The 63,618-nt window shown below is 63.2% G+C and overlaps 11 protein-coding genes across 19 annotated transcripts in view; 8 read left to right on the plus strand and 3 right to left on the minus strand.

The window, feature by feature from the left end:
* Positions 1-5,122: 5,122 nt before the first annotated feature.
* Positions 5,123-7,707, plus strand: LOC122191192. The gene is made up of 3 exons (XM_042891407.1): positions 5,123-5,264; positions 6,285-6,563; positions 7,337-7,707. Exons 1-3 carry the CDS (start codon positions 5,205-5,207, stop codon positions 7,682-7,684), a joined length of 687 nt encoding a protein of 228 aa, XP_042747341.1. The 5' UTR covers positions 5,123-5,204; the 3' UTR covers positions 7,685-7,707.
* A 128-nt stretch (positions 7,708-7,835) lies between these two features.
* Positions 7,836-11,635, plus strand: PPP1R1B (protein phosphatase 1 regulatory inhibitor subunit 1B). Of its 3 annotated transcripts, none has more exons than XM_042891408.1 (8): positions 7,836-8,119; positions 8,861-8,921; positions 9,337-9,365; positions 9,943-10,018; positions 10,261-10,389; positions 10,608-10,676; positions 11,084-11,224; positions 11,297-11,635. In XM_042891408.1, the coding sequence occupies exons 1-8, from the start codon at positions 8,039-8,041 to the stop codon at positions 11,374-11,376; spliced, it is 666 nt and encodes a 221-aa protein (XP_042747342.1). In that variant the 5' UTR covers positions 7,836-8,038; the 3' UTR covers positions 11,377-11,635. The 3 variants fall into 3 exon arrangements, with proteins under 3 accessions (XP_042747342.1, XP_042747343.1, XP_042747344.1); XM_042891409.1 differs by having other exon boundaries at positions 10,611-10,676; XM_042891410.1 differs by having other exon boundaries at positions 9,343-9,365.
* Positions 11,636-11,837: 202 nt separating this feature from the next.
* STARD3 (StAR related lipid transfer domain containing 3) lies at positions 11,838-28,776 on the plus strand. 2 transcript variants are annotated; one of them, XM_042891404.1, is made up of 15 exons: positions 11,838-11,988; positions 15,145-15,424; positions 18,041-18,118; positions 18,380-18,457; positions 18,548-18,601; positions 18,705-18,822; positions 19,920-20,018; positions 20,663-20,718; positions 21,426-21,518; positions 22,730-22,792; positions 23,777-23,872; positions 24,363-24,442; positions 24,773-24,877; positions 26,130-26,223; positions 27,980-28,776. In XM_042891404.1, the coding sequence occupies exons 2-15, from the start codon at positions 15,209-15,211 to the stop codon at positions 28,082-28,084; spliced, it is 1,335 nt and encodes a 444-aa protein (XP_042747338.1). In that variant the 5' UTR covers positions 11,838-11,988; positions 15,145-15,208; the 3' UTR covers positions 28,085-28,776. The 2 variants fall into 2 exon arrangements, with proteins under 2 accessions (XP_042747338.1, XP_042747339.1); XM_042891405.1 differs by having other exon boundaries at positions 11,838-11,966.
* A 650-nt stretch (positions 28,777-29,426) lies between these two features.
* On the plus strand, positions 29,427-30,498 carry LOC122191203 (titin-cap). Its single transcript, XM_042891424.1, is given in 3 exon segments — positions 29,427-29,623; positions 30,164-30,338; positions 30,340-30,498. Coding segments are annotated over 3 exon segments (405 nt in total). The 5' UTR covers positions 29,427-29,474; the 3' UTR covers positions 30,421-30,498.
* Positions 30,499-31,015: 517 nt separating this feature from the next.
* PNMT (phenylethanolamine N-methyltransferase) lies at positions 31,016-33,358 on the plus strand. The gene is made up of 3 exons (XM_042891422.1): positions 31,016-31,879; positions 31,979-32,186; positions 32,816-33,358. Exons 1-3 carry the CDS (start codon positions 31,690-31,692, stop codon positions 33,249-33,251), a joined length of 834 nt encoding a protein of 277 aa, XP_042747356.1. The 5' UTR covers positions 31,016-31,689; the 3' UTR covers positions 33,252-33,358.
* A 587-nt stretch (positions 33,359-33,945) lies between these two features.
* Positions 33,946-36,629, minus strand: PGAP3 (post-GPI attachment to proteins phospholipase 3). The gene is made up of 8 exons (XM_042891417.1): positions 36,431-36,629; positions 35,773-35,870; positions 35,534-35,686; positions 35,373-35,435; positions 35,228-35,289; positions 35,014-35,150; positions 34,599-34,803; positions 33,946-34,309 (listed from the first exon to the last, which is right to left on the minus strand). Exons 1-8 carry the CDS (start codon positions 36,627-36,629, stop codon positions 34,246-34,248), a joined length of 981 nt encoding a protein of 326 aa, XP_042747351.1. The 3' UTR covers positions 33,946-34,245.
* A 1,078-nt stretch (positions 36,630-37,707) lies between these two features.
* ERBB2 (erb-b2 receptor tyrosine kinase 2) lies at positions 37,708-46,883 on the plus strand. Its single transcript, XM_042891411.1, is given in 29 exon segments — positions 37,708-37,776; positions 39,925-40,076; positions 40,167-40,335; positions 40,784-40,794; positions 40,796-40,922; positions 41,037-41,105; positions 41,423-41,535; positions 41,621-41,665; positions 41,667-41,763; positions 41,846-41,962; positions 42,188-42,314; positions 42,399-42,472; positions 42,557-42,647; positions 42,730-42,929; positions 43,016-43,148; positions 43,239-43,329; positions 43,418-43,578; positions 43,649-43,696; positions 43,782-43,920; positions 43,992-44,114; positions 44,186-44,284; positions 44,359-44,544; positions 44,611-44,766; positions 44,844-44,919; positions 44,994-45,140; positions 45,214-45,311; positions 45,382-45,552; positions 45,688-45,943; positions 46,016-46,883. Coding segments are annotated over 28 exon segments (3,603 nt in total). The 5' UTR covers positions 37,708-37,776; positions 39,925-39,941; the 3' UTR covers positions 46,360-46,883.
* A 181-nt stretch (positions 46,884-47,064) lies between these two features.
* MIEN1 (migration and invasion enhancer 1) lies at positions 47,065-49,668 on the minus strand. Its single transcript, XM_042891418.1, has 5 exons — positions 49,621-49,668; positions 48,715-48,980; positions 48,453-48,550; positions 47,973-48,049; positions 47,065-47,871 (listed from the first exon to the last, which is right to left on the minus strand). The coding sequence occupies exons 1-5, from the start codon at positions 49,666-49,668 to the stop codon at positions 47,788-47,790; spliced, it is 573 nt and encodes a 190-aa protein (XP_042747352.1). The 3' UTR covers positions 47,065-47,787.
* A 155-nt stretch (positions 49,669-49,823) lies between these two features.
* On the plus strand, positions 49,824-55,178 carry GRB7 (growth factor receptor bound protein 7). 4 transcript variants are annotated; one of them, XM_042891412.1, is made up of 15 exons: positions 49,824-49,869; positions 51,773-51,917; positions 51,998-52,142; positions 52,223-52,379; positions 52,444-52,565; positions 52,643-52,720; positions 52,875-53,012; positions 53,087-53,197; positions 53,320-53,418; positions 53,588-53,668; positions 53,752-53,868; positions 53,951-54,011; positions 54,114-54,201; positions 54,422-54,515; positions 54,594-55,178. In XM_042891412.1, the coding sequence occupies exons 1-15, from the start codon at positions 49,824-49,826 to the stop codon at positions 54,738-54,740; spliced, it is 1,629 nt and encodes a 542-aa protein (XP_042747346.1). In that variant the 3' UTR covers positions 54,741-55,178. The 4 variants fall into 4 exon arrangements, with proteins under 4 accessions (XP_042747346.1, XP_042747348.1, XP_042747350.1 ...); XM_042891414.1 differs by having other exon boundaries at positions 49,843-49,869; positions 53,755-53,868; XM_042891416.1 differs by having other exon boundaries at positions 49,843-49,869; positions 53,150-53,197.
* A 306-nt stretch (positions 55,179-55,484) lies between these two features.
* Positions 55,485-57,767, plus strand: RDH8 (retinol dehydrogenase 8). The gene is made up of 6 exons (XM_042891421.1): positions 55,485-55,581; positions 55,655-55,816; positions 56,235-56,414; positions 56,482-56,575; positions 56,647-56,830; positions 57,528-57,767. Exons 1-6 carry the CDS (start codon positions 55,485-55,487, stop codon positions 57,765-57,767), a joined length of 957 nt encoding a protein of 318 aa, XP_042747355.1.
* A 2,539-nt stretch (positions 57,768-60,306) lies between these two features.
* The window catches only part of IKZF3 (IKAROS family zinc finger 3), a 22,915-nt gene continuing 19,603 nt past the window's right edge, over positions 60,307-63,618 (minus strand). For all 3 annotated transcript variants that reach the window (XM_042891427.1, XM_042891425.1, XM_042891426.1), the window contains one exon: positions 60,307-62,891. In XM_042891427.1, the coding sequence (XP_042747361.1) occupies positions 62,218-62,891 (674 nt within the window). In that variant the 3' untranslated portion in view covers positions 60,307-62,217. The remainder of the gene's footprint in view (positions 62,892-63,618) is intronic.

A 63,618-nucleotide genomic window follows, 5' to 3' on the forward strand; every position in this document is an offset into this window, starting at 1 on the left:
AGCCACGCGGGGACAGGGACAGGAGGAGCCCCACGTCGCAGCCGTCGCATCCATGCCACCTCATTAGCAGCAGGCGCGTGGTGAGGGCTGGGAGCGGGCCGGAGCCTCATCAGCATGCACAGCCGCTTGGAGAGAGAAGAAAGTGGAGACATGAAACGGGGAGAGCAGATGAAAGGGGCGCGGGGAGATGAAAATCCAAACTGGCTGCTTAATTGCTCCGGGGCTGCGGTGGAGGTGGAGAGCTTCAGCCAGCCCGTGAGGGACCTCCGTGCCGTCCCCACGCTGTCCCCTCCACTGGAGGAGGGGCAGAGCACAGCGGCCCCATCCAGATTTGGGAGCAGGGCTGTGTTCACAGGCTCCGGCCTGACACGCTGTGGGGATGGGGTTGCAGGTGAGGCCGTGTGATCTCTCCAGGCACCAGAGCCGGGCGCCGTGCTGCCCAACGGAGCCCCTTCTTCTTACAGTTCCAGCCTTCCCCTCCATCCTGCAGCAGGAGGGCAGCAGATGGGGACAGTGCCCGGAGCTGTGGCATCGGCTGGAGGTGGGTGACGTGACACGGCCGGAGGTGACGGGAGAGGACCTGTGGGTGTTTGGGGGAAGACGGTCTGCCGCGAGGGCACCGCGCTGGGACACGGGGGGTCCTGGCCCCTCGCCGTGGGGCTGAGCGCAGCAGGGCTGATTCAGCGTCTCCCCGCGAGGCGCGGCGGGGGGGCTGTGCTGCCAGATGGAGCCGGCTCCGTGCTGCAATATTTCTGGGAGGTGAAGGCTGCGAGAGATGGATGCGAGCCGCGCGGCCACCGCCGGGGATGTGGCAGCACGGGAAAGAGCGGCAGGAGTCAAGCGTGCCTCTGTCACCGTCCCCATCCCTGTCCCCGTCCCCGCGGCCTCTGGGGATGATCAGCCTCAGGCCCCCGGATCAGCTCTGCCTCGTGGGACCCCTCCACGTGTGTGTTGGAGTCGGTGGTGAGCGGGTCCCCATCTGTGGGGCAGCGGCATCTCTGGGGATGGGGCCGTGGGGGCCAGGCCTGTGCCTGTCTGCGGTGGAACAGCGGCGACCTGGGTTGGACAGAGAACCCCGGGGGGAGGAAGCGTGTGGCAGAGGGAAACTGAGGCACAGGGGGAAGAAAGGGGTGGCCCTGAAGGGAGATGGGTCTGGACTCTGCCAGGAGCTGGGGGCCGCGTGTGAATTCCATTTCTTTTGCAGGAGGAGGACGGAGAGGGGTTGTGACCGACCGCAGGGCTCTGGACAGGATGCTGTCCCCTCTGCTGTCCCCTCCTGCCCGCTGTGATTCACACCAGCCATGGACTCGGTTTTATGGCATGAGGTGTTCATTGGGTGCACGACGACCTGGGAATTGTTTGGTGGGAAAGTGCTGGAGCTGCAACCGTGCAGAGCTGGGGGCCTTCAGCGGGGGGGGGGGGGAAGATGAGCGTCCTGGGTCACATGTGCCCTTCATCAGCCACCACCAGGCAGGACGTGAGGCACTTCTGCGTCACCTGCGAGGTAGGTGAAAAGGCTGCCCTGTGCAGGCCACAGTGTGTCGTGATGTCACGACAGCCGGGCTACGACGTCACGATGGCCGAGCTGTGACATCAAAATGACTGGGCTACGGCTTCACTTCAACTGCGTTGTGACGTCACAATGGTGGGGCTGTGACGTCACAATGGCGGGGCTGTGACATCACAATGGCAGGGCTGTGACGTCACAATGGCGGGGCTGTGACCTCACAATGATGGGGCTGTGACCTCACAATGATGGGGCCGTGACGTCACAATGGTGGGGCTGTGATGTCACAATGGCAGGGGTGGGAGCGCAGCAGTGCCACCGGCGCGGGCACAGCCACGTGTGGGTGATAAAGCGCTGCTGGCAGATGGCGTTTGCTGGGGGGGGCGGCTGCGGGGGGGGGGGGGGGGGCACGTGGTGCACGGATGCTGCCTGTAACTGTGCACCCCCACAGGAGCCCCCCCCCCAGCCAGCACAGAGGTGCTCACCTCCCTCCAATGTCCCAATGATGGTGGGGAGGTGGCTGTGCTGGCTCTGACAATGGGTTGCAGTGGGGCAGGGGGCGCAGGCACACTGAGGAGGAGGAGCGGGGTGGCATCAGGAACAAAGGAGATGGTGCCCAGTAGTAGATTTGGGGCTGGGGGTGCCTGGCCTCTGCCCTGCTGGAGTCTTGAGCCAACAGCCCGTGGAAGGGATCCAGCCCTATGCTATCATTGTGGGGTTTGGCTCTCCTCACTCATCCCAGGGCCATCTGGGGTCTCCTCACTTCATTCAGCTTTTACTCCTCATCCTTGGATGCTTCAGGGGCGACTTGGGGGCCGTTTCTGGGTGCTCCAGGTACCGCCATCCCTCCTCCTGCCGCTTCGGGGACCACCATCCCAGGGCACCTCGGGGACCCCCGTATGGAGGAGCATTGGATCCCCCATCCCAAAACCCCGTGCCATTCGGCAGGGAGCAGATTTGGGGAAGTTGAAGGGGGGGGGGGGGAGGTTGGGGAGGGGGTGTAAATCTCCATGGCGACACGGTGACGACAGTCGCCATGGCGAGGCTGCGTGGCCCTGCCCGTTGCCATGGCGACGCGCCTGGCACGACGAGTCGCCATGGAGATGGCCGATGGATGGAGCGGTCCCCACGGCGGGGCCCAGGGCCGGGATGGGGCCGTGGGTCGGGGGACCGAAGCCCCGCCGTGGGGCCACGTGGGGCCGCGTGCCCTCCCGGTGCGCGTGGGGCCGGGGCCGTGTGCCGCCGCGTGCCGCCGCCGCCCGGGTTCATTTGCACGAGGCTTTTCCACTCCAGTTCACACTACCATCTGACAAGCCCAACTTCTCATTTTCAGAGTAATCACTCCACTGCACTAATTGCACATGCAAATATGCAAATTCGTATTAATTAATTACTATACTAATTAGTTCTGTGGTATTTGCGAGTAATAAATCATTCGGAGGGAGCGGGAAGCTGGAGACCTGGCCCATTTACACTTCGCATAAAATTTTAATAGGCGCTCCGGCTGATCCGGGACAGCCGCGCCGCGCCGTGCTTAAAGGGCCAGAGCCGGGCTGGCATCGACTGCCCGCAGCCCCCGGTCCTGCTGAGGGGATGGGCAAGGAGGGGGAGGAGAGGGAGCGGCAAGCAAGGGGGGCACAGCGGGCGAGGAGGTGTGAAGGGATCGGGGAAACTGAGGCAGGCGGTGGGGAGGATGGGCGCTGGGCGCGGGGCTGCTCCATTCTACCGCCCCGCTGTGGGGGGGGGGGGGGGGGGGGGGGACGGGGGTCCGGCCGCTGCCCCCTCCCGACCCGCAGCTTCTGCCCGTGCTCCCCCTGCTGCCGAGCAGCCGCTCCCTGCCGCCACCTTTGGGGATTTTGCAAGCCTTTAATTGTCGTAAGCACAGATTAATTAAGCAGCGATAAACACAAACCCATGCATTATTGATGAATAAGGGTGAGTTCAGGTTGGTGCAAACGTTGTAATTAAATATAAACCTCAAGCTGCCCATTGTTAACTTACAAATTACATTACTATTGCGACATGTGTCGGGGCTCACACGGATGCGAGGGGGATCACACCCGGCACGGAGACCCCCATCACCCCACACCATCGCCCCCCACCCACCCAGCCCTGCTCCAGCCCCGACCCACTCGGCACCAGGAGGGCTCCATCCGCCCCAGCGCCGTCCTGCAGCTCCCACTGAGCTGCCAGAAGGGCCCAGAGTGCAGCGTGACGTCCTGCTGCAGGGACACGGCATGCACAGGACCCTGCACACGCATGTGCACATCCCCATGCACACACACATCCCATGCACACACACATCCCGTGCACACACACATCTCATGCACACACACATCCCGTGTGCACATCTGGTGCGTACAATTCTGCACATCCCATGCACACACACACCCCCCATGCACACATTCAACACATGCACACACGTGTGCACATCCCTGCACACACACACGTGTGCACCCCACATACACACACACACAGCAGCTCCCACTCCACCACAATGCCACCCCCCACCCACAGGGGCTCACCTTCCCACAGCCCCACATCCTCACACGGGAGCAATGGCTGCAGCCTGCACTGACCGCCCCCCTTCACGGCTGCCCATCACAGGGTCTCCACGACCCCCACCTGCTGCCCCCTCCCCCTTCCCCATGCATTCCTCTGTCTGGATTTGCACTGAAACCCCCTCACCCAGGACCCCTCCTTGACACAGAGGTGCCACCCTCATGGCAGGGTCCACATCTCCCCATCCCTTCCATCGTGGTCACCCCCATCCCCACATGCATCCAGGCCACCCTCATCCCACAGGGACCCTGGGGGCACTCTGTGCTGGGGACAAATCACAACAATGGTGGGGGGGCTGGGGGGGGGGGGGGGGGGGGGGGGGGGAGAGCTCGCGAGATGTGCGCGCCCGGCTGCTCCCAGAGTGCCCCTCTGTGGGGCGGCGGGGTAGCGGGGCTGGCAGCTGTTAGCTATTTATTAACCAGTCATGGTTAAATTGGTTTATAAATTAACAGATGTTTTAACTTTATTCTTTCTTCTGGGAATGGAAGCAGCAAACTGGTCCGTGTTTGGCGGCTGGGCTCGGCGTGGGTCGCCCACCCTTTCCGGGAGGGTCCTTATAGGGTGGGGGGGAATGGGGAGGATGGCCCCCAGCCCAGCAGGGCCCCTCATTCCAGCAGTACACAGCGGTGGTGATGGCAGTGGGGTGGGCATGGGGCAGTGGGTACGCGGGGTCGCCTCCCCCGGCAGCACCTGGGGCTTTTGGAGGACGTGCTGCAGGCGGGGAAACTGAGGCAGGGCCGGGGGTGCCCCACGGTTTTCTCTCATTGCTGCCCCCTGGGAGCCGGGTTTTGGGGTCCCCACCCATTTAACCTCGCAGCCTCCAGGGCAGGATGAGCCCGGCTCCGCGTGCCCGGTGCGGTGCGTCCTCCACGGTGCTGACCCGATGCCCGCAGCCCCCGGGAGGACCAGGAGAGCCGCTCCGGTGCCTTTTCGCTTCCCCACCCCCGGGCCCCGCCGTGCCACCGCGCCGGGGCTGACACCTGCCGGCCGAGCGCAGCAGCGCCGGTGGCACCGGGACACGGGAACGGGGCTCCTGCCCACCTCCTGGCGACACGGCGTTGGGAGCCCCCGACGTGCAGGGACCGGGGTCGTGCCCTTCTTCTCCATTCCCCCCACCCGGCGTCCTGATGGGGACATGGGGACGCGACCCCGCCCCGCGCCTTCCCTGGAGCCCCCTGGGTTTGAAGGGAAATGGGTGAGAGCCCCCAGCCCTTGAGGGCAAAGCCCCCCGTGGTGTATGGGGCGGGAGGGGGTGGGCGGGTTGCAGCTCCACCGTCCTTCCAGCGCTGCTCTGTGCCTCAGTTTCCCCACAGCACACGGAGGGATGCTGGGGTGTGAGGAGGGCGCGACTCCCAGTGCAGCACCATTTAGGGGGAAGGAATGGGCAGCAGACCCCGACCCCTCTTTCTCCCTGTGGCTTCTCCCGGAGGGCGGCTCCCAGCACAAAAGGGGTTAAGGCCCCCTCGACCCCCCCCCCCCCCCCTCCCCCTCCCCACTGCTCCCCCGCGCGCTCCCACGCGTGTTCCCACTCCCGCACCTCCTCTGCACCCCAGGGAGCGCTCGGCCCCCGCCCGCCGCCCCCGCTGCACTTTGCGGGGATGGTGAGGGGGTTGGGAGGAAAAGTAGGAGGGGGGCGGACCCCAAAAGTGCCCCCCCCCCAAAACCCCACTTTCTGCAGGACCCCCAACAGCCCGGGCAGGGAGGATTGCCATGGATGGAACAAAAGGGTTCCCCGGGATGGGGGGCACGGGGGGCACGGAGGCACCCACTGACCCCCCCCCAAACCCCGCCCCATCCTTGGCCCCGCCCACACCGCTGCCCAGCCCCCTCCCACCCGGCACTCACCTTTCGGACCGAGTCCTGCCATCCTCCTGTGCACCTCCCACGTGCGCGGCCCCGCCATGCTCCATCCTCGCTCTGACCTGTCCCCACGATTCCCCGTCCCCAGGATGCTACGTCCCCACCGTGTTCCAGCCCTACGCATCCCCACCCCACAACACCGCACCCCTCCCGCACCCTGTCCCTGCAGCGCCCCATTCCCCCATAGGATCCCACCACCACCCCGCGTCCCCACATCTCTCCATCCCCACAGTGCCCGTCCCTGTGGCCGCGCTGTCCCCATAGTGGCACCGAAGCTCCCATTCCTCCCAGTGCTGGCAGGTGGGGGGTGAGCGCTGCCTCCCGCACCCTGCTGCTATTTTTACTTTCTCTGCAGGAGGATTTGCTGCTGCACGGAGCTGCAGCCCCCACGGCACGGCACGGCATGGCACGGCACGGCACGGCACGGCACGGCACTGCTCCGGAGCAGCCAAGGGTGCTGCAGGGCTCAGCCAATATTGACACCACAAAGAACAGGTCCACACCATTGCCATTTTGCAGTGTGGCTGTACGTAGAAGCATGCAATGGGGCAGTGGCTGCAGCGCCACGTTCCAACCCCATCGCTGTGACCCGGTACCCGTCCCAGCTGTGCCCACAGCGACAGAATGGCAGCAGGTGGGGGCCGCTCCCAGAGCTGTTATTGGGGCTGTGGGTGCTCGCAGTGCTGCAGAGCGGGGAGGGGACCCGGCCACCCCCTCACACTGCGCCTTCGTGCGCGGGAGGAGAGGGAACGGCAGCGGGAAGGAGCCCGGGAACCTGTTGTTGCCATAACAACCACGGGTCCCACACTGGGGAGCAGGATGGGGACAGGGAGGATGCTCAGGGTTTGGCACAGGGTGGCCAAGGGATCCCGGCTTAACCCCCCCCCTCAGTACAGCACCCCCCGGGGCTGTGCCCGTGTCGGCAGCCCGTAGCTGCTCTTGCACCGGGCCGCACGTGGTGCGCATGAGGCCGCGCTGTGCCGCGCAGTGCCGGGCGGCTGTTCCATGGCCCCGTGCCACAGGGGTAAATATGTTGCTGGAGCCACAGCTCCTGGCCCGCAGCCACTCGTGGCCGTTGGAACACCGGGAGATAAGAAGGCAGAGCCCGGCACCCCCCCCCTCCCCCCTTTCCTTGCTTCGGTTTCCTCCACGCACTCGGCACCGCCCGGCCCTTCTGTCCCGTGTGTGACATCCAGCCGGCACCGGCCGTTTCCACACGGGGCTGGGAGCGCAGCGCGGCTCGTGTAGCATCGTGCAAGGAGCACGGGAAGGGCGGGGACACGGCTGGGGGCTGGAGCCGAGCCAGGGGTGGATGCGTCCCCGAGCCCGTGCCCCGACCAAAGTCACCTGGATTTTATGAGCGGTGGAACCGCAGATAAGTGGCTTTGGAGTCTTCTGTTCTTCCAGGAGAGGAGTTTGGGTTTGGGGGAATTTTCCATGGAGAAAACCACAGAGATCCAGAGCTGTGATCCTGTGACAGCACCGTGTTCTGGTTCTGCGACATCCCTGGTCCACGGCTCGTGGTGGTGGGGACCCTCAGCACACAGGCAATGGGACATTTCAGGATGCTGTGTCCTCATGCGCCCACGGGATCCACCCCCACAGATGCTCCCTATGGGGCTGACCACGTCCTCCAGGCAGACCCTGTCCCATAGTAGGAGTCCCCGTGCCATGGGGCAGCCCCCAAAGCTGCACCCCTCAGTGTTCCACCCAGCCAGGCTGCCCACTCTGCCCTCCAGTTTGCAGAGAAACTGAAGCTCCAGGCGCTTGGATGCCCACAGCCACACACAGCCCTGTCCCGTTCCACGCAGCCACTGCGGTCGCCCCCCCCCCCCCCGGTGGGGAACGGGTTAAGGGGCCCGGCAGGCTCGAGCCCCCCTCCCTGGCTCCCCGAGGGCTCATTATCCATGGCCTCAGCCCCCCTGCCCGGGGGATGAATAATGCAGCGCGCTGGTAGGAGCCGTGTCCTCCCTCCCTCTCCTTCCTCCTCCTCCTCCTCCTCCTCGCGGCTCTGCCTTCTCCACCTCCCGCCGCTCAGTCCTCACCGTGCTCAGCCCGGGCGCTGCCGAACTCCGTGTGGCACCGGGCAGCAGCGCAGACCCTGCAGCCATGGACCCCAAGGACCGCAAAAAGATCCAATTCTCGGTGCCGGCACCCCCCAGCCAGCTGGACCCCCGCGCCGTGGAGATGGTGAGCGCAGGGTGACAGCGGGGTCACAAAGGGGTCCCCAGCATGGCACCGTGTTCCTGCTGACCCCGGGTAGTGAGGGACCGTGGGGTGGGGGTGGTGAGAGTGCCAGTGGTGTCCCATGGGTGCCCCGAGGTGGAGGAGAGCTGTGCAGGGGACAGGACGGGGACAGCGTGGGACGGGAGGGAAGGGATGGGACAGGGAGAGAGGGACGTGGAGGACTGGGGGGATAGAATGAGGGATGGAGGAGACCAGAGGGAGGGGATGGGGGTACAGAGAGGAAGGGACAGGGTAGGGGATGGGACAGGGAGACACAGGGACAGGACAAAGTGCTCCGAGGTTCTGTGCCAGCAGCGGATTTGTGCAGGAGTTGTGTGTGGGGATAGGGCAGGACAGGAATGGGACAGAAGGGAATGGCTGGGACAGAGCAGGCAGGAATGGACAAGAACAGGATGGGACAAGACAAGGGACTGTGCAGGCTGTGCCCAGATGAGGGAACACCCCCAGGACTTGGCTCCTGTGCACCCTGGACCCACGGCTGTGTGGGGCTGGGGGCTGTGAGGGGCTGGGAGAGGTAGAGGACAGCACAGGGACCCTGAGATGGGGACACGGCCCCTCCGTGGGGCACTGCACCTGTCCCCAGCCCTGTCCTACTGAGCAGCCCATGGGATGGGGACACGATGGGGCTCAGGCCTGGGGCACTGGGTTGGGGACAGGGGACTGAGTGACATTGCTGTGCCTCAGATCCGCCGGCGGAGGCCCACGCCTGCCATGCTGTTCCAGCTCTCCGAGCACTCATCCCCAGGTGAGCCAGGACACGGACTGGTACCAGGTTGGGGATGGGAGGGGACATCGGGTGGCCCTGGGGGTAGAGGCAGCTGCTCAAGGGATGGGAGGTGTGGGCTGGGATGGGACAAAGCAGCTGGAATGTGACAGGGTGCCACAGGTGGGGTGGCAGGAATGGGACGTGGGGGTGGAGGTGGGACAGGTGTCTGTGCATGGGATGTTGTGGCAGGAATGGGACACGATGGCAGGGATGGGACCTCAGTGGCAAGGATGGGATGTGGTGCCACATCTGCTATGGGATGTCAGGGATGAGACACGGTGACGGGGGGGTGGGGGGCAGCTGGGGGTCACACACGGGATGGGGGGGCAGGGACAGGGCAGGGGCTGCAGCTCCAGCACCCGTCCTACCCACCCATTCTCTCCTGGCGCTGCGGATGTAGAGGACGAGTCCCTGCCCTACCAGGTGAGTGGGTTCCGTGCACCTCTGTCCCTACAACAGCTCCCAGCCCATCCCTGAGCCCCCCGGGCGCGCCCCGGCCCCCCCCCCCCCCCATAGCACAGTCACCACAGCGTTATCGTGGTGCTGCAGCCCTGCCCCGTCCCAGTGCTTATCGCTTCCCTGCCTTCTGCTGGCCCTGGGGACGGATGCACGGCGCCGCGGGGACGGGGACATGAGAACGGGGACTGGGGTCAGGCTGTGGAGCTCAGGTCCTCACCACCGACCCCCCGGTCTCCAGTGCAGTGCTCCCATCACAGGGACGCTACGTTGGGGGTCTCCGTTACAGAGGTCTCCCTATGGGGGCTCAACATCAGGTCCCCGTTGCAGGGTGTCCTTAAAGGGTCCCAATCTCAGGGGTCTCATCCCACAGTCCCCATTGTGGGACACTCACCAAAGTGCCACAGTCCCGGGGGGCTCCTCCCTAGATCCCCACAGTAAGATCCCCATCGTGACACCTCGTCCTTGTGGGGTCACTGGTGTCCCCGATGCGGGAGTGGCTGTGTTCCTGTCCCCAATGCTGCCTGGTTGCTCTGTCCTGCAGCGAGCCTCCGGCGAGGGCTGCCTGCTGAAACCAAAGAGGACCAACCCGTGTGCCTACACACCACCCTCGCTCAAAGGTACCGTCCCCAAAGGCCAGGTCCTCCCCAGGGGACTTTTTGGGCAGCTCCCGGAGCTGGCTGAGCCCCCAAGCTGCTGTTATCTGGATGGGGAAATGGAGGGAAGGAGGGCATGTGGGGTGGGTGCAGAGCAGTGGGCTGGGGGACCTGGGCACGCCACACCCCCGTGCCTCTCCCAGTGCTTCCCAGTGCTTCCCAGTGCTCCCAGTGCCAGAGCGGGGGCTGATGCCGGTGCCCCACAGCGGTGCAGCGCATCGTGCAGTCCCACCTGGAGAGCGGCCTGGCTGGAGGGGACAGCTCTGATGGAGAGCCCGATGATGGGGACCCTGAGCTGATCCGCACCTGCGACCCAGACAGCGCCCTTGAGCCTGGTAAGAGGGATGGTGACATGGGGACAAAGGCTGCAGCAGCCTGGGGGACGTCAGGACGTGGGACTGAGTGCTGGCAGCTGCCCTGGCGGAACATGGCTGCAGTGTCCCCTGCCATGTCCCGGAGCCATGCTGATGCCAGCCGGTTCCTCTGGCCCTGTTGTCTCTCGGGGGGGGGGAGGCATGCCTCCTCTGCCCCGGCTCATCTCTGCCCTTCTAAGAAGCCCTGGGGAGCCAGGCCAGAGCCGAGCGGAGCGTCTTCCCTGCCACCAAGGCACACAAGAGGAAAGGTAATGGGGACAGCACAGGGAGGGGAACAGAGGGGTTGGGAACACTGTGGAGACTGGAGTGGGAATGGGCCAGGGATGGTTCCACTCTGTTTGTTACACTGCATGGATGGGGACTCTGAGGATGGGGATATTGCTGGGATGGGGCCAGGGAAATTGCAAGGTTGGGGACACTGTGGTGATGGGATCCCTCTGAGGACGAGGTGATGGATGGGGCCACCTCAGGAACCCTGTGGGGAGAATGACACTGGAGATGGAGACTTTGTGGGAATGGAAACAGGGATGGGGCCACCGTGGGGATGGGGACACTGTGGGGGTTCAGGACTGCTGCCATTCCCATGACCCTGATGCAGGCAGCACAGTGGCCGCCCCATCCCATGGTTGGCCACTGTCTCTCCCTCATCCCCCAGGGGGGCAGAAGGTGTCCTTTGCGGGAGGCATCGCTGAGCGCAGTGAGGACCTGAAGGCGCTGACGGTGTCCGACATCCCCGAAGACCCCGAGGACCCCGAGGGGGGCGAAGGCGACGAGGAGGAGCCGGAGGACGGCAGCGGTACGGGGTGCGGGGGATCCCTGCTCCCTTAGATGGCAGCAGGACCCCCGCCTGACCCCGTCGTCACCGCAGAGCACAGCGAGGAGCGGCGGCACGTGGGCCTGACAGGCACGGAGCGCCGCCGTTCCCCAGTCCCGCTGGGCAACAGCTAGCCGGACCGCGGCCCGGCCGGGACCCCCACGGCCTGCCCCGCATCACCGCAGCTTCGCTCGCAGCCCCCGGCCCCGCTCGGAGCCTGCGCTTCGCGCGTGCCCCCGCATGGCTCCCGGCCCGGTTGGCGGGACCGCGGCCCCACACCGCTTCCACACCGTGGGGGCCGGCGGTGAGGCTGGGGTCCCAAGGCCGGGGCCCGCCCCGCGCCCCCTGCATGCAGCAACGCCCGAGCTGCGCCCCAATAAACGGCTGTACAGAGCGGTGTGCCCGTGCTCGGGGGGCAGCGGGGAGCTGAGGGGCGGCTGAGGGCGGGAACCGTGAGGCAGCGCCGCGATGGGCTCTGCGTGCTCCCCGCGCACACAGCGGGATGGAGCCGCTCAGCCCCGCGGAGCCGCTCCCTGTGCCGCTTCTCCTGCCGGCTCGGCTCTGCTCCGCTCCCCACGCCCCCGCAGTCCGCCATGACCGGCGCCGGCGCAGCTCGGAGTTTTACTTCCGGGGTCAGAGGTGGCGGCGGGGCCGGAAGTGGCTTGCTCTGGGGGAGTACTTCCGGCGAGGCCTGGAAGCGGTGGCGGCTGTCGGCTGTCGGCAGGTACCGGGCGGTCCGGGACGAGGTTGGTACCAGGAGCTCGGCGGAGCGGAGCCGTCCTGGGGGCGGGTTCGGGGCCGGAGCAGAGCGCCGGGGCCTTCGCTGCGGGGCGGCTGCGGGGCTCCCGTTCCTGGGTCTCCGGGACCGCCTGGACGTTCCTTGCCTTGCCTCCGCGGTGCTGCGCAGCGCCGCCTCCCGAGGCGGCAGCGGGGCCGTCCCGGTGGGTGCTGCTGCCCCACGGCGTTTTGCTGCCGGGCCCCCGAGGCCTTCACCGACATCCCGGAGCCGCCCCAGGCCCCGGTACCGGCTGCGGGCTGGCCGTGGCGGTGCGGTGGGAGCTCAGCTCCTTTCCCACGGGATCCCCGTAGCGCCGGGCCGGGATTGGGGGAGCTCCGCTCACAAAGCGGTGATTTGAAAGCTCGGGGCTGCGGGGCCGCGATCTGCCTGTGCTGCCCCTCAGGAAGCAGCTGTGGTACCGGTAACTGCCCGGCGCCGTGCCCTGTGGTGCCTGGGCTGGGCAGCAGCTGCTGCCCCTTGTCACGTGCTGCCACCCGGCAGCTTCTGAGGTCACTCACTGGACCCATGGAGAAGTTTTATTTCTGCTCTTTGTGCAAAACCTGTGGGCTTTCTCGTTTCTGCATTGTGATCCTGAGCCTCTGATGGGCCTTACTGAAACCAGAGGCTAATTGCACAGCGATCACGCTGGCCCCCAGGCTCTGCATGAGGAAAGCTGCCAGCTTGGGGGTGGGATCTTGAGCTGCTCTTGAGGACCGGAGCTCTCCCTGATATTCCTTATGCAGGCTGCACTGAGCTTGTGTGTGCAGAGGAGGGGAGGCCCTGGGGCCGGTGCAGCTGGCAGGGGGATGCAGACCTTGCGAGGTCTTACTGTGCTTTGAGAGCCCTGTTCACAAACAGAGCAGCTGAGCTGGGGCTGCAGGGGATGGCGTGGGGCTGACCGGGTGAGGGACAGCACAGCACAGGGAGTGTGGGCAGCTCACAGAAGGGCACTTGTTGTCAGTGCATCTCTTCCCTTTGGGCACTCAGACACGTGTCAGCAGCTGGTGAAACACCTGGTGGCTTTAAAGCAGCCCTCCCGCACTTTCCAGGTATCTCATCTTCAGTGCAGAGTTTGGTGCAAAGGCTGTCACTATCAAAAGAGGTGACATGAGAATTAGCTGTTGAAGTCGTCATGTGAGCTGAGAAAAGCACATTAATAGGAAGTTGGGGGCGCGGGAGGAAAGGAGAAGCGGTGTCACAAGATGGAAAGGCTTCTTACTGTAAGACATGTCATTAGCATGCAAACGTGTGCTAATGAGAAGCTTGTGATTTGAATCTAAAAGGCAGGAATGGAAGAGGGAGAGGCTGCGGGCTGTGAGGGGGCTGCTGCAGCCTTTCCAGGGATAGGTCCCATGTTGCTTTTGGCTTTTTCTCCAGGAAAGGAACATGACTGTGTCTCCAGAGCTTTTGGAACCCCAGCAGGTCCCCAGTGCAGTGTTGCTGCTGTGCATCGTGGCACTGAATGCTCAGTAATTCATCTGGCACCTGGGAAGAGGCACATTTAGCACGCTCAGAGCAGCCTCTGCTCGCTGTCCTTCCTGCCCTGTGGTGGAACAACCCCATCTGAGCAGGAAATATTCTGGTGTTTTCAGTGTTTCTGTACTGCAGCGCCTCTGTTTTACTCTCAAGGTAAAACCCTTCTCACCGCTTCCTGCCCAGATCTCTGTGCTGGCTTCAGGACAGGCGTCAGCTCTCTCCTGGAAAGCTGGGGCTGAATAAGCGATGGCTTTAGGCCAAGGAGAGCCAGGGATGTCCCTGCCACCGTGGGGAGCGGGGCTGAGCATCTCCCAGGGTGAGCCTAAAGCGCTCTGAAGTTGCCGGGGCTGCTTAAGTGCAAAGTGCTGTTTGTGTGGAGAGCGGTGACGCTCTGCCACAGAGAAGGCGGCAGGCAGGCGATCTATTATTTAGCACTCACAGATGTCTGGAACTTTTCTCAGTTTGAGATGGGCCCCTGACTCGTGGCAGCGAAGGGCCGCGCTGGCCGTGGTTGATCTGAAGTGACAAATCCTCAGCTCCTTCTGCAGGGCTGCAGGGAGCAGCTGGTGGGGACCTGACAGCCCCGGTTCCCTCCCTCCCTCCCTCCCTCCTTCCTTCTCTCCCTCCCCAAGGGCTGCAGCTCAGAAGCTGCTTGCACTCCCAGGGTTGTGGTTGCAGCAGTGTGGGGCAGCTCCTGCCGTTGTCCCAGCGTGTGGTGGCTGCCTCTTCCTGTGGTTCTGGGCACGGTCCTGGGGCTTTTTCCCTCAGGCAGCTCTGACTGCAGCCTCCTGGTTTTGAGTGAGACTTGCTGTAATAAAACGGGTCTGACTCTGGGTTCCAGAGGAAGCAGAGGTGCTGGGGCAGCAGCTAATCCAGTAAAATGCAGTTGTTTGGAGACCAAAAATCTCTGAACGTGAGTATTTTGGAGAGCATGAGTTTGTCCTGGTGCAGTAGCTGTGGATCACAGTGGGGTGAAAATCTGGGCACGGCGGCCCCCTGCTTTGGCACCTTTCTCCCTGTTTGTCTCAGGCGTGCGCTCAGCTTCGTTAGCACAGCAGCCTCCTTGTGCTCTGCTGACGGAAGGGAAACGTTTTCACACAATGGCTGGCACGGCTGCCTGAAAACAGGCGTCAGCCTCGGCACCCCGACCCGCTCACGTGGTGGCTGCACACCCAGCACTGCCAGGACCAGCGCTGATGGTGGCTGATCCCTGCCATAAAGCTGAGCCATGGGGCTGTTGGTGGCCGGTTTCTGCCTCCCTGCCGTGGGCAGAAGAGATGGGGGTCCCTGTGCTGGTGCAGGGGGTGGGATGCAAGCCCTGGGTGAGCTCTGATGTGCTTTGTGCTGACCTAAAAGGCTGCGCGTCACGGTTCAGCCTGGTTTCTGTGACATAATGTGGGATAGCAGTGGGAAACTGTGAGACCATGACATGGTGTTAGCCTTTTCCAGTAGGAACGGTGTAAAACAGACAGCATCCAGCTGAGCTGCTAACAGGGTTGCGTGCCTGGAGGAAAGGCATCATGTGCACGTTTCCTTTCTGTGCTTGCCTGCCTGCAGCTGACAGCACTGCAGAGAACAGGAGGGTGACACCCCCGGGCGTAAGGCTGTGGCATCGCTCCCCCAGGCTTCCCGTGTTGTCTCTCCATAGGTGATGTTGTGGCTCTGCAGATGTGGCCCTGACTGACATAGGCCCCAAGTTGCTTGGGCCAAGGATGAGCAAGCCGACAGACCTGCAGCACGACCTGGAACGGAGCCTCCCAGCCATCGCGTCCATCAGCACCTCGCTTTCCCAGAGCCAGGGCTTCTCCCCGTACTGCTACTTCTCTCCAGAGAAGAGGAAAGCCATCTCGGATGTGAGGAGGACCTTCTGTCTCTTTGTCACCTTCGATCTGCTCTTCATCTCTTTGTTGTGGATAATCGAACTGAATGTAAGTTGGGAAAAACAAAGGTGTGGAGTCTTTCCCTTCTTAAGTCGTGCTTTTGTAAACTCGGCTTCCTCTGCGCTAATTGCTGCGTTTCAGAAGTCTCAGGCCAAGTCTTTGTTTGCTCTTCCCAGCGTTCTCTGACTTGCAGTGGCTGAGCAATCAGTGTGCAGTCAGTGCTAGCTGAAGTCCAGTTCATTTCCTGTGAGCGGCCCCGCTGCGGCTGCCCGGGGTCATTAACGCCACGCATGCAGTGCTGGGTGTTGTGGTGTAATGAGATCTGTGGCTGTGGGATTGGGAGGGGGAGCCGTCGGCCAAATTTCTCTCCTGCCCTCTTAAAGAGAAGCTGCTCTCTGCCTGTGCCAAGCAGCTGCCAGCTTTGCTGAGTGCCCTGTTCTGGAAGCCTCGGAGGGCGAGGAGGGCAGCGCAGACCTTCCTCGCGCCGCCCAGCTGGCACAGGGCACAGACAAAAAGGGCTTTGAGCTTTGGACCCGGAGCTCTGCTGCTAATCTCTGCTCCTGTGAACCGAGGTGCAGCTCTGCCACAAAGGAGCCGGCGGTTTCTGTCCCCTCTGCAGAGGCTTCGTGCCAGCACAGGGCGCTGCGTTTGCTTTTTCTGTCAACAGTTGCAACCAATGAGGAAATCTCGTTTATTTACTTCAATCTCGTCAGGTCAAAGTTGTTCCCTGGGCTACGTTTATTTATTTTTTCCCCCTCCACCGGTCCCAACTCGTTTGGCCGCGTGGGGAATGGGTTTCAGGTTACAGGTACTCCATGTCCTCGCACAGAACAGCCTGATTGGAAAGGCAAGATGATCAGATAGACCCCGCTGCTTCTGCAGGCCGCCCTCCGGTGTCTGGCCTTTGTTTATCAGCACTGGATCCTGCGCTCACTTAGCAGCTCTTATCTGTGCCCAGCTTATCTCCTGCAGTGTCTGCACGTAACGGATTGCCTCGGCCAGCAGCTCCGTCACCCCGCTCTGCCAAGAGGCTGCAGTGACCCCCACAGCCTTGTGGCAGCACGGCAGCTCTGGGGCAGCATTCCTGCGATGCCGATGGTGCCCTGGACCCCAGCCTCCTGCTCCCTCTTTGGTTCTCTCCAGAGAGAGCTTTTCTGCAAATCCCAACCTGCAGCCCTGGGGAAATGCTCTGGCAGCGCGGTCGTCAGGGTAATTCTGAGCGTAGGTCGTGCAGGTAGCCATTAATGAGTGACTAACTGGTGATATTTAGGCCCCGAGCCGAGATGCTGCATATTTAAGGCTATTAGGACGACTTATTTGCCTAGTTATGAAGAGCAATGAGTTTATATCGTGACTAATGCTTTTTTTATCAAATGGTTTCCTTTGCTGCGAGATAAGCTGAGCAAATTGGCCCTTGTTAAATGTCTGTCTCCTGCAAACTGTCATTCTGCAAGCTTGCTGCTCTCAGAGACAAAGAGGTGCCTCAGTCGGCTCTTCTCACTTGCTCATATTTAAACTGAAACACCTCCCAAAAACTGTAATTCAAAGCTTCATTCAGTTCAGTTCCCCTTCTAACATCTCCTAGCAGAGCAGTGCTGTTGGAAGAGGCTCTGTGGGTCCCTTTCAGTTCAGGATTTGCTTGGTGGCTGCTCATTGAAGCTGGTGCGAGCCCTGCAGCCTCAAATCTAAGGCAGCAGTGCAGAACTGCTCACCCCCTCCCCTCCCTGACTGTTAAGCAGCAGCCCTGACCTAGAGGGCCCACTTCCCAATGGCTGCCTCGTCTGTCCTTGGACTGGCTGACGAGAGGGTGCCAGGGCACCAGCCTGCCAAGAACTGGCCTGAGATCCACCAACTTGTTTCTCACAGATCATCAAACAGCTGTCAGCATATACCAGCTTCCAGGCCAGCTGGGCTGTGTTCAAACCAATAGCCTAAAGGTGAAGCATTTGTTCCAGTTACCTGAGCCATCCACTTCCTCATAAACAGCGATTCCAAGCTCCTGAGAACAGGATTTATGGTGTCAAAAGCATCGAGGCTGTCAAGCCCCACGTTTTTTAGGGGTGAGATAAGAGAGCTCTTTCAGATTTTTCCACGCCCTCTTACAATCCTGCAGAACCCTGCTTTTGCCTCTTCAGGCTTTCCTTGTGTCTCTACATGTTTCTGGCCTTCGGACCTCTCTCCTGCCATGCACCAAGACAGATCTTTTGGGTGTCCAGAAGGGCTTCCTGGGGCTTTTCACCTGCCCCGTGTTTCCTCCTGTGCAGCTGAAGTCTGTCCCCGGAATCTCATGATGAAGGGATGGGCACAAAGGGGGAGGTGCTGTCCTGTAGGCTGCAGGAGACAGAGGGCTTTAGGGTGGTGATGTGCTGCCATGGGATACGCTGAGCCAAACAGCAGCTTTTCCATGTGAGGAAGCCCCACGCAGAATGCTTAATGTACTGGTGTGCTGCTGCAGCCCTGGCTGCCTTCAGTGTGAAGCAGAAATGTGCTGCTGCATCTTCCCGTGGTCCTGTGCCAGCAGAGGATCCTGCAGTGTGCATTTGTATGCTTAATGCATAACCTGACCCAGCAGCAGCCTCTGGACACCGCTTGGCCGGGTTCTTTCTGTCATTAGTTTCTTATCAGTGCACTCAATGGCTTTCTCATTTCCTGTCTCCTCTTCAGACCAAGGATGGCATTCAGAAGAACCTGAAGAATGAAATCTTCGATTACAATTTCAAGACCTCTTTCTTTGACATATTTGTGAGTATCCCAGCCTGCTGCCAGTGGGGCTTATAGCTCGGAGCTCAGCCTGGCTGTGGGGCTGCTGGGGAGGGCAGCTGGGGGTCTCCCACATCCCTGCTGCTCCTGGCCCAGCACTCGGGCAGCTCGCAGCCCCCCCTGCTGCACTGCTGACCCCTCCTGGCTCTGTAGGTGGTGAGGTCCCGGGGGGGGCTGCGTCCTTCCAGCACCTGGCAGGGGGACAAGGACACCATCGATATCAATGGCTTTTTGTTTTGAAAGGTCTTGGCTTTCTTCCGATTTTTTGTGTTGCTGCTGGCCTACGCGGTTGTGAGGCTGCGCCACTGGTGGGTCATAGCGGTAAGAAGGGCCGTTTTCGTTTTCCTGTTTTCACTTTGAGCCTCTGCTTGGAGTTTGCCGAGATCTGAGATACGTGATTTTATTTTCCAGGTCACCACGTTGATATCCAGTGCCTTCCTGATTGTGAAGGTCATCCTCTCCGAGGTTGGTTCCCGTGGGCTCACAGGGGATTGCTTTGTGATTGCTGCTCGCTGCTGTTTGCCATTTTCTGTGAACTCCCTGTGACTTTTTGCTTTTCCCCACACAGCTTCTCACCAAAGGGGCGTTTGGCTACTTGCTTCCCATCGTCTCGTTTGTCATTGCTTGGTTAGAGACTTGGTTCCTGGATTTTAAAGTCCTCACTCAGGAAGCAGAAGAGGAACGATGTAAGTATTCTGCTCCTCTGGCAGGAGCCAGCAGAGCAGGCCACCAGGCCTGGCTTTTCTGCTGCTTTGGCAGCACCTTGGCAGAGATGACATTTATGGAGAAGTGATCTCCAGGCTGGCTGCGACGGGAAGTGGCTGATTCAATTCTGTTACAGTTATGAGTCCCTTCAAGGGAAGAATATACCAGATTATGAAAAGCATCTTTTAATTTGAGAAGAGAAAAACGTGCCAGATTCTCCAGTGTCTGGATACCGAAGCCAGACGTGTTGGAAACAGAGCTCACCTCCACATCAGTGAAAATGTTTTGGAACAGTGGGACAAATGCCAGGCGGGTGGTGGGACTCTCCAGATTGTGAGATCCATCTTCAGATCTGGGCTGGAGACTTTTGGAGAGGAACGATGCAAAGATCTGCAATGGGGCTGCAGCGCAGGTTGCTGCGTGTGAGATTTCACAGTCTCTGGTCACCGAGGTCAGATTAAACTGGGACTGAATCTCTGTGACCTAATGCTTCATGAATGACTGCGTGTGGCACCTGTCCCTTCCAAGGGTCCTTCTAGGGACTGGCTGCTCGCTCTGCGTAACGCAGCTGTAATGTAAAGCAGTGCTGTTACAGCACGAGGGCTCAGTTGTTCTCCCAGGCTTCTCTGACGAAAGAGAACTGGGAAATGGCCCATAAACTGAGAAGTATTTGTCAAGTGAGGCCGGATCAGAAATGCACTGAATGACTGGAAAGCACCAGAGGATGTTTGGGTCTTGCAAGAAGGCTTTAAGATGAAAAATGATCAAGTGTTTAATGCCTCTATTGGATTAGGCTCGGGTTCCAAATTGCTTCCAGGGGAAGCTCTTATTTAATTAGATGCTTAATCGCCTTTGGATTTGACAGGCAAAAGAGCCCATTGATCTCCGTGCAGATAAAATGTCTCCAACAAAAGATGAGGCAATAGGAGCTGAAAAGCTTGTGGGCTGGCTGGTGTCAGTGCGGGCAGAGCAGCTGTGTCTGGCAGAAAGTGGTTGGGAGGCTGGAGAGGGGAGGGCAGGATGGGGCCTCAGCCCCCTTGTTTAGGACTTTGCATGTGAAACCTGCTCTGCTTTGCAGGGTACCTGGCAGCCCAGGCTGCAGCTGCCCGGGGGCCCCTGCTGTACCCTGGAGCCCTTTCCGATGGGCAGTTCTACTCCCCGCCGGAGTCCTTTGCAGGTAACATCCTCTGCTCCCATCCCACGTTCCTCTGGGAGCTCCTTGCCCCTCTTACTGCCCTCTGTCTGAGCTGTGTCTCGTTAGCCCAGCTCTTGGCAGAGGCAGCAAGGCCTCCAAAAACGGGTGTTGCAGAACCTTTCCTTGCCCCACGCTGCTGCCCCGCTGCCGTGGTGCCGTGGAGGAGCAGGATCATGCTCAGCCTGGCTTTGGCTCGGTGGGAAACGAGAGCATTTTGTGGTCTTGGGGTTAAATGCTCTTAAGCTGCAATTAAAGTGCTTGTGGTTAAACGCTGCCCTCACTACGAAGGCATGGGGGTGAATCGCTGAGAACAGGTGAGGGTCGGAGCTGGCAGAGTGCTGCTGCCTTGTGCTGGCTGTGGCACCATCCCTGCTCAGCAGCCAGCAGGCATCAGCCAGAGCAGTTGTCCCAGTGTTGCTGACACCCAGGGCAACGCTCAGTGCCCACAGCCTGGCTGGGAGCAGAGCAGCACCTGGCAGCAATCTCTGTGCTGGGGGAGACAGGAGCTGGGCTGTGCTGGGCTCACACCCCCTGCTAGCAGCAGCGTTTGATCCGTTGCAAGGTCAGGGGCAGGTGTACAAATGGGCTCTTTGTTACCTGTGCTTTAATTGTGTGTTGCACCCAAGGGTCGGACAACGAGTCGGATGAGGAAGGTCCGGGAAGGAAGGCGTTGACAGCTCAGGTAAATAGAGACAGGCAGTCCTGTCCCTCGTGTCGAGGCCCTTTGCCTGGGGATGTTTGCTGAAGTGCTCTGCCTGCCCGCATGGCTCCTGGGAGCGCTGGCATCGCGGCTGCAGCACGAGGGGTTCTCAGTGACACAGCAGCAGCCAGCTTTCCCCTGCAGCCTCCCCCAGGAACGTGGCTCCGGCTCTGCCTCTCCCCCCTTCCCTGATCCTGTATCACGTGCCAGAAGGGCTCAGCCTTGACCATCCTCACTGAATTCTAGCGAGCGGGGCGGTGCTTCACCTCCCTGAAGTCTGGCTGGGCACAGGCTTCTCTGTGCTGCTTTCCAAGTGGTTCTGCTGCTGTTCAGCTCCGGTTTTGGCACTTTCACAGAAGGAAGCTCTGTGCACCTCGCAGCCCTTTGCCTGCTGGAAACCCTTGCGCTAAGGCAAGAGAGTTGCTGGTGGGCGCAGCTGGTGTGTGGATGCAAGCCAGGGCAGGAAGCATGACTTCAGGCTCCAAAATGAGGCCTCTGTGCCCTGAATTTAAGAGATTGGTGCTGTGTGGTGATGGGAGGCAGCCCACCTCCCTCTGCCAGCCCTGGGAGCAGGGCAGCAAACCTTGCACACACATACACACACATACACACACACACACACACATAGACACACACACATGTTGGGCTTTCTGCAAACCCTTCTAGTGAAATGTTCCCTTCTCTCCTAGGAGAAAGAATACGTCCGACAGGGCAAAGAAGCTATGGAAGTTGTGGACCAAATCCTTGCCCAGGAGGAGAACTGGAAGTTTGAGAAGAACAATGCAAGTGTCCCCCACAGCCCAGTGCTGGGCAGCGCTGGCAAAGAGCACGGATGGCTTAGCAAAAACTGGAGGACAAATGAGGCTTTTGAAACCTCCTTGCAACATGAAAAATTAACAAGCGTTACAATTACCTGATTGAATTAGGAATCCATTCCAGCTCAGTTAAATGTAAAATCCCCCCTTATTTAATTAGACGTTTAATTGCCTTCCCGTTTGATGGGAGAGAGCCCACGGCTCCTCCCTCTCAATGGCAGGCGGGCAGGGGGGGGACAGCTCACCTCTGGGGGGGTGAGGGCTGCAGAGCATCGTGCTTTTAGGAGCACAGCAGCTCTGGGGAGGCTCTGGCTGCTTGGGCTGCAGCCAGTCTTGGAGCAGGAGCGTGTGGGGCACAGCCCAGAGCTGTGTGCAATCCCCCTCCTCAGGACAGGGCCGTTGTGGACAGAGGGATGTGTATCAGCAGCTCTGACATGCATTTTTCCTCAAGTTACAGCAGGGTTTTCTGGGGTAGCTAAGGCTCCTTTCTGTCTCTGTAGAGGGGTGTGAAAGTGCTAGTGCCTTTGTCCCCCCCGAAATCAACCTTGTTTCCTACTTGTGGGCTTGCAATGCACTTGAGGTGAGAGTCCTGCAAACTGCACTCTCATCTGGTGTTTAAAATTCCCCTGTCAAGTGATCCATTGTTTGATGCCAAACTAGCTGGGCAGATTGTTTTCTTTATCCAAAGGGGGATGGATTTAAATAGACTAATCAGAGTTTAACACAGGGCTAATGATGAAAGGTTATCATCTGTCCATCCCTAACCCCTCCAGGGAGTCTCTTCTCAGATGTAGGTAACAACAGCAGTGCTGGCAAACTAACCCCTCTCTCATACGGTGGTGTTGGTAGCTTGCTACAAAGAGAATTTGACCTTGAAACTGAGTTTGCAGGCTGGCAAGGGTTGGATTCTTTTCCTGTCTCATCACTGCTGCTTCTCTGGATGTTGTTTTGTTTATGGAAATTTGTGCATGGGCATCTGAAATGGGCTCAGTGCCGTTCTGTGCTGGGGCTGCCTGGCGTGGGGGAGCAGGAGCAGTTTGGGGCCAAGAATGGCCCTAGGAAATGGTCCTGGAGCGGGCGAGCTCCTGCAGGGCCCAGAGACATCAGGCTTCACCTTGGGTAGAAGCAGTTCTTGTTACTTTGCCAGCATAAATGAAACTTCCTTGTTTCTTGCGCAGGACTTCGGTGATGTCGTTTACACGTTTGAAATACCTTTCCATGGCAAGACCTTTATTTTAAAGGTAAGAGCCTTCCTGTTTTGCTTCCTTAGCCTGTGTGATACATACAGAAATCGCTGCTCTGCTTGGAGCCGCGGCTCGGCTTTCACGCTCTCTCCTGGCCCTGGCAGCACAGGTCAGCCTGCAGAGCACTCTTTGCTTGAGACAGATGAACTGCTCTGCACGCTGTAGGGAATCTCTCCAGGAAAACCCCTTGGCTGGCAGACAAACTCCCCGGCAAATATGCTGGGCCCCAGTCTTTGCTGGTGGAAGTGGGAGCAGGTGACTGCAAGACTCGCTTCCAACCCCAGCATCTAGGACTAATCTGACCAAGGAGGCTAATTGCAACTAATTGCCAGCAAGACCAGGGCTGAGCGTGCGTCTGCTGCTGCCTGGCATTGAGAAGAGCTGCTCGGAAGCGCGGCGCTCGGTGCCCTCGCTGGAGCAGCTTGGCTGCAAACCATGCTTTAATGAAGCATCGGTGCTGCGGTGGCTTTTCTTTGTTCCAGTGCATATGCTGCCTCGCTGGCAGAGCTGCTGGAGGAGCAGTTCTGTGTTGGTGAGGATGGTCCCGCTCTGCTGTGTTAACCGTTTGCTTCCGAAGGTCCCCAGTCCCACGGGGATGTGGAGAAATGAATGTTAGCTGTGCTGGAGTTGTGGGAATCTTTCTGGTGGCTTTCCAAAGCAATTGCATGTGCAGCAGAGTTGCTGAGAAGGCAGGGTGAGGGCAGAGGGGCCTGAGATCGCTCTGCCTGTGTGGCTGTGGTGCAGATGGATGCTTGTCCCCCCTCCCAGCAGGCAGCAGCTCAGTGACTGCTGATCCCATTCTGATCCCCACGCCTGCCCTTCTCCCTCTTTGGCAGCAGGAAGCAACGTTGGCTGTGCGGCCTCACCGCTGTCCTCCTGCTTCCTCCCAGTTGTTCTTTCTGATCTGCTCTGCGCTCCTTAGAAAAGATAATCACCCCCAAGCGGAGCGAGGGACCGGCTGACTGCTCTGTCTGTCCTCAGGCTTTCCTGCAGTGCTCTGCTGAAACGGTTTACCAGGAGGTTATTCTGCAGCCCGAGAAGATGATCCTGTGGAACAGAACGGTGGCAGCTTGCCAGGTGAGCGTGCCGGACAAAGATGGCTTAATCACAGGAGCTCCTTGAAGCGGAGAGCTGCAGCTTCCCAGCCCAACGCCGGCTGTCAGCGGTGCCCAGGCCCTACTGGAGCTGAGCTGGATCAGAATCACCGAGGCGTTAAATCTCCGCCGCTCAGCCGTACGATCCGAATGCTCTGCGGCGGCCAGCTGCATGGCTGTGCCCATCCAAAAGCCCACGAGGTGGGCAGGGAGCTGGGCCAGTGCCTGAGCCAAGCCTGCTTCTGCTCGGCGCCGTTTGGCGCTGCCGGCGTGGCGGGGATCCGATGGGGACGCCTGTGCTCCCCCCAGGAAGGAGGGGCAGCCCTGGGCCAGCAGACAAACCTGTGTGCGCTGCCACAGCTCATCTCCTGCCCCCAGAGCTGCTCTATGTGCTCCCAGCTGTGAGGGGCTGCAGTGCCCAGCTGTTGGCAGCTGCAGGCGCAGGCTGAAGAGTTTCCTTTCCTTTCTCCCAGATCCTGCAGCGGGTTGAAGACAACACGATCGTTTCATATGATGTAGCAGCCGGGGCTGCAGGCGGCGTCGTTTCCCCCAGGTCAGTTTCTTTCACTGCTTCGTACTGAGCCTCTGAACACCTGTAAAACACTGAGAGAAGCTCCTGAGCTCAGTGAGAGCCAGCAGGGCTGGGTGACGTCCCCAAGGCAGGGAGTCCCTCGAGTGCCTTACAGACGCTGTGGCAGGAGTCTCAGAGCTCAGAATCTGTCCCGGTCGCTCCCTCTGTCTCCCTGCTAACCGTGCTGCCTGTGTTTTGGCCATATGTTGACATACCTCTGCCACAGCCTTTCCCAGCAGCCCCAGGCACGTGATCTGCTCCTTCCAAGTCTCACGCACATCTCAAAGCTGCCGTTGCCCTTTCTTTGCTCAGGGACTTTGTGAACGTGCGGCGGATCGAGAGGAGAAGAGACAGGTACATTTCCTCAGGGATGTCGACCACGCACAGCCTGAAGCCTCCACTCTCCAAGTACGTCAGGTAAGAGGCAGATTCTGTTATTTATTTATTTATTTTTGAGCTGGCATCTGACACGTGCCTTGCTTAAGCATAGGGCAGAGAGCCACTGAAATGAGAACCCTGCTGTCTTCCTGGCACCGTTTGCAGGAAGCTGATCTATTTGTGGAACCAAACCTTGCTTCCCTTGTTCTTCTCCCTTTGTTAAGGAAACGCTCTGTGCTGCTCGGGCGTTTCCCAGCCCCGCTCTGGGGAGCGGAGGTGCCGACAGTAACAGCCCAAACCCCAACCCCTCCTGCATCCTGTTTGTATAGCAGCCAATTCCCAAACAGGGCCAGCTGCCGTTTCGGAGGGGCAGTGAGCAGCTGCCCACGTCTTTCTGTGAGCCTCTCGGATGCCTTTTGCTTCTCGTAAGCCACTCGCTTACTGACTCTAAAGCCTGCAGGCACCGAGGGACGTTCCTGGGGGTGCAGTGAGCTGCGCTGGGGTGGGACAGCTTCCAGAGCACCAGGGGGGTCCCGGCCTCTACCTTTGCACAGGGCTGGTTCCACACAGCTGCTGATGGATCTCAGCAGGGCTGGTCTCATCACACGAGGTTCCTTGTTACTGCCTGTGCTGCTGCCTGGGGCCCAGCTGTGCCGCTTCACGCGCTGACTTTGTTTTTCCTAATAATCTGGTTAAAGTAATTGACATTTTAACTCGGAGACGTTATAGCTGCCTCAGTCTATTTAAGAGCTGGGGACTTCGGGGGCCTAGAAAAAAAAAAAAATCTGTTAACAAATGTATGCAGCAAAAACAGTGCATGTTCCTGAGCAGGGAAGGGAAATCTGTATTTGGGCTGCGTGTGCGAGCACAGCTCTCGTGTCTGAGGCGCTCAGATGGTGTAGGAAGGCTGCAGAGACGCGGCGGTGCGCTGAGCTCAGCCTGACCGTGGGGCCTCCCTGGGTGCTTCCCACTTGTTTGCAACCAATTCTGCAGTGCTGTGTCTCTGCAGCCTCCCAGCAAAGCAGTGCCAGCGTCGGCCAAGCCGGAGGTCTGGAGGCAGCCTCAGCACTGCTGCTGTGGGGAAACTGCTGGGCAGATTGCATTTGTGCCCATAGTCGGCCAGGTTCCTTCCTGGATGCTCTGAGCATCTGCTGGTGCCCCGCTGGGCTGCTGTCAGGTGAGGGGCTGTGGCTGCAGGAGCCAACATGGGGTCGGTGCAGTGCGAGCAGGGCTTTGGGGGGTGGCTCCACAGCTTTCCCAGATTGATTTGGTGCTGTTGTTTCCCCCGAAGGGGTGAGAACGGACCTGGAGGATTCGTCGTATTGAAGTGCCCCAGCAACCCCCGGGTCTGCACTTTTATCTGGATCCTAAACACGGACCTGAAGGTAAAGCACTGATGTGTGAGCATTGTGGCCGTGTCCCAACCCCAGCAGAGCTCATCAGTGTGCTTCTAAAGCTCTGCCTAGGGCAGGACGGGGCTGAGGACCTGGGCAGTGCAGGGGCTGCTGTCCTGCTGCGAGCCTCCCCTGGGCACGGCTCTGAGCTGCTCTTGGAGGCTGCAGTAGTGGGACCTGAGTTTTGCAGACAGGACCTGATCACCACCTGAAAATCTCCCTCTTTCCCCCTCAAGTTTCCCCGGTGTAGATCTGGGAAACCCTTCCTTACCTGACAGATCTTGGTTACGGGGCTTCACCTCTGTGCGGGGACTGGGAAGAGGTGATTTCATCCAACCTTAGTTGGACAGGGAAGCGTTGCCTGGCTGCGTGCTGCTCCCAGGAACCTACAGCAGGGATGAATCATTTGCTCCCAGACACCTCGGCACAAACGCAGACCCCCGCGGAGCTGCGGCCGCACGCGGAGAGCAGCGCTTCAGCCCCGCGCCGTGACCCAAATCCGGAGCTATTTGTGGAGCTGCACGCAGAGTCCTTGCTGGTGGCCGGGACAAAGGCAGCAGGCAGGGAGCCGGGGGGGAAAGGGGGGGCGCTGCCCTGTTTTCTTCCTGCGCCGAGGTTGGTGTGGAAACGGCGCTGCAGCAGCGAGCACAAAGGCTCCATTCATCGGCGCTGCGCGGCGCGGCCCCCTCCCCTCCTACAGCCCTCCCCTCCCACGGAGCAGCTCGGCTGCCGTGCAGCATTGGGCTCTGGAAAGGCAGCGTGCAAACGATCCTCTTGGCGGCTCCTTGGCTGGGACGTGGCACGGCTGCTCCCGGCCCGCTGCCCCTGGCTTCTGCTCGGCACAGGGTTGGTGCTGGAGCTGCTTCTCCTTCGTGCAAATCTCTCCTCCGCCTCCTCCTTCCCTCTGTAGTGAGCTGGGCTGGAGGGAAATCGGCTCCATTTTGCACAACTGAGCTGGGAAAGGGGAGGTCCCCGCTCTGTGCTTCCCAGGACGCGGAGTGCTCTCCTGCTGCTGCTGGAAGAAATGCCAGAGCAGCCGAGCTATTAATAATGCTTCCACCATCTTCCTGAAGGGCTCTGCTGCTGCTCACAGCCCTCGTTGGTGCTGCCTTGGTATTTCCTTTGGCCCTGACGGCGTATTTATAGCTGGTGGCTCATCCCTTCCTCCAGCGAAGGGCAAGGGTTGCACACGTGTGTGTGTTTGTGTGTGTGTGTTTGTGTCTGTGCTGGCACTTTGCCCCCCAGCTCAGTTTGGAGAGCTGCCCAAAATGGCCCCCGCTCCTCAGCTGGGTGCAGTGCCAGCCCCAAAGGGCGGAGGGGAAAAGCCCCGCAGTGGGGGCTGAGGGAGCCCTTCCCCACATCCACGGGGCTTTTCCTGTGCCCTGGGCAGGGGGACGTGGCCCCTTCCTCCTTCTCTGCACCTCAGTACCTGCCCCCTTCCCAGCCCGGTGCTGCTGCCTTCCCCCGCAGATCCTGGGCTGATTTTCTTAGCAGATAATGGAGCTCGGGCCGAGGCGGCGCGGGTTGAGTCGTGCAGGGCTTTTTAGGGAAATCAAAACGTGCTTCAGTTCCTCCCCCAGATCCCAGAACTCCCTGAGAGCAGCAGCAGCTCCCTGCCGCGGTGTGCAGCCCCGTCCCCACACCTTCTGGGCGCCCAGAGCGGGGGTCCTGCAGGGCCTTTCCACTCCCTCTGGGTTGCTGTGCTGCCACCCTCACTCGTGTTCTGTTTCCTCTGCTCTCCTCGCAGGGTCGCCTGCCCCGGTACCTCATCCACCAGAGCCTGGCAGCCACCATGTTTGAGTTTGCCTTCCACCTGCGGCAGCGGGTCGGGGAGCTCTGCAGCAAGCCCTGAGCGCCGTGCTCTGCCCTGCTGGACTGGATGTGGGCACGCAGGAGGGGCTGCTCCTCTCCTTCCCCGCCCAACCGGAGCCCTGGAGCTGCCGTGTGGTGTGTGCCAAACCCCTGTCCTGCTCTGCCCTGCAGCTGGGATCTGCCCCGTGCTTGGTCTCCCTCCACATTGAGTCTGGGGGCTCGTTGGCACCCCCAGGCTGCTGTGCCGAGGGTGAGGGATTCGGAGGAGAAAGCCAGGCAGGGTGAGCACGCAGTTCTGTCACCTGCCACTCACACACGGGGACAAAGCACGGCTCCTGTGTGGCTCGTGGGCACCTTCCCCTGCATGGGGGGCTGCTGTGGGGACCCTCGGGGCGCTGCATCCTGTGGGATGCTCCTGAGCTCAGCGTGCAGCCCTGCAGGCTGTGGGATCAGAGCCTTCCGCCTTCCCCAGGGGCTGTGGGGGCGAGCGCAGCTTGGTGCTGCTTGCACTGCTGCCACGTTCTGCTCTGTCATGGGAAGCAGCGTGGAGCTGCCCCTGTGTGGGTGCCCACAACGGCAGCCCTGAGGGGGGGGGGAGCGCCTGTGGAACCCCCCAAGGGCTGGACCTGGGGTCTCTGCACCTCTATCAGTGCCCGTCCTGGTGCTTCTGTTGGTACTGGGGGGCACCTCCGGCTGGCATCTGTCAAAATAAAGAGCCTTGCACTATTTGCAGCCCGCTGCTTTCCTCGTGCCCTTTGTAACTCGATCGAATAAAAGCGGGAGGAGTGTCTGCCTGGGGTGGGGGGTGGGGGGCAGGCAAAAGGAATGCGCCCAGGGCTCCTGCAGGCCCACTGGCCACGGGGGTCACCGTCCCCTGCCCTGCTGGGCCACGCAGCATCCTTCCATCCCCCACACAAGGTCTGGCTGTGTGTCCCAAAGGCCTCCAGTTGTGCCCAGGAGTCCCAGTGGCCCCTCGGTTCCACGGAAGGGGCTGCAGAGCAGTGCCCCCCCCCCGGCCCTCCCCCTGGGCCCGCCCCCTGGGGCGGGGGCGCGGGGGCACCGCACCAGGATGGCACCCCGGTGGTCCTACAGACGTAGAGCTGGGTTTGATGTGGAGCAGCGCCGGGTGGCGCAGACACCGTGCTGGTGACAGTCAGCCACAGAGCCTTTGTCACCTCTTGGGTCCATCAAATTCCCGGGGGGGGGGCACATCCCATTGGGGACACGTCATGGGGCACACGGGGCTGAGCGTGGCGGGCGCACACGAGGTGACGCACATGTCCCTCAATGCCACCTCCTGCTGCTCGCCCCTTGGCACCCTGCTGTCCCCTCGGTGCCAGTGACACGTCCCAAAATAGCCTCTGTGGGGCCATAAAAGCGGGGAGGGCGGCAGCGGGGCAGCAGAAGCCACCGCTGGGAGCGCTGTGAGGATGTGGGGGCCGAGCACGGTGGGACGCAGCGGGGGGCTGCTCTGCAGTGCCCGCCTGGGCTGCCGTGTGCAGGAGGAGGACGTGGGGCGCCGAGAGTCCTTCAGTGCTGAGTGGTTGGACCTGGAGCTCAGCACCCGGCCTGAGGAGGGGTGAGCGGCACCGCTGGGGGTCTGGGAGCTCGGGGTCCCCGTAGGGCGTTGGGGCTGAGGGAGATCTGATCGTGGGGGAGCTCCTGGGGGGAGCCACGGGTTCCCCGTGAGAGGATCTTTGGGGTTGCTATGGGGGTTTGCATGGGGATGGAGGAGGCCGGGTGGAGGTGTGACGAGTTGGGGTCCCTGTGGAGCTGTGGGGGTCCCCGTGGGGAACTGGGGGTCTCGTGGAGCCAGGTGGTGTCTGCGCAGTGACGGGGTTGCGGGTGGGGGTCTCTGAGCTTCCCATATGGTTGTGGAGCTCCTGGGTTGGGGGGGAGGTTCCAAAGGTCTTCGTGATGGTGAATAGAGAACGGTGGGGGTTCTGAAATATCAGTGGGGAGCACGGGGATGTCAGCGGGTCCCCGTGAGGTGGGATGGGACAGAAGGGTCTCCAACGGCGCTCGAGGGTTTGGGAAGCTACGGGGGTCTCCAAGAGCTCCCATGGGGCTGGGTGGGACGGGGATCTCTGCAGCCGCCCCACGAGCTCCCCGTGTGCAGGTGGTGCCGGAGGGAGGTGGACCGGCAGCGCCGCGAGTCGCTGGAGCAGCGCGGCGAGACGCGGGTGCTGACGCAGCGCTCACCGTGGGGCGTGCTGAGGGTCGGCGTCCTGGGGCAGCCCCTGGCCCAGCACCTCCTGCCTTACGCCCGCACCCTCCCGCTGCCCCTCTTCGCCCCCCCCAGACCTGCGCGGATCCAAGCCGGGGCTCCGACGGACCCTCTCTCGTTCGCTCTCCCACGAAGCCCAGAGGGGCTGAAGGCAGTGGGGTGGGGGGGCTCGGGGCACGGGATGAGATCGGGGGGCGGCGGAGGGGGGGGTCTTGAGCTCCACTGCTCACCGCAGCCCCCGAAGATGATGGAGGAAAGTGGGGGGACGTGGGGGTGGGCGCTCACCCTGCGGTGGGCGGCAGAGGCCGGTGGGGACGGGGCGCAGCCGCGGTGCGGTGTCCCGGGCAGAGAGAAGGGAGCGAGGATGAGGTGTGCTGAGCCCCCCCCGGGGCAGGGGCTGGGAGACACAGCAGCGTTGTGTTGTTTTGTACAGATGTGAATTTCTTTGTATTGCAATAAAAGGCGCAGCTTGGCTCTGTTGCTCTGGCAGTGGTTTGAGTGCAGGGTACCAGAACCCCCCCCCTCCACAGGGCCTGGATCAGCCCTAGAGCATTGGACTGTCCATGGGGCTGTGCCCCTCCGTTTGTCCCCTTCTGGCCCGAGGATGGGGACAGCAACCCTTTGGGAACTGGGGAAACTGAGGCACAGCCCATCGCTGTGGGATGCGGGTGAGAGGATGAGGGGAGTGGGGGCAGATCTCTCTTATATAACTGTGCCCCCCCCCCCCGCCCTTACCAGCCCATGCCAGGGTTCCGCATGGCCCTGGTGTCAGCACCCAGATTAGCTGTTCCCTCCCGGATGGATCCTGCTGTTCCTGGGCCACCGCCAGGCCCTGCGCCCATCCCCTTCCCATCCCCATCCATCCCCACTCGCTGCCCGTAGGGCTTCGCCACCTTCACCCCTTCCTTCTCCCAGCCCCACAAGCAGCACCACCCCACATCCCAGGCCGCTGGGTGCAATGAGCGCACTGGGAGCTGGAGGGGTTGTTGGGCCGGATCCTGCCAGGGGCTGAGGTCCATCACACTCAGCTCAGCAGCGTTAGCTTCACAAGGCAGCGCCTGGACAGACCCCATCGCTGTCCTTATCTCACTGCCTTCATTCTCCCAGTCCTCATTCCCACTCCCGTCCCCATCTCCGTTCCCAGCCCCATCTCTCCCAGCCCCATCCCAACCTTACGCCGCACACAAGGGTCGGTGCAGCCCCTTTGGGGTGGCCACGCTCCCCAATGCTGACACAACCCCATGGGCCGCAGCCCCCACATGGGGAGCTGTGTGTGGGTGTGTGTGGGCCCAGCAGGGCCCGCAGGCGCTGACAATAACCTGGTTATCCACGATGGACGGCTGCAATCAGCGCCGAGCTGCCGCTGCCATAACTCACCATGCCCCCACCCCCCCCCTTCCTGGTTATCGGGGCTATAAATGGGACGCAGCGTTGGCACAGCACAGACCCCAACCATGAGCAGCCTGGATGCCATCCGGGAGGGCTACGCACGCTTTGAGCCCCACGCCTACCTGCACAACAACTACGTGCCCCCCCGCGCCGACTTCTCCTCCGAGGAATGCGTGGTGCCCTGGAAACTGAGATGTTTGGCCGAAACCTTCGCCAGCGGTGGGGAAACTGAGGCACGGGGTGGGGGGGCACGGAGCATCCCGCTCGGCTCTCCCATCCCGTGCCTCACAGTGGGACCCCCCCACCCCCACCCCCCAGGTGAGATCTGCGGGCGCACGCTCATCGACGTGGGTTCGGGCCCCACCATCTATCAGCTGCTGAGCGCCTGCGATCACTTCGAGGAGATCGTGGCCACCGATTTCCTGGAGGTGAACCGGGAGGAGCTGCGGCGTTGGGTGCGGGGTGAGCCTGGAGCTTTCGACTGGAGTCCCTTCATCCAGCACGTCTGCAAGATCGAGGGGCGCGGGTAGGGCAGGAGGGGTTGGGGGGGGGGGTTGGGGGGCACACGGTGCTCCTGTGGAATGCTGGCCCCAAATCCCTGTGGAGCTTCGTGCCACGTCCCTGCAGAGCGCGGCCCCTTGGATTTGAGGGTTGGGGGCTGAGACCCGCTGCAGTCGTGGTCCCACAGCCCATAGCACTGATCCCAGCACCTGATTCCTTTGGGATCCCACCCCCCAGGTCCCTCTGAGCACTGTGCTGGTCCCCATAGGATCCCAATGCCGTGTCCCCACATCTGCCGTGCTGATCCCCAGCCTCGTGTCCCCCCTCGTGCCAGGCTGACTCCCTTGGGATTCCATCTCCACATCCCCGCGGATGCTGTGCTGATCCCTGCAGGATCTCATCCCCATAATGCTGCTGATGCTGGGCTGATCGCTATGGGATCCCGTCCCTGCATCCCCCCCAGGGTCCCATCCCCACACCGTGCTGATCCCTGCAGGTCCTGTCCTAACATCCCTTGCAGAAGTCAGGCTGATTGCTATGGGATCCCGTCCCCACATCCCACACTGGCTGCTCCCTGCAGGACCCCAACCCCACACATCCCACACGGCTCCCCCTTCCCTCTGCCCCATCCCAATGCCACCCGCCGCCCCACAGGGAGCCCTGGCAGGACAAGGAGCAACGGTTGCGGGGCCGCCTGCGGCGCATCCTCCCCATCGACGTGCACCATGCAGACCCACTGGGCGCCCCACTGCACCCCCCGGCCGATGCTCTGCTCTCCACCTTCTGCCTGGAGGCCGTCAGCCCCGACCGCGCAGCCTTCGGGCGAGCGCTGGTGAATGTGGGCTCAATGCTGCGCCCGGGGGGCCACGCGGTGCTGCTGGGGGCTCTGGGGGAGTCCTTCTACCTGGCGGGCGCCGCGCGGCTGCCCGTGGTGCCGCTGGATGAGGATGACGTCCGCGGGGCTCTGAGCGATGCTGGGTTCACCCTCCTTGATTTCCGCTCCTATCCCATGCCCCCCGCGCTGCGCACCGGCGTGGATGACGTCGATGGAGTGTTCTTTGTCCATGCACAGAAACCACTGGAAGGCTGAGCCCCCTCCCTCCCTGCTTCCCACCCTCAAAAAGGCTGCGTTCCTGAGTCTTGCCATCCCACCCCCACTGCGTCCCATAATAAAGCCTGAGCTGAGCACGGCACAGCCTTGGGGAGGCACGGCGGCTTGGGGGCTGTGCAGGCTGGGGGGTAAAATGGGGATGAGAGAAATGGGGGTCACTGCATCTCAAGGGAGGGGGTGCAGGGGCTTTTAAAGGGCATGTCAAGATGGGGGGAGTGGGGACAGAAGGGTGGGGGGGCTGCAGGGTGGGCGCTGTGTGGGGTGGGCAGGGTGGTGTGGGGCGACGGGAGCGCAGCAGGGCTGGGTATGCAGCGCCCATAGAGCAGCGGTGGGGTGCAGAGCAGGATGGGGGGCACAGAGTAGAGACTGAATTCCAGCTTTATTCACAGCACAGGGCACACCCTGCTGGGGGGCTGCACCCTGCTGGGTGGGGGGCACAGCCCCAGGGACTCCCCAAGGGCTGCACAGGGGTCACCCCCCCCACCCGAAGGCACCGCTCTGACCCCACGCATTGCACTGTCCCCCCTCCGCCAAAAAGCCACCCAGCAGCAAGCAGGGCAGGGCAAGGCAGCATCCCTCCCCCTGTCCCCCAGGCACCAGCATACACAGGCACCATCACACCCCCCCAGGGGTCCCCCTCTGTGCTCGGCCTCCCCCAGACCCCCACGTCCCCCCCCCATAGCAGTGCAGCCCCAACAGCCGTTGCCACCTCGCGGCTGCCGGGATCCACAGCAGGAGAAACGGGCTCAGCGTCAGCAGCCAGGGGGGTCCACTGCCCCCAGCTCCTCCCAGAGAGGGGCTCCTGGCCCCCACACAGGACAGAGTGATAGAAAGGAAAGCACATCTCAGAAGGCAGGGGGAAGAGGGAGTCCATGGCCAGGAAGTATGGGGAAGGGGGAGGGAGGAATTTGTTTGGCACACGTCGGGACAGGGCCCTGGGGGGGCATGCAGTGTTTCATCCCTCCCTGCTGCTCTAGTCCACTTTGGAGAGGTCCGAGTTGGCCTTCAGGAGGTAGAGGCTGTCATCCACCAGGAAGCTGTGGGGAGGGAGGGGAGGGCTGGGGGGCGCAGATTGGTCCATTGGGGGCAGGAGGTGGGGGAACAAAGGGGGCCCAAAAGCCACCAGAGCCCAGTCAGACCCTGGAGCACCCCCAGCACCCAGGAGCAGAGAGGGGGCTCTGAGCAGCCCCAATTCAAGATAGGGGACGCAGCACTCCAAGGGCAAAAGAGGGGCCCCCAAGCACCTCAATTTCAAGAGTGGAGCACTGGGCACCTCATACTGAAGGAAAGGGCCCCCGGTGCCCAGATTTCAAGCACGGCCCTCACCTGTAGAAGAGGATGTTGAGCGGCACGGTGCTGATGTGCCAGAGGGCATGGGCGTCCAGCACCCAGAAGAGAGGAGGGAAGTCGAGGAGCTCGAGCAGAGCCCCCGCCTGCAGCAGCAGCACCACCACCGCACACTTCCAGACGTGGGGCAGGCGAGGCCGGTTCCGCAGGCACCACCAGAGCCACCACAGCAGGTTGAGGAGCCCTAAGGGGGGAAAAAAAGGGGGCAGGGGGATGGGAGCGCGATGGCCCGCACCCATTGCGTCCCCAAGGTCCTCACTCTCATCTCACTTTGTCCCCACATCCTCCACCCTGCTCCCATTGTGTTCCCTCGGCCCCTACTCTGATCCCATCGTTCCTCCTGGACCCGTTGCTCCCACGTTCCCCACCCCAGCCCCGCTGCCCCAGCTCTCACCGATGGCCACGTTCGCAGCCATGTTGTAGCCGTAGTCAAAGCGGACGAGCGTCAGGTAGGAGATGTGGCAGGCGAGGAAGAGGAGGAGGAAGGCCCTGAAGACGCCGATTAAGGCCGGCCGCCGCAGCCCCATCGTCCTGTGGACAGGAGGACAGCGGTGACACAAACCCAGCCCCAGGAACAGCGTTGTCCCCAGCGCTGGGACCGCGCTCACCTGACCCAGCACAGGTACACGGAGTGCAGGACAACGGCTGAGGCGCAGAAGTAGTCGAGTTTCTGCAGGGCAGGAGTGGAGCCAGGGGCTCAGACCCCGGGGATTCACCCAGTGCCCCCCACAAGGTGGGGATGGGGACCCTCACCTCTGTCAGCGCCGTGTCCCGCGTGTGGAAGACGGTGGACCAGAACCAGGCATTGACGGAGACCTGTGGAGAGCACAGAGTGCTGTTGTAGGCAGGGGACAGATGAGGTCACCACAGTGGTGGCTTCTGCACGTCCCCAGTGCCCCGAGGGGAGGACTTACCCAGGCAAAGGCGACGCAGGTGGGGTACATGGGGGAGGTGGGGGGCACGGCAGCTTTGTAGCGCAGCAGCATCAGGAAGCTGGCCAGGCCGTTGAGGAGGGAGGCAAAGGCAGAGGCTGGCTCCTGAACAAAGAGGAACCGGGAGAAGGGCCACTGCGAGGGGATGGGGAGGGGGGGGGCGTCAGTTGGATGGAGGGAACGCAGGGAACCCCAACCTCCCTCCCCCCCTTTGTGCTCACCTTGCCATGGAACTGCGGCACGCGGCGGCCGCCCTGCACGTAGAGCCGCACTGTGTGCCACATGCACTCATACTTGCAGTCATCGTGGCACGTCCAGCCTGGGGATGGGGAGCGGGGGGTCCCGGGGTGGGGCTCAGTGTGTCCCTCCTCCCTGCACCCCCTCCAGTCCCTCTCAGCACAGTGGGTGTCAGGACACCCATCTGCCACGGCCAAGGAGAAGGTTCCAGGATGGCTCTAAGTCTCCCCAGAGCAGCCCAGTACCCCCCATCGTGGCTCTGTGCCTCCCAGCACAGCCCTGCATGCTCCAATGTGGCTCAGTGTTCCCCCAGAACGGACCAGCAACCTTCCAACCTGACCCCAGCGTGGCCCAGTGCCTCCCGGTCCATCCCAGCGCTCCCAGTACGGTCCCAGTCAGGAACCAGTGACCCCCCCAAGTCCGGTCTCACCTCGGCCCAGTGCTCCCCAGTGCAGAACTAGCACAGCCCGGTCACCTCTCAGCCCACACCGATACGAGCCCACAGCTCCCAGTACATCCCAGTGCTCCCAGTTCTGCCCCGCCTCCACGTGCAGAGGAGGAGCCTGCGCGACACGTGGGCGTGGCCCGGAAGCGGCGGAGTCTCCAGGCCCGTCAGCCAATGGGCGGGCAGCGGGGCGGTACCTGTGAGGCCCATGTAGAGCGGCTGCCGGGCGCGGAAGTGCCGCAGCGCCGCCCCCGAGCAGTTCCGCCGCTCGCAGCGGCCCAGGCACTCGCGGTACAGCGGCTCCCGGTCGCCCTGAGAGCCGCGGGCCGGGCCCGGCGCCGTCGCCGCTCCCAGCAACAGCAGCAGCGCGGCCCGCGCCGCCCCGCCGCTCGCCATCGCCGCCCGGCGCGGCTTCCTGCCCGCCCCGGAAGTGGGGGCGGCGCGGGGCACCACGGGATATAGCGCCCCCGCTGGCCGCGGGCATCACGGGAGGGTTGCGGTCCACTAGAGCGGGAGGATCATGGGATATTTCGTCCCCCCCTCCTTCGGCGCTCTCCGCAGAGGCTCACGGGATATATCCCCCCGTGGTGCCAGGGGGCGTCGGAGGCCTCGAGGGGGTCAGGCCCGGTGGGGGGGCCGGAGGGCCCCCGGGGGTCTCAGCGCAGTGCGGAGAGGAGCGGGGCGGCGGGGGGCGGAGGCCGCGAGGTCTAGGGCTGCCTCAGAACAGCGGGCCTGGCTGGGAGATGGGGGCAGCTGCGAGACCGGCCCTGCCCCGCGGCCTCGGCCTGTACCGCCGCACCGCGCGTGGGGCCGGGGGTCGCGCCCTGCAGCGGGGCAGCCCGAGGGCTGCGGTGCTCCGGTGGAGCCGTGCCAGCAGCGGGGCCGTGCCCGGTTCTTCGCAGTGCCCGTTGTGGAGCTCCCACGTTGGCGGAACCCCGAGATGGAGCGCACGAGGGTGGCTCCACTGTACCCCCCCAGTCAGGACCCCTGGTGACCGAGACGGGAAAACCCGGTGCTGCCGGAATGGGGTGACCGAGAGCAGCCGGAGGTCCCGGTACGTCCGGCTCGGTGCTGCCTGTGTCGGAGGGCCCCGCTGCTCCCGGGATGAAGCGCCCAAAGCCGCCCGGTGGTTCCCGTGGTTCCGATGCTGCCCGGGAGATTCGGGACCCGCGATGTCCGGCCTCGGTGCCGCCGGGCGGCCGCGAGCAGCCGGGAGCTCCGCCGCCGATCCCGGCACAGCGGGACGGACGGTGACCCGACGCCGCCCGGTGCCTCCGGTGCTCGGGAGCGCGCGGGGTGGGCGGGAGCGCGCGGCGCGCCCTCTTCCCCGCTCCCAGGAACGCTGCGCGTCCCCGCGAGGTGGAGCCCGGGAGCGCGGCGGGAGGCGGCGGAACCGCACCGCAAACTTTCCCGGAGCGGCCGGCGCGGGGCCATGGGCCGCGGCCCGCGCTGAGCACCATGATCGCCGCCCGCGGCCGCCCGCTTTGCCCCGCGCTGCTGCTGCTGCTGCTTGCCGCGCTTTGCCCCACCGCCGCCGCCGAAGGTGGGTCCGCCCCGACGGGCAGCGGGGGCGCGGGGGGCGGCGGCGGGACTCGGTGCGGAGTTGTGCGGAGAGCGGAGGGGTCGGGGTAGCGGGGCCGGGGGGCTGCTGGGGCTTTACGGTTGAAAGTGACCCCCACCCCTCCCGCCTTGCTTGGTCCCCCCCCCCCCCCTCCCGGCTCCCCGCCGTGGGCAGCACCTCCCTCTCGGCGTTCCCACGCGGGATTGGGCTGAGCCGGGAGGCGCGGGGCCGGGGGCGGCCGCACCGCTCGTTGCCCCCCCCCGTGTCCCCCGGCGAGCGCGTGCTCGCAGCTCCTGCTGTGCCGTGTCCCCCAGGGGACCCCGAAATGGAGACGGCCCCGTCCCCACCGCGGTGCGTGGGATGGAACGGCTCGCGGGGGTCCCGCAGATCACAAGAGGTGCGGTGACACAACCGCGAGAGCCCCCCCCCCCCTTCCCCGTCCCACGGAGATGGTTTCGGGGCGCGGAGGGGCCCCGGGGCGGCGGCGGTGCCGCACGGTGCGGGTGGGCGGGCGGGCGGGTGCGTCCCCGCCGGTCGCTCCCATCCACATTCTCGAGGTGCCGCACCCTGCCCGGCCCGACGGGAGCAGCCGGGGCAGGACCCAGCGCCGCGGGGCCTCGGCCGGAGCGAGGACGGGGCGGGCATCGCCCCACCGCCGTCCCCACGCAGATCCCGATGTGGGGCTCCGGGCAAAAAGTGGGGACTCGGTGGGTCCCTTCTGCTCCCGTCACCCTGCAGCTCGAGCTCCGAGTGGTGGCACGTCCCCACCGCTGTACCCAGCGCTGTCCCCAGGGCAGGGGGTGACGCGCAGCCCGAGCCCCGGGAGGGCGATGGCAGTGGTTCCGAACTGGGATCCATCCCCACCGCCTTCCTCCGGCCCTGGGAGCGCCGTCGGCATCCCCTGCCCGCACGCAGCAGGTGGAGCAGACCTTGAGCTTTGGCCGCACAACACCGCAGGGCCGTTCCCTTCGGGGTGGGGGCACCTGGCAGTCCCCACCTCCCCATCCACATGTGTAGCTGCCCCGTGCCCAGGGGCAGAGATTCCCGTTCTGGAGGCTCGGGGCTGTTTCCCCGTCTCGGCGGCCCCGCAGCAGGCAGAGGTCGGGAAAGGGGGGGGGGCGGCTGCATCCCGGGTTGTCCCATGGCCTCGTGGCAGCTGCCGGCACCGGGGGCTGTCACTCAGCCTCCGCGCGGCCCCCCCTGCACGGAGGGCAGAGCGAGACGTACCCAACCCCTGCCTCAGCGTCCCCTTCCGAGGTGGTGATGGTGGAGCCGTGGGTCAGCGTTGGGGACGACCGCGGCCCCCACCCCATGAGGTGAGAGGGGACAACGGGGAGCCACCGTGACCCCCGCTCGAGGAGAGGCAGGGGGGCACCTTGGCACGTGGGGGTCTCGAGGGACCCCAGCCCCAAAGCCTTCACTGGGGGGCCGTCCCGCGTGGCGGTGGGGCGCCGGGGGCCGCGGGCGTGCCGGGGCTGGGCCGTGCCTGCGTCACCCCGCTCGCTCCCCAAACATGCCCGACCTGAAAAGGCGGTTCCCGGCGGGACGCTGCGGCCGGGCCGTGCCACCCCACCGCCGTGACTCACCGCACCCCGGCCCGCCCCTCCCGGACCCACCGCCACGCACTGGGTTGGGGGGTGGGGGGGGACGGGACGGAGCGAGGCGGCCATGGGACGCGGCCATCCGGGGCCGCTCAACAATCGCGTGTTGTCTGGGCTTCTCCCCCCCGGCGGCGTGGGCACAGCATTCCTGCTCCGCGGCCCCCGCCCCGCTCGGGGCCCCCCGGGCTGCGCTCGTTGCGGGCTGTGGGGCCGGAGCGGCGTTCGGCCCCCTGGGACCGCCCAGTGCCGGACGTGGGCACGCGGTGGGGGTCGTGGCTGCGTGCCGAAACGTTGGGGTGGTGCTGCGGTGGGAGCTGGGGGTCCGCATCCCCGAGCATCCCGTGTCCCTCGTCCCCACGCCACGTGCGGGGGCCGCGCAGGAAGCCCATCGGAAGCCCATCGGAAGTTTTTGGGAGCAGATAACCGTCAGCAGCCTCAGCCGCAGCATTTCCTGCGGCCGGATCCCGCGGGGGCGATGGCACGGCCGGCCTTGGCTGACCCGTCTCACCCCCTCCATCCATCCCCGCAGTGTGCACCGGCACCGACATGAAGCTGCTGCAGCCCTCCAGCCCCGAGAGCCACTACGAGACCTTACGGCACCTCTACCAGGGCTGCCAGGTGGTGCAGGGCAACCTGGAGCTCACCTACCTGCCCCCCGGCGCCGACACCGCCTTCCTCAAGGTGCGAGAATTCGGGGACGCGTGGCACCGGGAAGGAAGGGGGGTCCCGGGGGTCTCACCGCCGTTCTACCCCATCTCCCCCTCCCCGCAGGACATCAAGGAGGTGCAGGGCTACGTGCTGATCGCTGAGAACCACGTGAGCGCCGTGGGGCTGCAGGGGCTGCGCATCATCCGCGGGACGCAGCTCTTCCAGGAGCGCTATGCGTTGGCCGTGCTGGGCAATGTGGGGCTGCGGCAGCTCGGCATGCGGCAGCTCACAGGTAGGGGGCGTAAGGGGGGGGGAGGAGATGGATGGGGGGTCGCTGCGTGGGAGCTGCAGGTCCACGAGTAGGGCTGGGGTAAAGAATCACCGCGCGGTTTGGGTTGCAAGACCCCAAAATCCATCCATCCATCCCCAGCCCATGTCCCCTCCCACAGCTCACCGTGCTGGACCTGAGCGCTGCCAGGGATGGGGGCACCCACAGCTGCTCTGTGCCCACATAGCAATGAATTTCTTCCCGATGTCTAACCTAAATCTCCCCTCTTTTAGCTTAAGACCATTCCCCGTTGTCCATCCCTACGCCCCCAGTAGAACTCACACCTCCCCAGATTTTATGCAGCCCCTTCCGTCTCTGGGTGGTGACTCCAAGCCCCTGTGCGGGGCTGGGTGTCCCCGTGGGGCCATCCCCCCATGCTGATGGCAGCTCTTGTCCCCCCCCCCCCACGCAGAGATCCTGAAGGGGGGGGGTGCACATTGAGGGGAACCCCCAGCTCTGCTTCCAGGAGACCATCCTCTGGGCCGACATCTTCCACCGGCACAACGAGCTGCGCAGTGAGACCCATGTGGAGAGCATCCGCAGCCGCACCTGTGAGCAGCCCCAGGGCTGGGGAGGGGGTATGGGGGGGGGGGCTGAGAGGTGGGTGGGTTGGGGGATGCTACCCACCCCCCAGCTCCCTATTGATGCCATCTGTCCGCCTGCAGGTCCCGACTGCAAGGCACTGTGTGCTGAGGGGCACTGCTGGGGCGACAGCCCCCAGGATTGCCAGACCCGTGAGTATAGGGCTGCCTGGACCCCCCCTCCCACCCTATAGATACCCCCCAAACCATTGGGCACTCCCATATCCCTGCTCCATTCACCCCGTGTAGCACCCAGATCCCTGCCCTGGGGACCCACACTGGTGCCCCCCAATCACCACGCTGCAGACCTTCCCCTTGTCCCCAAAACCCTGCTCCGCAGATGCCCAGAATCCCTTCCCCATACACCTTCGGAATGCCACCTACTCCGCAGCTCCTCACCCCTCTCCCCAGTCTCTCTCCCTTTGGAGGAGGGATCCCCATGGCACTGTGCCCCCCTTTTCCCCCCCCAGTGACCAACAGTATCTGCCACGGGTGCCCACGCTGCAAGGGCACGAAGCCGACGGACTGCTGCCACGAGCAGTGCGCTGCGGGCTGCACCGGCCCCAAGCACTCCGACTGCCTGGTGGGCAAGGGATGGGGGGGTGGGCAGGGGATTCCCCCAAACACAGGGGCTGATGGCTGGACCACCCCCCCACCTTCCCCATCAGGCCTGTCTGAACTTCAACCGGAGTGGGATTTGTGAGCTGCACTGCCCCCCCCCTCGTCATCTACAACTCCGACACCTTCGAGTCGGTGCCCAACCGCGATGGGCGTTACACCTTTGGTGCCAGCTGTGTCAGCCAGTGCCCCTGTGAGTGCTGGGGGGGTGGGGGGGTGTCTGAGCACCTCCTTACCCAGTTCTGACCGTCCTGTCCCCTCCCCCTGCCCCCCAGATAACTACCTTGCGACAGAGGTGGGCTCCTGTACCCTTGTCTGCCCCCAGAACAGTCAAGAGGTGACAGTCAACAATGTGCAGAAGTGCGAGAAGTGCAGCAAGCCTTGTCCAGAGGGTGAGTGCCTGGGGGGGGTCCTGATTATGCAGCTAGGGGGGTTCTGGGGCAACACAGGGGGCTGCTGTTCACTGGGAAGCTCTGCAGGGACGGTGCTGGAGAGCCCCAGCCTCCAGTGGGGCCAAGGGGCTGCTGTGCCCTGAGGGGCCCTGCAGCATGCTGCCGAGCAGGCAGTGCTTTGGGGAGGTCCTGGTGAATCTACCACCCCCTCTCTGCCCCCTGCAGTGTGCTACGGCCTGGGGGTGGATTTCCTCAAGGGCGTCCGTGCCATCAATGCCTCCAACATCCGGCACTTTGCTGGCTGCACCAAGATCTTTGGCAGCCTGGCCTTCCTGCCCGAGACCTTCGCTGGGTAAGCGCTGCTACCCCATCCCAGAGGGAACCACTGGGACCCCCTGCAGTCCCACCAACCCCCCCCCCTTCCTGTCTCCCGCAGGGACCCAAGCACCAACACAGCACCCCTGGACCCCCAGCTGCTATCGGTCTTCGAGAGCCTGGAGGAGCTGACAGGTGAGTGCTGGGGGATGGGGACACGAGCTGAGGGCACAAAGCGAGCAGTGGTTACACTTGTGTCCCCCTCCTCCCCTCCCCCAGGGTACCTGTACATTGCTGCCTGGCCACCTGGCATGGACGACCTGGGTGCCTTTCAGAACCTGCGTGTTATCCGTGGCCGAGTGCTGCACAAGTGAGATGGGGACGGGGACCTGGAGGGATGTGATGGGTGACACGGGGGTGACGTGGGTGCTCACCTGGCTGTGTCTTGGCAGCGGTGCCTACTCACTGACGCTGCAGGACCTGGCGGTGCAGGCACTGGGGCTGCGTGCCCTGCAGGAGATCAGCAGTGGGATGGTGCTCATCCACCACAACCCCCAGCTCTGCTTCCTCCAGAAGGTGCCCTGGGACAGCATCTTCCGCCACCCCCGCCAGCGCCTCTTCCAGACCCACAACAAAGCCCCTGAGCAGTGCGGTGAGGACCCCCCAGTCCCACTCCCAGCCCTGCTTATGGTCCCCAGGCCAGGCCATGGGGTGTAACCCTGTGTCCAACCTCCCCAGAGAGTGAGGGCCTGGTGTGCTTCCACCTCTGCGCCCAAGGGCACTGCTGGGGGCCCGGCCCCACTCAGTGCGTCTCCTGTGAGCGCTTCCTGCGGGGCCAGGAGTGCGTGGCCTCCTGCAACCTGCTGGATGGGTGAGTGTAGGGATGGGCTGAGCCTGGCAGGGGGAGTGGGACGCAGCCCTGCATCGATCCCAACCCCATCCCACTCCCACCGCCCCGCAGTGCCGTCCGGGAGCACACCAACGGCACGCGCTGCCTGCCCTGCCACCCTGAGTGCCAGCCACAGAACGGCACCGAGACCTGCTTTGGATCGGTGAGCACGGGGACATGGGGACACCAGCCTGGGGATGGCGCTGCCGCCAGGCCCCTCACCCCCCACCCTTTGCCCCCCTGCCCCACAGGACGCGGATCAGTGCGTGGCGTGTGCGCACTACAAGGACGGGCAGCAGTGTGTGCGGCGCTGCCCCAGCGGGGTGAAGGTGGACGCCTCCTTTGTGCCCATCTGGAAGTACCCGGATGAGGAGGGGGTCTGCCAGCTCTGCCCCACCAACTGCACCCACTCGTGAGTACGCACTGTGACCAGGGGTGTGGAAGGGGGCTGCTGGGTGCTCACCCACCCTGCGTTCTATCAGGTGCACCATCCGGGACGAGGACGGCTGCCCCGTGGACCAGAAGCCAAGGTAGCACCATGGGTACCCCCACCCCACGGGGGAGCATCAGGGGGTGACCTCGTCCCCACGCCCCCTGTCACCTCCCATCCCACAGCCAGGTGACGTCCATCATTGCTGGTGTGGTGGGGGCTCTGCTGGTCGTCGTCCTTCTGCTCATCACTGTCATCTGCGTCAAGCGCCGGCGGCAGCAGGAGAGGAAGCACACCATGCGGCGGCTGCTGCAGGAGACCGAGGTGGGGATGTGGGGCAACCTGGAGGGGAGGGCTCGAAGAGTTATCCCTCCTCACTCACCTGTCTCTTGCAGCTGGTGGAGCCGCTGACGCCCAGCGGGGCCCTCCCCAACCAAGCGCAGATGCGCATCCTCAAGGAGACGGAGTTGAAGAAAGTGAAGGTTTTGGGCTCCGGCGCTTTCGGCACTGTCTATAAGGTGAGGAGTGGGAGGCACAGCCAGTGAGATGGCGCCATCTGCGTCCTCCTCGCTCACCGACCCCCCCATAGGGCATCTGGATCCCCGACGGGGAGAGCGTGAAGATCCCGGTGGCCATCAAGGTGTTGCGGGAGAACACTTCGCCCAAGGCCAACAAGGAGATCCTGGATGTGAGTGCGGTGGAGGCTGGCAGGGGGCTGGGGAGTCTGTGCCAACCTGACCTCCTGTCCGTGGCTGCCTGCAGGAAGCCTACGTGATGGCCGGGGTGGGCAGCCCCTACGTGTCACGGCTGCTGGGCATCTGCCTGACCTCCACGGTGCAGCTGGTGACGCAGCTGATGCCCTACGGCTGCTTGCTGGACTACGTGCGGGAGAACAAGGACCGCATCGGCTCCCAGGACCTGCTCAACTGGTGTGTGCAGATCGCCAAGGTAGGACTGGGGGCTGCTGGGGGCTGTGGGGGGTTGGAGGTGCAGAGCTGAATGCCTGCCGCCCAGGGGATGAGCTACCTGGAGGAGGTGCGGCTGGTGCACCGCGACCTGGCTGCTCGCAACGTCCTGGTCAAGAGCCCCAACCACGTCAAAATCACAGACTTCGGGCTGGCACGGCTGCTTGATATCGACGAGACCGAGTACCATGCTGACGGGGGCAAGGTGGGACGTGGGGACGGGGTGACAGGGAGCGCGGTGCCTCCAGGGGGTCCTGCTCACCCCTCCACCCGCCCACCCAGGTCCCCATCAAGTGGATGGCGCTGGAGTCCATCCTGCGCCGGCGCTTCACCCACCAGAGCGATGTCTGGAGCTATGGTGCGTTCCCGTGCTGGCTGCGGTGGGGCAGGGGGTCCCAAAGCGACGCTTACCCCATGTCCCCGTGTCCTCAGGTGTCACTGTGTGGGAGCTGATGACTTTCGGGGCAAAACCCTACGATGGGATCCCAGCGAGGGAGATCCCCGACCTGCTTGAGAAGGGCGAGCGGCTGCCGCAGCCGCCCATCTGCACCATCGACGTCTACATGATCATGGTGAAATGTGAGTGGGGGGACGTGGGGACACGGTGGCCAGGATCCCACCGCCCCCCTCACGGCGCTCGGCTCTGCCCCAGGCTGGATGATCGACTCCGAGTGCCGGCCCAAGTTCCGTGAGCTGGTCACCGAGTTCTCCCGCATGGCCCGCGACCCCCAGCGCTTTGTGGTCATCCAGGTACGGGGTCCCGGGGGTCTTGCCCTCAGCCGTGCCCCAACAGGCACTGACAGCCCCCCCTCACCCCCAGAACGACATGATCGGGCTGCCCAGCTCCATGGATAGCACCTTCTACCGGGCGCTGCTGGAGGAGGAGGACATGGATGACCTGGTGGATGCTGAGGAGTACCTGGTCCCTCACCAGGGCTTCTTCAGTGCTGAGACCTCCACTGCCTACCGCAGCCGCATCTCCTCCACGCGGGTATGGGGCAGCTTGGGGCAGCGTGCTGCTGCAGGGTCCACAGGGTGCAAAGTCCCCAACGCTACCTGGAGACCCCGCAGACCCCGTGCGACCCCACGGCGCCGTGCCCGACTCCATGCCCTCTTGCCTCCTCAGAGCACGGCGGAAACCCCAGCCGACACAACAGAGGGTGAGGAATCAGCTGCCTTCCCCTTCCCACCGCAGAGCCTGGTGGAGGGGCCAGAGTGCCCTGTGCCAGAGGCTCTGGAGGTGGATGTTGGGGCCAAGGGAGCCCTGCCGAGCCCCCCGGCCACACGGTACAGCGAGGACCCCACTGCGCTGCCGGGTGATGAGAGCGAGGGTCTGGACCCCGAGGGCTTCGCCCCCCCAGCTCCCCATACCACTATGCCAGGTAGGGCAATAGGGACCCTGGGAAGGAGGCAAGGACCCTGCTCGGCCCCTGACACGTCCCTTGTCCCTGCAGAGTACGTGAACCAGGCTGGGGAGCGGCCGTCACCCCCCCGGCACCCCTGCGCACCGCCATCCCCACCAGACAAGCCCAAGGGCCACCAAGGCAAGAACGGGCTGATCAAGGACACCAAGCACCCCTTCCTGGGGCCCTTTGGCCGCGCCGTGGAGAACCCTGAGTACCTGGCCCCCCCGGGGCTGCCGGTCCCCACCGCCTTCAGCCAGGCCTTTGACAACCCCTACTACTGGAATCAGGACCCCCCCAAAGCCGGGAGCCCTGAGGGCGGACCCGGCTCCACGCCGGCAGCTGAAAACCCCGAGTACCTGGGTTTGGCTGAGCCTGAGGACGTGGCTGTGTAGGGCAGGGCCGCCGCTGGACCCCCCTTTCACCGAGGCAGCTTGGGGAGGGACGGCGTGAGGCCGGCGGCGGATGTGGGGCCGGGACTGCCCCCTCTGCAGGGAGTGCACTGTGCTGCAGGAGAGCCCAGGGCACCGTGGGACGGTGCAGCAGCACAGGGGTGGGCGCAGAGGACCCTCAGAAGGAGCCCAAAAGCCCCACCGAGATGGCTGCTCACACGGTTCCTCGTGGAAGGAGGAAGATGGAAGCAGCATCACCCCGACCAGCACAGGACTGGGAGCCCCATCACACTGCTGTTCCTCACCATACACCCGTCACGCTGCCGCTGTCCCAAAGGCTCCTCCGCCACCGCTGTGCCCCAGCCCCCTCCCCCCCGGCGCCCAGCTGCGCTGGACACACTGACTTGCACTGAGCAGGTGGATGCTGGGCTGCCCGGGCTCCTGCTGGATTCCTGTGAAGCTGACGGCGTCGCACCTGGATGTATATTTGATCATTGTATATGATTTTTTTCTTTTTTTTTTTTCTACTCTGCTGGCTCTGCGTGCTTTGCTCCCGTCTCCTCCATCAGCTGCTGCCACCACAGCACTGAGGGAAAGCCCTGATCCCGCTGGGCTGCAGCCAAGAACAGGGCAGCAGGGAGCTGACCTAGCCCTGCTTTCACTGCCCGCCTCCCCACCACGCTCTCCAGGGACGCAGGAGAAGAGGAGCAGTGTTTTCCTCCATCCTTTATTCAGCACTGGATCGTGGGGCTTACAGACAGTACATAATAAATAGGGGGAGGCCACCTCGGCTTGGCCACGCTGCCCTGGGCTCAGCCGCCCTGCGGCAAAGGGCAGAGTCATTACGTGGGGAGGGTGAGAGCCAGGAGCCTGGGAACAGGGCAGCAGGAGAAGCTCGTGGCCGTTAAACGAACCCCGGGGCTGTGGGGATAGAGCCAAGCAGGGCTTCCCATGGCCAGCCGGTCCCTGCTGCCCTCGTACCTGTTTAAACAGTGATCAGAGAAGCTGTAATCATTAACGAACCGCACTCAAGTTTACGTTCCTCTGCATAAACCTTTGGGAGCTCTGAAGCCGCCGCGTTCCCTCTGACGGTCAGGTTGGGCTGGGCGTTCACTGGCCTCACAGGTCAGGGGGCAGCGGGGCTGTGAGTGCCCCAAACCCCCCAGGGGCTGAGGATGAGCCCCTCTGCGCTGCTGCTGGAGGGAGGGGCAGGAGGGGAGCAGGCAGGTAAGTGCCACGGTTACAGCCCACATGTGGTGCGGACGCGGCCTCAGGAGATGGGCAGAGCTGGACCAGTGACAGCAGCACCATGGCAGCTCCCCTCCTTATGCTCCCGCATTCCTCCAACGTCCCCAGGGGTGCAGGAAGTTTAACGGGGAGCAGCAAAGCACGGGGTGCTGAGGGGACAGGAGACCCCCACCAGGCGCGGGGCTACAGGATGATGCAGGGGGGGCGGCTGTTGGTGATCTTCTCCAGCGGTTCCCCATTCCTGGCTCTGCGGATCGCTTCGATCAGCTGTGGGGATGAGGGGGGGCACATGTGTGGCTCTCAGTTGTCCCACACCGCTGAGCCCCCACCCCCCACACAGCCCAGGGGGCACCAGGCCGGGTACTCACGTCCTTCTCATAGGGAAAGCCTCCGTTCTCCAGCTTGGAGAAGACCAGCTGCCCGTTAATCTCAATCTCAAAGGCGCCTTGTAAACAGAGGGAGCCATAAGCTGTGCCCCCCCCCTCACTCCCATCCCCACCGCCCCAAACCGCAGCAGGATGGGGCTGAGGGATCCTGAGGGGAACAGATATGGGGCTGAGCTCAGCCCACGGCCTCCAGCGCTCAGGGAGTGAGGTACAACCCCCCTCCACTCCCCTCCCACCTCTGTGCGAGGTTGTAACGGGCTCAGTCCCAGCACCCCCCAGCAGGTGGGGCTGAGACCCAGTGCAGCACCAGGGAGGGGAAACACAGACAGACACCCGCGCACGGACGGACACACGCACCTTTCCTCATGGGAAACAGCCAAAGCCCCCCGGGAGCCCCTGTACTCCCATAGGAAAATCCAAAGCCCCCCCGAAGACCCCGAAGACCCCCGCCCCGGAGCTCACCGGTGCCCCCCAGGCGGGACTCGATCTCGATGTCGGGGTATTCCTCCCGCACGGCGCTCGCCAGCTCCTCGTAGGTGGCCCCGAAGCCGCAGGGTTCGCTGCGGGTGGGATTGAACCCAAAAGCTGCGTCCCTCCCCTCCCCTCCCCTCCCCTCCCCGCTCCACATCCCCACATCCCGCCCGCAGCTCCCCGCGCTCCTTTCAGCACCGCCGCAGCCCATCAGGGCCCTTCAGCCCCCCCACCGATGTGGCAGGGCCCTCACCAGTACTCCACCATGATGTGGACCCGCCGCTCCGAACCGGAACTGGAAACAAAACCGTCACCAGCCTCGGTCTCGGTCCCAGCGGTCGCCGCTCCGTTGCCGCCGCCGCTGCTCATGGCCGCACTCCTGCCGCCGCTTCCGGGTGCCGCCACGTGACACGGAGCTTCCGGCCGCTCTGCACCGCCCTCTCGTCTGCTCCGCTTCCTCCGCGTTACCGCCCTCTGCTGGCGGGAGGGACGTATAGCACAGGGACGTGCCGCTGCCCCCTGCGGAGTGTGGGGACGCAAAGGGACCTCATGGGGACACGCGGAGATCCGTGGGGCACAGAGGGACCTCGAGGAGATACAGAGAAACCCCCCTGGGGACACAGCGACCCTCCGGGAGCTCCACAGGCCCACGGGGGATGTGCACAGAACCACAGAGCCTGCACTGCACCTGTAGGACCTCCACTGACCTCCCTGCCGTGGGACCCCCACGGTGTGACCCACAGCCCGCAGCCCCACAGGACCCTCACGGGACCCCCAGGGCACCCTCGGGATCCTCCGTAGAGGGAAACCCCGTGGGGACCCCCTCTGGAGACTCAATGACCTTCTGGGACCCCCAGCACCCGACAGGGATCCCCTGTGCCTCCTATGGGGGAGGCCCCCAGACCCACAGGGACACCCCTGAGCCACACGGGGACCCCACATCCCCCATGGAGACCCACGGGCACCCTCAATGCATCTCCAGCCATGTGTGCCTCACATATCACCCAGGAGACCCCCACAGATGCCACTGGGGACCCCCATCCCCACTCCAGCCCCCCACACATGGTTCCCACTGAGAGCCTCCCGCCCCACACCTTGGCTGGCCGCCCTGCGGGGCAGAGGCGGGCAGGGGAAAGCATCCCCCCATCCTGCATCCCACCCACCTCTGCCCCACATCTTGGCCGGCCTCAGGGTCACCCCAGTGCATTGTGGGAAACTCCCCATCCCCTGTGGGACCAAAGCTGGGCTGGTCCCATCGCGGGGCCGTTGTGGGGCCGCTGTGGGGCCGCGGCCGCCCCGGTGCTGTGATGTCAGGCGGGGGCGGGCGCTGGCGCAGGTAGATAAAGCCGGGGAAAAACAGGAATGCCCGGTCCGGCGGGAGGGCGGCAGGAAACGGCGAGAGCTGCAGGTAGGAGCGGGGTTGGGGTGAGGGTCCCTGTGCTGGGGGGCCGCCAGGCGCTGCTCCCATCTCCCCCATCCCGGCCCTTTTCCCCTCGTCTTCCTCCTGGCTCCTCTTCTTCCTCCTTTGCTGCCAACGCCCCGTAGTTACAGGAATCCCAGTTCTACGGCACCGGCACCCAGCCAGCCCTTACCCGCAGCCCATGGGACCCCGTCCCTGTAGCCTTGGTGACCCTCTAACCTCATTCCATAACTCTGGTGGCCCTGGAAACCGTGCCCTATAGCGCTGGTGGCCTTGGGATCCCACCCTTTCCTCCTGGCGGCCCTGGGATCCCGTCTCTTTAACCCTGATGGACCTCAGACCCCATCCCTTAAAACCAATGGCCCCAGGTATGTTGTCCCATAACTGTAGTGGCCATTGGAACCAATCCTTGACTCTGTTGGCCCTATGGGATACAGTGCGGTGACCCCCATCTCCCAGCCCCACAGCCCTGTGTCCCTTAACCCCGGTGGCCCTGCTTCCCCCACCCCATAGCCCCAAGGCCCTCCCTTTGTCCCAGACCCCAGGGATATTCCATGTCCCCCATTGCTGTCACCACCCTGCCACAGCCACTGGGTTGGGGTAACCTGAGGCCATGGTGAGGGGCTGGTGGAGGTGGGGCTCTGTGAGGTCCCCATCCACACCCCACCCACCCCCAACACCTCTGTTATCCCCTTTGTGTCTCTACTTTAAGAGCTAGGCAGGGACACCAAGCCCACAGCACCCAGAGCTGGCAGGGTTTTGGGATGAGGGGAGAGAGCAGTGGGACGGGGCTGAGGCTGGGATAATGATGTGGATGGGACGGGGATGGGGATGGTGGTGGCCCCGCGCATCTCAGTGCCACAGCGCTGTGGCACCACGCAGGCAGGGCCCCGGTGCCCACCCAGCCGTGGACTTGGATCTCACAACATCGCCATCGGGAAGTGGGGCTGGAGCGGCCGCGGGTGAATGATTAACCCCGAGTGCCACCAGCACGGCACGGTGCCACACACGCGTGTGTTACGTGTGCCGCGTGCCAGGCGGCCGCACCGCTGCGCCGGGCTTTGCTTGCTTCTGCTTGTCCTGGGCAGCGTGTGCCGCGCCATGCCAGGCCGTGCCCATCCACACCGAGCCGTGCCAGGCAGAGCCACGCGGGGTCCCCTGGAGCACCGCCGTGTCCCCGTGTCCCCTGCATGTGTGGGTGCTGGCAGCGGGCGCGGAGCCATGGGCGAGGGCGGCACGGCGCGGCGGGGGGCCGTTCCCACGGCAGTCTCCGTCTCCTCGCCCCCGGCCCCGGCGCGGCACGGATGCCAGCACGGTGAGGTGGAGCTGGGAGCGGCCTCCAGAACTGGTTTGGCCGGACCCGAGGAGGTGGCTGGGCTGGGCCGTACCGCGCCGTGATGACGGTTGTGCCGGCGCGGCGCTCGCGGCTCGGCTCATCCCGGCACAACACGGCACGGTTCATCCCGGCACAACACGGCGCAGCCCAGCTCGGCCCACTTCAGCCCAGCCCGGTTCAGCCCGCTTGGCTGGTTTCAGCCCAGTTTGCCCCAGTTTGGCTCAGTGCAGCCCTCTCACCCACCGCCTTGGCACCACCAGTCTCCCACTGGTGATGCTGGAGCACTGGAGCGCTTCCCGCATGGGAAATGGAGGCGTGGGAGATTCTCCATTGTCTCATATGGAGCTGCGCTCTTCACTGCAGTGCCGAATCTTTGGGCTGAGGACGGCGGCACCGGCAGCACGCAGCCCCCTGGGGGTGGGCAGGGGCGCCGAGGGGGCAGGTGGAGCAGTGCTGAGTCACCCCCACACTGACTCACAGCACTCAGCACCAGTGAAACCCACTGGGATGCTGCTGGGTGGGATCCAGCTGCAGCCCCCATTCTCTGCCCTTCAGATGATGCCATGGACGGGGGGGCCCAGCAGAGCTGTGTCCGGGACCCCCCCGAGGTGGGCAGCGTGGAGCAGGAGGGGGACGTGGGCGAGGGGCCGCCTGCCACCGACCTGCGCCGCTCGCAGCCCCTCTTCATCCACAGCACCAGGTGGGTGCGAGGGGCTCAGCCCTGCGGTGTGGGGTGGGCTGGGGGGCAGACAGGGGGCTCAGCCCATCTCTGCCCCACAGCCGGCCGCTGTCAGAGGAGGAGCCGCGTGCCTCATCACTGCCCAACATCCCCAACCCCTTTCCTGAGCTCTGCAGTCCTTCCAATTCGCCAATCCTCAGCAGCCCCCCTGGCGGGCAGGGACCCCCCCGTGAAGGCGCCTGTCATGTGAGTGCCCAGCGGTGGGTCTGGGGGCTCCTGGGAACTCCTGCAGGATAACGGGGCCCTGACCCACCACGGTCTCACAGCTGGTGAAGGTGTTCAGCGAGGACGGGTCATGTCGCTCACTGGAGGTGTCAGCAGGCACGACAGCACGGCAGCTCTGTGAGATGCTGGTGCAGAGGACGCACGCGCTGCACGACCACAGCTGGGCCCTGGTGGAGCTGCACCAACACCTGGCACTGGGTGAGTGCACGGCACGGCACGGCGTGGCACGGTGACGGCCCCTGCTGAGCCCCTGTCCCCACAGAGCGCTGCCTGGAGGACCACGAGTCGGTGGTGGAGGTGCAGAGCATGTGGCCCCTTGGTGCTGACAGCCGCTTCGTCTTCCGCAAGAACTTCGCCAAGTATGAGCTCTTCAAGAGCAACGCGGTACGTGAGCCACACTACAGGGCCCCGTCTCCCCACGGAGAGCCACAGGCGTCCCCTGACCCACCTGTTCCCCCCAGCAGTCCCTCTTCCCCGAGGTGATGGTGTCCAGTTGTCTGGAGGCAAATAAGAGCATGGCGCACTCGGAGCTCATCCAGGTATGACGGCGCTGGGCTCGGAGGCTCCTTGAGGACTCAACAATGCCATGGGGACCCAAACGTGACGCTGGGACCCAACTGTGCCACAGGGACCAATCTGTGCCATGAGGCCCTGCTGTGCCTGGCCGCCCCTCAGCCCCTGTCTCCCCTCCAGAACTTCCTGAACTCCGGGAGCTGCCCTGAGGTGCAGGGCTTCCTGCAGCTGCGCGAGGCCAGTCGCAAGGTCTGGAAGCGTTTCTACTTCTCCCTGCGCCGCTCCGGGCTCTACTACTCCACTAAGGGCACGTCCAAGGTGAGGTGCAGTCAAGGGCACCCCGAGCCCAGAGGCAGTGGGAGCAGCCCCTGATGCCCCCTCCCCGGCCCCAGGACCCCCGGCACCTGCAGTACTTCGCCGACCTCACCGAGTCCAACATCTACTACGTGACACAGGGCAAGAAGCACTATGGGACACCCACCGAGTTTGGGTTCTGCATCAAGGTGCGCCCCTTCTGGGCACCCTACCCAGCTCTGTGCAGGGTCTTTGCTCACTGAGGGGTGACAGGGACTTGGGGGCTTTGGGGGACTGCTTTGCGATGGATCAATCTGGCTTCGCCCCACAGCCCTACAAGGTGCGCAGTGGGGTGAAGGGCCTGAAGCTGCTCTGCAGTGAGGATGAGCAGAGTCGGACCTGTTGGATAGCAGCATTCCGCCTCTTCAAGGTGAGCCCCAGCTGGAGGGCGCTGGGGGGCAGTGAGGGGTACCAGAGTGATGCTGGTGGGGTGCTGGGAGGGCAGTGGGTGAGACTGGGGGATGCTGAAGTGTACTGGGAGGCACTGGGGAGGCACTGAGGGAGACTCACACCGCCATGCCCCCCTGGGGCACCCCCAGTACGGCATGCAGCTCTACCGCAACTACCAGCAAGCACAGGCACGCCTGAGCCAGCACCCCTGGATCACCCCCACGCCACTGGTGAGTGCCCCCCACCCTTCCAGGCGCAGCTCTGATCCACGGGGTGCCCCCCGCCCCCCAGCTCGCTGTCACTGTCCCCACAGCAGAGTGTGTCAGACAGCGCGCTGGTGGCCATGGACTTCTCAGGGTGCACAGGGAGGGTGATTGAGAACCCCAGCGAGGTGCTGACAGCAGTGCTGGAGGAGGCGCAGGCCTGGAGGGTGAGTGGGGGGCACAGGCTGGGAGCGGGACCCCCCCTCAGCGTGCGCTCACTCTGCTGCTTGCTTTGCTTTGCACGGCCAGAAGAAGACGACACACCGGTACAGCCTGCCTGCTGCCTGCCAGAGCTCCCCGCTCAGTGCTGGTGAGCAACACCTGTAGGCAGGAGCATGGAGACCCCCAGCTCAGGGGTTCCTGCCCGGAGGGGTGGGGGTCTCCTCCTGGTGACCCTCTCCTCTCCCTGCAGCCATTCATCGCACCCAGCCGTGGTTCCATGGGCGCATCTCACGGGAGGACACCCAGCAGCTCATCGGCCGCCAGGGGCTGGTGGATGGGTATGGAACAGGGGGGTCGTAGATGGGATCAGGGACTCCTTGTGTGCACACGGCCACTGGGGGTCGTGGGGTCCCACAGTTCATAAACGGCTCACAGGGGGTATAGGGAGGTCCTGGAGCCCAGGGGATGGGGGGGGATAGGATGGCAAGGTGGAGGGGGACATAGGGGTCACACTTGGCCCCTCGGGGCTTTGAGGTGACTCTGCTCTGGGGCTCGCAGAGTGTTCCTGGTGCGGGAGAGCCAGCGCAACCCCAAGGGCTTTGTGCTGTCCCTGTGCCACCTGCAGAAAGTCAAGCACTATCTCATCCTGCCGGTGAGTGCCATGGCTGCGGGGAGGGTATGCGGGGGTTGGGGGGAGGACAGCCAGGCCTGATGCTCACCTGCCTGGCAGAGCGAGGAGGAGGGACGGCTCTACTTCACCATGGACGACGGACAGACCCGCTTTGCTGACCTCATCCAGCTCGTGGAGTTCCACCAGATCAACCGTGGCATCCTGCCCTGCAAGCTGCGGCACTACTGCACCTGTGTGGCCCTATGAGCCTGGCGCTGCCGGCACGGCTTGGCACAGCTCAGCATGGCATCGCCGGCAGAAATTGGCACAGCTTGGCACGGCACTGCTGGCATAGGTTGGCACAGCTCAGCGCCGTGCTGCAGCACTGGCACAGCTCGACACAGCCAACACGGCACAGCACAGCCCTGCCGGCACACAAAGGCACCGCTCGCAGCAGTGAGCGCAGGGACGAGGGGGGCTCACCCCACACCCCGCTGCTGTGGCCCCTCACACTCTTGCACTTTGTCCCCCCCCCCAGCACCAGCCCCTCCATTCTCACGGGGTCATGGCTGCAGACCCCTCACCCCCATCTCCAGGGGGCTCGTGGAGTTGCTCCCCTCCCCATCATGAGGATGCGGGGCTTGGGGTCCCCACCACACCTCCCCATGCCCCCCCAAGGCCAGTCGAACTGTGATGTGTTTTATACAAAATGAGAATAAACGTTATTTTTTCAGAGCTCCTGTTTCTCCCCTTTCCAATGCCATCCTCATCCCTGTCGGGGGGGCTGTGGGGGTCAACCCCGTTGCATGGCAGCAGCTCCCCCGCACCACCACGTCCCCGCAGTGCCCCCCCGGTGCCACACAAAGGCCCCTCTGTGCACCACGTGCAGCTCAGCCACGAGGGCCCCGCAAATCCCAGAGCCGGGGAGGATTAGCGGGGTGGGGGGATTAGGGCTGGGATTTGGGGGCCAGCAGCTATTAAAGCCATGGCGTGGGTGGTGAGGCTGTGGCCATGGCTCCCCGCACTGTGCTGATCACCGGCTGCTCATCCGGCATCGGGTTGGCGCTGGCGGTGCGCCTGGCACGGGACAAGCAGCGCCGCTTCCGAGGTGAGCAGAGCAGGGGGTGCCAATGGCGCAGAGAGGGAGGACGGGGGGCTGATCCATCCTGTGCCCCCCACAGTCATCGCTACGGTGAGGAACATGGCCCGCAGCGGAGCGCTGGTGGAGGCGGCGGGGTCAGCGCTGGGCCGGACGCTGGAGGTGAAGCAGTTGGACGTGTGCGACGAGGCGTCCATCCGCGCCTGTCTCGACAGCATCCCCGGGCGCCGTGTCGATGTCCTGGGTGAGCCACGTCTCTGTGTGGCCCTGCAGCTCCCCACACAAGGAGCCCGGGTTGCTCCATGCACCAGGGACACCCCGTACTGGGGACATCTTGCACCAGGGACGTGCCGTGCTGGGGTCACCCCATGCACCAGGAGCATTCTGCATGTGGGTTACTTACTCCACACGTTGGGGACATTCCATTGCTGATGACCCTCCTCCCATGTGGCACTGGGGACCGGGAGCCCCTGGGCCAGCAGTGCCCCATGCACTGGGGACCCTCCACGCTCGGCGCACCGCAGTCCTTTTGTGCCAAAGAACCCCATTTCCTGGGGAGCCTCCGTCCCACACCTCTGTGCCAATGTTCCCATGTTGGGGAACCCCCATTCCAAGGGTGCCGGGGACCCCAGCTTGCCCTTAACCCGCCTTGCACCCCACAGTCAGCAACGCCGGCGTGGGGATGATTGGGCCACTGGAGTGCCAGAGCCTGGCGGCCATGCAGGGGCTGATGGACACCAACTTCTTTGGGCTGGTGCGCCTGGTGAAGGAGGTTTTGCCAGACATGAAGCGTCGCCGCAGCGGCCACATCGTGGTCATCAGCAGCGTGATGGGGCTGCAGGGTATGGGGGGACGGGGCGCTGGGGGGCTCCCCATCCTGCACACCCCCAACTGCCACTCCTTGCCCAGGCATCGTCTTCAATGACGTCTACGCCGCCTCCAAATTCGCCGTGGAGGGCTTCTGTGAGAGCCTGGTGGTGCAGGCACTGCGCTTCAATGTGGCGTGAGTGGGGGGCTGGGTGGTGTGTGGGGGGGGGTCTCAGCCACCATCATCCTCAGAATCCCACCCTGCAGCATCAGCCTGGTGGAGCCGGGGCCGGTGACCACTGAGTTCGAGGCCAAGGTGTACGAGGAGGCCGAGCGCGCCGACTACTCACAGACCGACCCTGAGACTGCTGCCATCTTCACCGACCTCTACCTGCGGAACTCCAGGGATGTCTTCGCCAGCCTGGGGCAGAGCCCTGAGGACATTGCAGAGGTGATGGCGGAGCTGCAGGGTGGGATGGGAGGATACAAGAGAGCTCAATTAGCACTAATGAGGAGTAGCAATTGGGCGGCGCTGGCATCTCCTGCATTGACTCCTTCCTCCTGCTCCTTAAAATCCCCCAAAGTGGGATGGGGATGGGGATGGGTTGGGATTGGGGATGTGGTGAGGATGGATGGGGATGGGGTTGGAATGGGAATTGGAATGGAAATTTGTGTGGGAATGGGAAGGGAATAAGGTGAGCATGGAGGTGGAGATGGGAAGGAAATGATTATGGGATAGTGATGGGATGGTGATGGAAATTTGGGTGGGAATGGAATGGCCATAGGGTGGGGCTGCAAATGATGGGGATGAGGATGGGAAATGGTGTAGAGATGTGGATGGGAGTTGGATGGGAATGGGGATGTGGTGGAGGTGGAATGTTGGTGGAAACTTGGTGGGAATGGGGATAGGATGGAGATGATGAGGGTGGGAATAGAATGGGGATGAGAATGTGAGCGGTACGGAAGTGAGGATGGGGAGGGAGATGAGGGGATGGAGATGATGGGATGGAGATGAGGGGAGGGAGATGAGGGGATGGAGATGAGGGGATGGAGATGAAGGGATGGAGATAAAGGGATGGACACGAGGTGATGGACACGAGGGGCTGGAGGCGGGGATGGGAAGGCGACCGCGCCGTCCTCATGTGCAGCACACACTGCGGGTGATCGAGGCGGCCCGGCCGCCCTTCCGGCACCAAACGAACGCAGCGTACACACCAATGGCAGCGCTGAAGCACGCCGACCCCAGCGGTGCACTCATGACCGAGGCCTTCTACAAACTGGTGTTCAAATACAGCGCCGTGCTGCGGCTCGGGCTGCGCGCCATCCGCCTGCTGCGCTGGAAGGCCCAGAAGGTGAAGGCGGGCGCCCGGCTGCTGGGCTTCAAATAGACCCGGTTACCCTGGATTCGGCCAGGGGTGGCGCAGGGGGCTGCGAGGGGCAAGCAGGGTCGGGAGCCGTGTGGTTTCACTTCCTGCTCCCAGCCCGAAGCAGCACCTGAAATAGCAGCGGTATTAAAATCGGGAGCGGTATTTTTAACAGCGCCGGGTGAAAGAGAGCAGCGGCTTCCTCCGAGAGCGCAGCGGCCGTGACAGGGCTGGGAAGGGCTTCAGCTGCACCCCCCGGCTCCTCCATCTGTGGGCACACAGTGCCACGGCCCCCCAGCATCCTTCTCCGAGCCTCTGATGCGGGGCTGGAAACGCACCAGGTTAGCGATGCACCGTGTTAGCAGCAATGCAGCGCGTCAGCATTGCATCCAGCTGGAAATACACCGAGTTGGTCAGTAATGAGTGCCCCCCCAGCTCCATTTGGAGCCCCGCAACATCAGGGCAGCACGGAGGGGCAACAGGACACTGCTGGATCAGCTGCAGCACTGGTGCAGGAGCTTTGGTGTAGAGATGGGAGCTGGGTGCACGGGGTGAACATGGATGCAAGGCGGGTGCACAGTGCAGGGGATAGTGGGGATTGCATGGTGAAGTCTGAACACGGAGTGCACGGCAGGATGAGTGCTGGGTGCAGTGTGTGCAGTGGGCGCAGGACAGACACAAACCAAGCAGCAGGAGTAGGGGCTGCTTGGTGTGCCGGGGGATCCCAGCACCCCACATCACCCAGGGGCTCCCCGAGGGGTGCTGGTGGGGGGGAGCAGGAGGAACTGCCCCTCCTGAGCTGTGCACCGGTGCATGAGCATGTGGCGTGACTGTGCCAGGAGGTGAGGGGGGGGGGCACACCACAGGGAGGCCCGGCACAGGTCAGCACCACTTCTCAGAAACCTTCCTGGCTCCCACTGCATTTCCTGCTGCAGGGATGCACAGCTGGCACCGCTGCAGGGCCCACAGTGAAGCCCTCCAGCCTGGCTCCAGGACCCTCACCCCATGCACGAGAAGCTGGTGGCAGCTGCAGCACCGACACCGTGCCCCAACAGCGCGCCCCACGCTCCCAACACTGCATCCATGCACCAACACTGTGCTCCATGCCCCAGCACCTTGCCCTTGCTGGTGCCACACACATCACCTCCCCACCCCCATTGGCTCTGGGTGCTTTGTGGACAGGATGGAGAAGGAAATATTTTTGCACGATTCCCCTCCCGTCTTGCACAAGTTAATGACAAAGCGGCCGTGGGGACAACAGCCCCCCCCCCCCCCCCCGGGGGGGGGGGGGGGGGGGGCCCCGGGGGGGGGGGGGGGTTTACTGAAAAAGGGGCCGGGGGGAAAACCCCCCCCCCCCCCCCCCCGTGGCTATGGCAACTGAGCAGCACCTGTGCGACGTGCAGGGGTGACATCAAAGCCTGCGATGCAGACACAGCCCCCCCTCCCCCACTGCGGTTTCTGAAGATTTGACTAACTTTCTCCACTCCAGGGGGCAGAGACGGGGGGGGGGGCTGCACCCAGCCCCAGGGAGCAGCAAGGGGGGGCCCCCAGCACAGAGCCGTAACCGTGAGGAACGGGGCAGGGGGAGGGCAGGACCCCCACGATGCCCCCAGCCTGCTCCTCAGGGCAGGGGGGGGGGGGTGGATCAGCCCCGATGCTGTGGAGCTGGGGAGGTCTGTTGGCTTCTCCTCCAGCTGCTGTAGGAAGGGGGAACCAAGCAGCAGGAAGGGGAGATGGGGAGATGCCGTAGGGTGCACCACTGGGGAGACAAAGTCACAGCTAAGGAGCATCTTCCTCATCCTGCCTGAGCTCCCCGGGTGCAGGCTGTGCCCCAGGGGGAAGAGCTCTGCTATAAACAAGCGCCTGCCGGGACTTTCCTGTCCCCACGTGTGACAATTGCCAGCCCCTCCATCCCCCGGTGCCCTCACTCCCCCGAGGGCTGCACTGGTGGCCCAGGTGCGTCGGCTCGCCGCAATGCAAATGTGGGGCCAGATATAACCCTGCTGGCAGCAATGGGGGCACGGGGCAGGACGTGTACCCACTGCCCCCACCATGGCACTGCGCACATGGCTTCGCCCCAGAGACAACACAGAGCTGGGCTCAAACCCCATTTCCCCATGGCTTTGGGGAGCAGGTCACAGCAGGTGCCGGGGAGACACTGGAGAGCTGAGACCCACAGGATGAGGTGCTGCGGCCCCACTCACCTCCTGGACGCAGCCCCACAGCCGGAGGGGACGTTTCATGCACCACAGAGTGAGTTTCAACACAACGGGGGAAACGAGTTCCCCTGTGCTCTATCACCACTACAGCACAGCGGGCGATAGGGATCTCTCTGTCATAACACCAACTGAATCTGGGGCTTCTAAGGGCCTTTGGGTGTGGGCAGGGGGGCTTTGATGCATCAAAGCAGCACTTCTGTAGGGAGGAGCCGAGGTAGAGACACCCCCAGGGCTGTGGGACATCAAGCAAGGCGAAGCGACCCCAGCTGCCCACACTCTGCTCAGCCTGGGTCAGTGCCACGCTTTCTGCAGTTTTCCCGGACACGGCAGAGAAATGGCACACGTGGAAATACACATTATTTTTAATAGATGACTGGGTCGAAGTTCCACAATTATGTCATTGTTCAACAGCAACGAGCAACCACTCATTAACGCCAGACAGCGCGGGCTGAACCGAAACGAGCGCCTTGTGCCGAGAGCACGAAAACACGACGGTGCCACAGCGGGAAACGGCGCCTTTGGGCTCCTCCTGAGCCCCACAGAACCCACAGCGCTGCTCCTGCTGAGCTCCTGAGGCCGTGGGCTGCTTCTGGTCCTGCCTGGGGGGGAATGAAGGGCAACTGAGGTGTTTTCCTGGATTCAGTGGTGATGTGAGAAGGAAAGCAGTGTGATACACGCTCCGCAATCCATGCTGCTCCCCGTGAAAAGTGGAGAGATGCTTTTTGCTGACTGGTGTGCATGGAACCGCTGTGTCCCCATGGAGCAGCATGAAGGAACGGGTGCTGAGCAGAGAACTGGCCAAAACGGGGACTGCTCTGAGCCTTCCCAAGCACAAGGCTTCAAAACCAGTTCTCCTTCCTCACCCCTGTGGATAAGCAGGACCTCGCACTCCTGCAGCGCTCTGCACAGCAGCTGATCGATCCGTCCTTCCTGGGACGTGGCCTTGGTTGGACTTAATGATCTTCGAGGTCTTTTCCAGCCGTAACGATTCCGTGATTAGTGGGGAAAAAATGAATAATTTCCACTTTGCACCTTGAGCTTCAGGGAGGCGGCACCCAAGGGAACAGAGCAAGGCCAAAGGCAGAATGAAATTGGGCATTTCTGACCCTTCACACTCCATCTGGAGCTCTGCACCCCGACCCCCCCCCTTTGCAGAGGGGCCATCACAGCTATCACACTGCCAAAGACCAGAGCGGTGTTGGCATGGAGCAGCGTAGGGGACGTGAAAAGTCCACGGGAACACATCCTGCTCCTACAGAAACACTTTGCCAGGAATAACCGCACTCAGCAGAACCGTTATCACACCAATCTCCCGCACCATGACTAATAGACAGCTGCAGAGCAGCGATCAGATGAAAAGAATCATCTTACAAACCGGCTTCAAAGTCATCACCGATGCCCGCGTTGCAAAGCGGCGCCTTTCAGCCCCAGGGAGATCCCCACGTCCGAGCGGACGGAGCTGCACGCCCCACACACGTGTGCTGAGATCTGCCAGTACCGCTGTGGGATGGGTGGCTCTGTGTTTGGTGGCCACGGGGAAACAGAGGGCACGGTGTGGCCATGAGCTCCAGCGCAGCTTTGTCCTCCTTCATGGTGTGCATCAGGGTTTCCCATCCACGGAAATGGGGATTTCCCCCAGCTGGCACGTTGAGAGCCAAGCGGGTATCCGGAGTACATGCATCGCTGACAAACCCCAGCCCCACAATTGGGTTTTGCTGCTCCTTTTGCTCCGGGCGAGGTGCACGTGGGGAGAGGCTTCAAAGAGGCAGAGTGGTGAGAAATGAGGGGGATGGGATGGGACCATGTGTGCATCAGACTTGGGGAAAACCTCTAAAAATGAATGAATAATCCCTCCCAGGCGAAGTTTTCTGTGTTTTGGTGATGAGAACGAGTTCTTCCTATACATCTGACCAAGCAGAGCAGCTGGCAGTGGGGAACGAAAGCCTTTCACGCCGTTAAAGCATACACCATGAAAACAAATGCACGTTAGAAAAATAAAAAACGCCTTAAAAGGCTCTTAATTTCCATCAGGTTCATACAAAAGCCAGCCTGTGCCTGTGGTACGCATCGCACCGCATCGGCACAGCAGCTGGGCACGGATGCTACAAAACACTGAATAATCTTGTTAAAAAAATAATAGAAAACATAAAAGGCGTCGTCGCCTTCTGGCACTCAAAACCGGCGTAGGAAAACGCAGGAGGTGGTGTTGGTTTGAGCTCTGTGAAGCCAGGCGGGTTCCCTCGTGCCGATGCCGTTTATTTGAGCAGCACGCGATGCTCCCCGCGCGCGATGTGCGAGGAGAACTCGTAGCGGTCGTGGCTGCGGTACCCGCAGACGTTGCACTCGAAGGGGTCGCGGAAGCCGTGGCAGCCCATGTGGATGGTGAACATCACGTAATCCAAGAACAGCACCCGGCAGTGGTCGCAGCGGTAGGCGCCGATGGCCTCCCCGTCCTTGTTGATGACCTTGAAGGCGTCGCGCGGGCACACGGCCGGCGGTTTGATGATGTCGTAGGGCCGGGGGAAATCCTTCAGGGCCGGCAGGCCGTTGCGGGGCACGGGGAGCACCGGACCCTGCGGGAAGGGGGGGTTGGGCCGCTCCTCGTGGTTGCTGTCCGTGTCCGTGGAGTCGTGGCCGCTGTTGTTGGGGGACAAGGCGCGCTCCCGCAGCGGGACGTGGCTCTTGTCGTCGCTGCCATTGGGGACGTCGGCACGGGGCAGAGCGATGGGGTACAGCGTGCTGATGACCGGGACCATCTCGGGGGTGGGAGCCGGGGGGGTCTGCACCAAAGGGCGCAGGGCTTCGGCCCCCAGGAAGGAGATGGCGTTGTTGATGGCCTGGTCCATCATGCGGCCCTGCACGATGTCGCCTTCCTTCTCGTAGGCGAAGGATGAGTTGTAATTGACGTCAAAGCTGTGCCGCTTCTCACCTGCGGGAGAGGAGGTGTCACATTAGCGGGGGGTGGAAGCGGTATGGAAGATCTGTGATGCTGCTCCAGAGAGCTGCAGGCTCTGGGAAGCAAAGGGGAAGGACAAATCTGCTGCAGAAATGGGGAACATCGAGCACGGGTTCCTGCTGGCCTTTTGAAGAGCGGGCTTGGGAACAAAACTCTACCAGGGGAGGTGGTGGAGATATGGGGCAGATGGGCACCATTGCTGTCAGGCTGTTCTGGGATCTAAGGGAGAGAATATCCCCAAGAAAATCTTCCATGCATTAATTCCCATCATTTTTTTTCCTAGAAGAAGTCAACATCATTGATAAAAATTGTCGTAGAAGAGCCAACCAATAAAGAACCCAAACACTCCACGTTTTGTACCAAGACCTCAACCCTCCATTCTGGCCCTGTCTCCTTTCTCATACCAACACCAGCAGAGGTTGAGTGCAGCCCCACACTCACCCGACAGTCATTCCTTACGCGCCGTTAGGCATCGACGTGCTGTTAAGACAATTAAACCCTCCTGACAATCACCGCCTGCCCCGCTGCCTTTGACCTCAGCAGAGGTTTCCAGGCATCCAGCAGTTATCTGCCTATGTGTACACAGCACAGGTCTGTAGAGCCCAACAAAGAGGAGCACGGTGTGTCCCTGCCTGGGTGTGATGGAGCTTTGGGAGCTCTTGGGTTGGCAGATGGAGGGGATTCGAGTGTGGCTCCAGGA

Source organism: Lagopus leucura, unplaced genomic scaffold (assembly GCF_019238085.1).
Source record: "Lagopus leucura isolate 7727_CA_CO unplaced genomic scaffold, USGS_WTPT01 259-7_obj-0_obj, whole genome shotgun sequence".
Lineage (NCBI taxonomy): Eukaryota > Metazoa > Chordata > Aves > Galliformes > Phasianidae > Lagopus > Lagopus leucura.

Bases quoted from the DNA above. Each gene is read 5' to 3' on its own strand.
- GRB7 (XM_042891412.1), top strand. From the start codon at position 49,824: ATGCCCGGTCCGGCGGGAGGGCGGCAGGAAACGGCGAGAGCTGCAG. The intron at 51,918-51,997 runs GTGGGTGCGAGG...TCTGCCCCACAG, and splicing joins CTCTTCATCCACAGCACCAG to CCGGCCGCTGTCAGAGGAGG. The intron at 52,566-52,642 runs GTACGTGAGCCA...TGTTCCCCCCAG, and splicing joins AGCTCTTCAAGAGCAACGCG to CAGTCCCTCTTCCCCGAGGT.
- PNMT (XM_042891422.1), top strand. From the start codon at position 31,690: ATGGGACGCAGCGTTGGCACAGCACAGACCCCAACCATGAGCAGCCTG. The intron at 31,880-31,978 runs GTGGGGAAACTG...CCCACCCCCCAG, and splicing joins GGCCGAAACCTTCGCCAGCG to GTGAGATCTGCGGGCGCACG. The intron at 32,187-32,815 runs GTAGGGCAGGAG...GCCGCCCCACAG, and splicing joins TGCAAGATCGAGGGGCGCGG to GGAGCCCTGGCAGGACAAGG.
- STARD3 (XM_042891404.1), top strand. From the start codon at position 15,209: ATGAGCAAGCCGACAGACCTGCAGCACGACCTGGAACGGAGCCTCCCA. The intron at 18,823-19,919 runs GTAAGTATTCTG...TCTGCTTTGCAG, and splicing joins GGAAGCAGAAGAGGAACGAT to GGTACCTGGCAGCCCAGGCT. The intron at 26,224-27,979 runs GTAAAGCACTGA...CTCTCCTCGCAG, and splicing joins TCCTAAACACGGACCTGAAG to GGTCGCCTGCCCCGGTACCT.
- LOC122191192 (XM_042891407.1), top strand. From the start codon at position 5,205: ATGGGGACGCGACCCCGCCCCGCGCCTTCCCTGGAGCCCCCTGGGTTT. The intron at 5,265-6,284 runs GTGAGAGCCCCC...CTTTCTCTGCAG, and splicing joins CTGGGTTTGAAGGGAAATGG to GAGGATTTGCTGCTGCACGG. The intron at 6,564-7,336 runs GTGGGGGCCGCT...CTGTTCTTCCAG, and splicing joins CAGCGACAGAATGGCAGCAG to GAGAGGAGTTTGGGTTTGGG.
- MIEN1 (XM_042891418.1), bottom strand. From the start codon at position 49,668: ATGCACTGGGGTGACCCTGAGGCCGGCCAAGATGTGGGGCAGAGGTGG. The intron at 48,551-48,714 runs GTGAGGGCCCTG...TCCCACCCGCAG, and splicing joins CACATCATGGTGGAGTACTG to CGAACCCTGCGGCTTCGGGG. The intron at 48,050-48,452 runs GTGAGCTCCGGG...TCTGTTTACAAG, and splicing joins GTCCCGCCTGGGGGGCACCG to GCGCCTTTGAGATTGAGATT.
- PGAP3 (XM_042891417.1), bottom strand. From the start codon at position 36,629: ATGGCGAGCGGCGGGGCGGCGCGGGCCGCGCTGCTGCTGTTGCTGGGA. The intron at 35,687-35,772 runs GTGAGCACAAAG...ATCCCCTCGCAG, and splicing joins TGCCGCAGTTCCATGGCAAG to TGGCCCTTCTCCCGGTTCCT. The intron at 34,310-34,598 runs GTGAGGGCCGTG...CCCTCCCCACAG, and splicing joins CTCAACATCCTCTTCTACAG to CTTCCTGGTGGATGACAGCC.
- PPP1R1B (XM_042891408.1), top strand. From the start codon at position 8,039: ATGGACCCCAAGGACCGCAAAAAGATCCAATTCTCGGTGCCGGCACCC. The intron at 8,922-9,336 runs GTGAGCCAGGAC...CTGGCGCTGCGG, and splicing joins CTCCGAGCACTCATCCCCAG to ATGTAGAGGACGAGTCCCTG. The intron at 10,677-11,083 runs GTAATGGGGACA...CTCATCCCCCAG, and splicing joins CAAGGCACACAAGAGGAAAG to GGGGGCAGAAGGTGTCCTTT.
- RDH8 (XM_042891421.1), top strand. From the start codon at position 55,485: ATGGCTCCCCGCACTGTGCTGATCACCGGCTGCTCATCCGGCATCGGG. The intron at 56,576-56,646 runs GTGAGTGGGGGG...CCCACCCTGCAG, and splicing joins GCACTGCGCTTCAATGTGGC to CATCAGCCTGGTGGAGCCGG. The intron at 56,831-57,527 runs GTGATGGCGGAG...CCTCATGTGCAG, and splicing joins GCCCTGAGGACATTGCAGAG to CACACACTGCGGGTGATCGA.